The sequence below is a fragment of the Cyprinus carpio genome, chromosome A2, assembly GCF_018340385.1.
Source record: "Cyprinus carpio isolate SPL01 chromosome A2, ASM1834038v1, whole genome shotgun sequence".
Lineage (NCBI taxonomy): Eukaryota > Metazoa > Chordata > Actinopteri > Cypriniformes > Cyprinidae > Cyprinus > Cyprinus carpio.
In genome coordinates, this window is record NC_056573.1 from 494562 (window position 1) to 566650 (window position 72089).

Genomic DNA, 72089 nt, shown 5'->3' on the forward strand with positions numbered 1-72089 from the left:
TCCACTTTACTTGGGATATGAAATTAAAAACGCCATTTTGTGTTTGTCCCTTTAAATGCAAATGGTGCTGGTGCTCCTGCCTTCCTTTTCAGAAGGATGGAGCTTCAATATCTCCATGCTCCAGCATACATCGCCAACAACAAAACAGAGTACAATTCCTTATGCAATCTGATTTGTACTGTGTATAGTAAATGCGGGTTTTATGAATTACAGATGGGGATACATGCAATAAAAAATAACAACATAGCTGGTCCTTATGTGTGCCTTCACGTATATCGATAAACTTAATACGCCCCATTCTTGTGATTAAGAGCTCAACTAGCGCTGACTTCTCATTGCTTTCATATGGAATTTTTTAATCATGTTCCACATTCATATCTATGATCATTCTGGTAGCATGGAAGGCAGCATCAGTGAAAAAACAGGCAGAGACACTGTAGCTTAGTAACATTAGCATTACAGAGTGCGCAGCTCTTCAGAAAGGCAATTTGGAATTCGCCATGAATGGATGCTTACTGTCTGAGCTGACATTCACGCATGGTTTACTGGGTATTGATCCTCTTCAGAAAATAACTTCAGCACTGAATCGGTCTCTCTTTGTGAGCAGCTCCTGAAGTGTAAAATGATTAGCACAAACATATAGGACTTTTTTTTTTTTCAGGACATTTCTTCCAAAAATCTTAGCAATTGAACCACTGTGTCTCCTCGAAAGTCTATGGAGACTTATGTTTGTTGGTGAATCTGATCCTGAAAACATGACACTTGTAATGCTTTTGGTGCTGATAATTGTATCTCTCCAGTAGCTACAGCAAGAGAAAACAGTAATGGCAGACTGCTGCTTCTCACTCAGAGGCAGTGTTATGGCCATTTCTGAATTTCTTGAGTCTGTAATTTCTGTGTTCTTGTGGACTTGTGAAACATCATCAGACATTGCCCAAGTACTGTTCCAATTCAAAGTTCACATCTAGCCAAATACAGTTTAAATCCCTGGATGGGTTCTTGCTCCACCCCTTTTTTCAAGGATGCATCTGTCACGATTTGCTGCTACTGTGAGGAGGAACACGACACGGAACAAGCGAGACCAGGAGTACATCAACAAGGAATTTATTAACATCACGAGGAATAACAAGTACCCAGGAGGTAGACATAAATATGCACTCAGAACAAGTGAATTTGGAACTGAACACTCTTTAAATACACAGACAAAAAATGGGACTACAGACTAGGACACAACTGGGATCAATGTGGAACAACATAGGAAACACCTGGAATTAAATCAATCAACACAATGGGGACAGGAACACACACAAAACACGGGACAGAGTCTGGACATAATGCCCCCCACTCCGGAAGGCGACCTCCGCGCCACATAACACCCTAACAGGGAGGGGGTGGGCACTCCATTCGAACTTTCCAAGGACAGATCTGGGGACTTTCGGCTTCAGCCCATAGCTGATTTGGGGACTCAGGGAGACCAAGTGGCGAGCAGGGGACTTCGGGAGGCCATGGCGGATCCTGTAGCAGGGACTTCGAGGGGGGCGCATGGCGGAGCAGTCTCCAGAGCCAAGTGGCCCCAGCCCCCGCCTCACTGGCTGGAACCCTAGGTACCCCAACCCCAAAAAAAAAATACTTTAGGGAAATTTACTATAGGCCCGTTCTGGGCCTGGAGCCTCCTGGGGCTTAACGCAGGATCCAGGAGCCACTCCCTGAGCTTAACAGGGGATCATGAGCCCTCCCTGTGTGAATGCTTACACAGGGAACAGGAGCCCATCACATGGGCTTAATTCAGGAAAAAGAGCCTATCCTGGAGCTTAACCTTGGGAACAGGAGCCCCCTCCTGGGCTTAACTTCCGGGAACAGGATCCCCTCCTGTAGGCTTAGCAGTGGGATCGCAGGCTAGCACTTACAAGGCAAGTAGCACTGGAGGGCGCATCCTGGGAGGAGCAGGCACAGCAAAGATGCTTTCTTTCAAGGAGCTGGCACTGGAGTGAGTTTTGGGACCAGAAGCTGACACTGGGAGCAAAAGCTTTCCTGGGGCTGGAGCCAACACTGGAGTGAGAGCTCTTGAAGGCATTTTTGAGGAGCAGGCACTGGAGGGCGCCTGGAAGGTGCTTTCGAGGAGCAGGCACAGGAGTGAGGCTTAGCTGGTGGCTGCCACATTAACATCTTTTGGCTTGCCACATTAACTGCTTTTGGCTTACACCACATTAATGGCTGGGTGAACCCAACTCAGGAACTGCCAGCTGGCTTGACCGGAGGCGGCTGGCAGGGTTTGGCGGATCGGGATGGCGTTCCATCATCGATCCGGGTTGCTGGCGTCGTGAAGTTTCCCCCCCTCGAGGGTGCTGTAGTGGTGGCGGCACAAACGCCGTCGCGAAGACAATGGGGTCTGGGCTTGCCTGAGCCAGTGCGATGAACAATCGCTCGCTCCTCCATTATGGCAAGGAGAAACACACGGGGGAAAAAAAAAAAACCCTTTTCAGAAAAACGGAAAATAAACGTGGGGAGAGGGGGTGCCACTTATATTTTGGGTCTGGTATTCTATCACGTTTTGCTGCTACTGTGAGGGAACATGGAGCACAGAACAAGGAGACCAGGAGTACATCAACAAGGAATTTATTTACATTATGAGGAATCACACGTAGCACGAGGAGTAGACATAAACAATACCAGAACAAATGAATTTGGAACTGAACACTCTTTAAATACACAGACAAAAATGGGACTACAGACTAGACACAACTGGGATCAATGGAACAACATAGGAAACACCTGGAATTAAATCAATCAACACAATGGGGACAGGAACACACACAAAACACGGGACAGAGTCTGACAGCATCAAGAGGTGACTTGTGCGAACTTGATGCAGCAGGTATCCCACAATGCATTTCACACCAACAAATGAGCATTAATGGTGGAGAAGAAAACCTGCATAATTTTCTAAATATTACTGTTATTGTGTCATGAAATGTAGTTTTAATAGATTTTCAGGCAAAATACTAAAATCTGCAGTTTATTTATAAAGAAAGCGCCTATTTGAAAATTTGTTTCGCCAATTTCGGAGATGTGAGTTCCAGGCGATCACAGGGCACTCAGCGCTCATGATCTTTGCAGCAGTGTTCACTGTCCGCTGGAGGGTCTTGCGGTCTGCTGCACTACAGTTCCCATTTCAGACAGTGATGCAGCTGGTCAGCACGCTCTCAATGGTTCCCCTATAGAATGTGGTGAGGATGGGTGGGGGGAGACTTGTTCTTTCCAGCTAGCGGAGAAAGTGTAGGCGCTGTTGTGACTTCTTGGAGAGTGACAGGGTGTTGCTGGTCCAGGTGAGATCCTCTGTGATGTGCAACCCCAGGAATTTTAGTGCTGCCGACTCTCTCCACAGTCGAGCTGTCGATGGTCAGTTGGGGGTGGTCAATGGAGTTTCTCCTGAAGTCCATTATAACCTCCTTTGTCTTCTCCACATTGTGGGACAGCTTGTTAGTGCCACACCATTCAGCCAGTTGTGCCACTTCCTCTCTGTAGTGCGTTTCATCGCTGTTGCTGATGAGACCTACCACCGTTGTGTCATCCACAACATTGATGATGTGGTTGGAGCTGAACTTGGCAGTGCAGTCCTCGGGCAGCAGCGTGAAGAGCAGCGGGCTGAGCACACAGTCTTGTGGGGCACCTGTGCTCAGTGTGGTAGTGCTCGAGGTGTTGTGGCCGGCACGGACTGACTGAGGTCTTACAGTTAGAAAGTCCAGGATCCAATTACAGAGGGTACTGTTAAGGCCCAGCAGGTTTAGTTTATTAATGAGCTGTTGTAGGATTATTGTGTTGAATGCTGAGCTGAAGTTGATGAACAGCATTCTAACATAGTAGTCTTTATTTTCTAGGTGGGTAAGAGCCAGGTGGAGGGTGGTGGAAATTGCATCATCTGTAGAGCATTTGGACAGTAAGCAAACTAGAGCGGATTGAGTGTGTTGGAGAGGCTGGGTTTGATGTTGTGCATGACTAACCTCTCAAAGCACTTCATCATGATTGGAGTCAGCGCTATAGGACGGTAGTCATTTAGACAGGACACAGGTGATTTCTTTGGTACCGTATAATTGTTGTGGATTCCTTTACACCTGTGGAACATTACAATGACATCACCTCTCTGTTACATTCTATGAAATCATCATTTTGTCCTATGGATGTTGTCCCTACTGTGCTATTTGTACAAGTTTTTGACTCCATTGGCCCTTGTATTGTTGAGATGCTTAATTAATCAAATTTAAATCCTGTACATCCTAGAATCTAAAACATATTGTCGAAATTCCATGTACTTAAAAAATAAAAAATTTGGATCCGCTACAACCTAAAAGCTACAGGCCAATATCTAAACTTCCATTCATGTCAAAAATTCTAGAAAAAGTTGCAGCAGAGAAACTTACCCTTTATCTAGAGAAACAAAAGTTATTTGATAAATTCCAGTCTGGTTTTCGTAAAAAACATTCCACAGAAATGGCGTTACTTAAAGTTTCAAATGATATTATGATGTCAGCTGACTCGAAAGAATATACAGTGTTGGTTGTATTGGACCTTTCATCGGCTTTTGATACTATTGATCATAATATTATGATAAATAGACTTCGTGATTTGGTTGGTATGTCTGGATCAGTTTTAAAATGGTTTTCATCCTACCTGTCTGGTAGAAGTTTTAGTGTTTATGTGAATCAGATTATGTCTGAAATAGCAGAGTTGTCGTGTGGGGTACCTCAGGGTTCTGTCTTGGGACCTATTTTGTTCCTCTTGTACATATTTCCTCTTGGTCAGATAATTAGTCAGTTTAGCGACATATCGTATCATCTGTATGCGGATGATATCCAACTGTATTGCTCCTTTAAGGAAACTGAGTTCTTCAAATTGTCTTCCTTAATCAACTGTCTGACTACTGTAGTCAAACAGTTGATTATGTGAGAACTTTTTGTTTCTGAATTCTGACAAAAAAGAAACACTAATTATCGCCCCTGAAAGTAAAATCCCAAAGATAATACAACATATTGGTGACTTGGGCTCGTCTGTCCAACCGAGCCTCAGGAGCTTAGGTGTTGTTTTTGAGTCAGGTATGTCCTTGGAGAGCTCTAAACAATTAGTTATGCGTGCCACTGAGTGACGTCTGTACTCCCAGGTCAGAGAGCACCTGTCCATCAAAAGCTCACTATCCAATCAGATTAGATCACTGTTAAGTCCGCCCCCATGAGAGGTTTGTGTCAAAACACCAAACGAAAAACGGCGAAGCATGAGCGAAATCTGTGGCAATGCATTCAGAATCCACGATTAGCGAAAACGAATCTTTGCAAAACATCAACAAAGAATGAAGCATATTTAAAGAGCCTGTTAAATTTGTGTGACTGAGTTCATTTTTTTTCATTTTCATTGTGTTTTTCTTCTTTTGTAATGGCATATTATTGATAGTTTCTGAAAAAGTTATGTTCAGTTTTATAAAGTTACGTTTATTTTTTTTTAAGCAAATATAATTCCATAGTATTCGAGATGCTACGTTAAGTTGCTTTGTGAACCTGACATTTCGAAACTCACATCTGTAAGTAAATGCAGTTGTCAATCCTAAAAACTGACAGTGTGAACGTAGCCTGTCTCTGCCATTCAACCGCAATAACAAATTTTTGTTCAAATATAAACAAACACAGCGTTTACAGTCTTGTGTGACAGTTTGTCCAAAAAAACAAAACAAACAACAACAACAAAAAAAACACCCAAAAATAGTCAAACTAAAAACAAAATGTATTAAAAACACTCATAAAGTGAATTTCTGCCAAAAACACTCACAATGCAAATAAAATGACCCCTTTTACCGGTGGGTTTTACCAGAAGAAACTCTAACGATCACTCTTTGTGACAGCTCTCCTCTGCTACCTTACCTCTCTTCCTTTTCTTTTTGGATGACCAATAATCATCCAATAAGAATCCTCCTTCCAGTATGGGAGACGGGACCATAATTTTTACAGCCAATCAGATAGGAAATGCTTTTCTCAACCGTATTTGCATACAGATTTACCCTCATCCAAATACCCACATTTGAGGTCTTGGCCACTTGAAAGCACATGCGTGCGACAAGAAGTAAGTCAGCAAGACAGTCACAGGTCTTAAAAACACCAAAGCGCAGTGTCCTTAAAGCACATTAAATCCACACTATCTTGAATACCGCTCCAGAGCTTAGTGTATCCCATCATACATCATGTTGTGGAAATAAATCATGAGACGTTTTGCCGAGATCTCACGAGAGGTCACGGAAACCTTTCCAATTTATGTTAAATATTAATAATAGTTAGATATTAGCACGTCAGACTAACCCCCTCAACCTCCTGAAAAAATGGAGTGAGGCTGAGTCAGTGATGCTGGCGATGGCAGTGAGTGGAGAGGAAGATCTTGGGACAAAACACTATACACAGTGAACACTAAAGACCAATCTCTCGCTCTGGCCCCAGGGGGAGATCACCTCTCACCCTCCCAGCTTACTGATGTAACTAGATTGCAAGCTGAGTTTGTAGAGGTGTTTTTGCTCCTGCCCAGTCAAACCAATCTCATTCAGCACCATACTGAGATTGAGCCGTGGGTGGTATTGCCATATCATTTACCTGAACACAAGAAAAAGGTGGTTCAGACTGAATTAGAGGCAATGCTAGAGATGGGGGTAATAGAAGAATTCCACAGCTATTGGGCGAGCCCGATAGTTTTAGTGCCTAAAACGGATGGCTCCATACAATTCTGTGTGGATTATCGCAAGGGGAATGCTGTGCCGAAATTTGATGCATATCCAATGCTGCGGGATTGACAAATTGTTTGATCACCTGACTACAGCTAGATTTTATTCGACGCCAGACTTAACAAAAGGCTATTGGCAGATCCCCTTATCACCCTTATCCAAAGAAAAGACTGCTTTCACAGCTCCATTTATAACACAACACGAAAATTAGAGCACACGCATATAGACTCAGAGTCACATAAAACCAAGAAAGAAGTGATTGTTTTGAACTGTGGCTGTTTTAAGAATCACCTGTTCATTTAATAAACGCCAGGTCTCAGCAAGGCAACCCTGTTGTCTTCCATCCATCCTCTGAACCTCATCACAGGACCGGTCTATGATTATGTTTTACTTCTGTCAGAATATTGTGTCCAGACGGCTGTCCACTAGTCATTAGAAAGCAACCTATTTTGAATTTGCAACCATTGTGCAGGAGAGATGGTAAAGTATAACGTGCAAACTATGCTAAAACACAGCATCCTTCATGTAGACATACATTCTAGGTACAAAGTACTATGGGGTGTGTTAAAAATGTAAAGAAAAAAATATTTTACAAAATCTACCTTTAAGGCTCTCAAAGTTGTCAATTAAATACTTTTAATGCACCTTTTAACAAACTGCATTTGTTATGGTTTTATTTTGATTTGTAGAAATAGGTTGAGGGCCATGAGATAATGAATTTTATTGTCAACCATAAAAATCTGCCTACATATCTATCTCTCCTGTGTTGTAACATCAGTTTAAAAAGCTTAAGATAACATCTATTGATAAATCTATAAAATACTGTTTATATAAGTTTGAATGGAAACCTTTTTTCTTCTGGATTTATACAAGTGAGTGTTAAGCTTGAGACCACAAGAGGGTCCAAGCCTCAGGGTCTTGAGTTTTTTCATGGAATTTAGGAGATTGTGGATTTGTACTTGACCGTCTTCTGGTTTTGGTCTAGACCACAACACTGGTTTATACATATATCATTAATTGTGAGAAGACAAAAATACACTATCAACTTAACAATACAAATTGCAGTTTTTTAATTTAGCCAAAAAATACAAAAATAAATAAAAAATAAAAATAAAAAAGTTGTATGTGTTATCCCCCCTTACACAGTGAATGAATGAATGGGTCTTCATTAACATTTATAGCTGTCTTTACTTCTTGACAAGGGGATCATCATATTTTGAAAGAAGAAAGAAAAAAAAAAAAACTTTAAATGTTAGCTAAACCTACATGGCCTTTGCCACAGCCATTGTGGGGTCTTTCAGAAAGCTTCACCAATCTTGGAAAACTCCACGTTTAAAAGGAAGAAAGAAAATATTAAGACACTTCCATAGAAAAAGATAAAAAATAATAATTTTAATAAAAAATACATTTATATATTCATATTATATACTAAATTGTGCATCATTATGTGTCTTACACATTTAAGATACCAAGGTTCTAATTTGTAAAGCTATCCAGAGCAAACAATTTGAGCACAGAGACAGAAAAAAAGAACAGGAACATATTGTTATTGGGTAACTCACTACAGTTTTTCTAAAATTACAACAGCATAAATGTAAGACTAGGTCTAGCTTCCACTCTGGACTGAATCTTCAGATTGCTAGCATTGCAGGATGGTATTTGCCATTGTAACACATACTACAACTCCCATTCTCAGATTGCTAGGATGCAGGAGAAGGACAGTGGACAGTGTTCCATCATGAACACAGAAGCAGCATCTATGTGATATCCACACATACAACACTGAGCATTCACAAAACAGTGAAACTAACATGTTACAAGTTGTCCAATTTAAATTGAGATGAGTGCAAGATGAAACGTTTCTCTTATTTGTGTTTTGAAGGCCTTTCTGATGCATTTTCAAGGTTTTCTCTTTACTTTCAGATTTGAAGCCGCATTGTGCAAATCATCATAAAACCTGTTTTGTGACCACTGATATCAGTCAAGGTCAGTTGGCGTAAAAGGAGTGATTCATAGTGATTCATGAGCAAAGCACAAAAATAATACCAAAAAAGGCAGAAAAAGGGTCTTAAGTATATGTTAAAATGGGTGACAAAGAATGATATTCAACATGAAAGTTTTTAACATATACATAAATTCAACATACAGGTATACAACATTTGAACTTGGTCAGGATTCAAGAATTCTTACTGTTACAGGTGACCCACAGAAAGCAGATTAAATTAAAATGGCAAATGTAAAACTGACAAACTCAAATCAGATGCATATGTATAACCAAAACATCTGAAAAAAAAAAAGAAATTATATATATATATATATATATATATATATATACATACACATATACACACACACACACATACACATACATATATACATATACATATACGTATATATATACACACACACATATACATATATATGTATGTATGTATATATATATATATATGTATATATATATATATATATATATATATATATATATGTATGTATGTATGTATATATATATATGTATGTATGTATGTATGTATGTATGTATGTATGTATGTATGTATGTATATATATATATATATATATATATATATATATATAATATATATCTATATATATATATATATATATATATATATATATATATATATATACTTAGTGGCTTTCATAAGCCTGTTTATTCACCTCTTGTTTATAAAATTACAATGAAAAATGACAAGCAGCACCTTGTTTTCCATCTGTTGCTATCAACTGGAAAACAAAAAGAAGGTTCTTTACATTTTGACCTGTGAAGTCTGTATTGCACCCTAGAGAAAGAGGAAGAGCACAGTCACTGCCTCATGCATGCACACTCTCTCTCTCTCTCTCTCTCACACACACACACAAAGTCAGATCTGGAGGTAAAATGTGCCAGGATAGAGTCCTGGTTAGCCCTAAGAGTGCCGTTGGTGCTCTCAAAATTCTTTTATGGGGCTTTTCCAATGCATTATTGCCTGCAAAAAAAAAAAAAAAAAAGATACATAAAATTCATACAGCACTTGACAATGGGTAGTAAAACTAATAGATACTATATAATCAAAAGTAAGAGACAGGAAAAATAAGAAAAATGAAAATCGAAAAATTCACATTATAATTAAAAGCTACACAAAAAGCATACTGAAATTCAATCCTGCACAAGCAAAAGTGTAGAAAGTTTTATATATATATATATATATATATAGACAGTAATAAAACAAAACGTGCTGTCTTTGGAGTAACACACACCTATGAGTTTTTTTTTTATTTTTTATTCTTTTGTAGACTTAGCCCCCTGTATGGAAGTTTTCTTACAGAAGAAGTGTCAACAACAGATGGCAACTGAGCACAGAAACTAAAATGGATTAAAACTAGGATGAGCATGTCCTGAGGCATCATCACTATGTTTAAGATTATTGAATTAATTTAGGGTTAATGCAACTTCTCTGAACAGGTATAGTCTCAAAAACTGAGGTTTAGGAACACTTCCTGCAGGCTTAATTCTTCACTTATACTGGTTCAAGGGGTTGATTTCACCTTCGTTAGATTACAATACGTTCAAACTAATGGCACATTAATTCAATTAAATTTTTAAAGCAGCATGTGACAAAGTTGGAAAGCATCCCAAACTGAATCATATTATTTGGGAACTGGGTACTAAGAACATAAGTTTTCTGGAAAATGATAAGCTCATTCTACAGATCAGCCATTTATAAGGAATACTAGATAAAAATATCATAAAAACAGATTTAGAGAGGTTAAATTACCTGTAGGGGCCAGCATAGAACAACAATAGAGGCTATTTTCAGACTGGAGGCAATAGTGGGCCATCCAATTGTTCTTATTATTGTCTTTTTTCTTTTCTTTTTTTGCTATTACGTGACCTAGATCTGTTTTTTTTTCTTTCTTTTCAGTGTACAGCACAAACCAAGTGGAATATGATTTTTAAATATATTGGAATTCATGTAACATACATCACTTTAGATTGCCATCCATCACAATTCTGTGCTGTTTGAAGTGTGGTGTCAATTTGATGCCAAATGTATTACGATTACAGAATTAAAGATATAACATGAATCATAAAACTGAAGATGCGTTAAGAAAATAGAAATGTGTTGAGAGTGGCCAAAAGGTCAGAGATGCTCGACTTGCAAATATCAAGCAAAAAACACCATGCAGCAGCCAATCTTTGTGAGAATCTGTCACCAGGGTTTAAAATATACTGATTGTAGTCACTTCTCTGCTGAATTAAGTGCTTAAATCATTGTTTACACATTGGATGCATTAAAGTTGTTGTATGTTAAAAATTGCAGCTTGGATTTTGTATTTTGTATTTCGTATGGATTTTGTATTTTGTGAATTGGCTGGCTTTGTTTAAATGTTTATTAAAATGAGACTCTATTTTTACTGTGGACATTCAGAAAAAAAGTTTGCATCTTTCCAACTGCATTTTCATGTATGTATCAAGATTACATTGTTCCTGCGAGCTGAAAAAAAAAACCAACCTGTTTTAAATACACTCTCTACAGACACACACTAAAGCAGAAGCATTGTAGTGTTTTGAGTGGCAGTGAGTGGAGTTATGAGTCTGCCTCTGTTTTTTGCAATCAGAAAAAAAAAAAAACGGTGCAAGAACTGGCCTTACAACAGAAAAAAGTACAGAAACCTTCCTGTCACTGTTCTAGTTTCTGTTATTTGAGAGACTTTTTAGTCTAGGTTGTTTTTTAGTTTTGATTTTTACTCATATTTGTATTGTTTTGTATGTTTTGATAAAGCTCTACTTGGTTTCCTTTTAAAATGTTTCAAAATGTAATTCATAAACACAGAAATGCATTTCTGAATTGTATAAGGAAATATTGTCTTAAAATCAGGAACTGAAACTGAAATATTTATAAAAAAAAATAACAAAATAAATTTTAAACCAAGCTCTTCAAGAAACTAGACAAGCTGGTAATAGGGGACCAAAGTAGATGTTAAACTCTGCTCTTCAAGAAACTAGAATTGTAACATCTGGGATCAAAAGCAAAGAATAGAGAAATGAGAAGAAAAACAAAGCTTGAGTAAGGAGAAAATCAAAGTGCAAACAACATTGTGGCCTCACAGTTCTAATAATTTAGCTTTAAATAATTTATTTATTTATTTATTTCTCTTCAGTTTTATGATTCACAGCTTAAGTGAACGCATAAACGCTGTTTTTAGTGTCCCCCATGTTTTCAGAATTGAACACAAAGGCCTGCAGTGTAAACACAGCCAAAGACCGTCCTACCTCAGCTTCACTGGGCCATAAGAGTCCAACAATTGTGTGCTGGCTAACTCCAGATTCCAGTCACACATTTCTAGAATCTTATGACACTCCACCCTTGTCTTCAGGCCCAGACAGAAGAGCTGCTCCACCTGGGCACCAAAAGATGTGAAAAATGGAAAAAATTTATTTAACTAAGTAATTTAATTTAATGGTCCTCCATAAACATTATGGATATACTTCCAGTGCCAAAGGCAGAGGAGAAAGGAGATTTCCAGTGTCATTTTGTGTCTGATTACTTATAGATTTAATTACAATTAGATTACCACTAACCAGCCAGTGAATCATGATAGCTGTGATGACGGTTACCTTCAAGTAGTGTACAGCCTTCTGTACATTCCAGCTGTGATTCTGTAAAGCCGTCTGACATTCTTCAATTGTTACTCCATGGACAGCCTCCTGCACCTAAACAGGGCAAAACTTAATAACTATAAATCCATAGATGGTCTGTAAAGGATTGGCTTTGGAATAATCACAGATAGTTAAGTAAGCCAAATTCTACATAGTATATTTGTTTAAAAGATAGCTCCTTTTCAAACTTCATTTCTGTACTACAGCCTACACTGGCAATCACTGAGGCTATTATGGAACTGAATCGGTGACTGATGGGGAACATCATTAAAACAAACTCTGACTCCCTTATACAGGAGACTCCAGATAACTGACCAAAAAAAAGTGTGACATTAGCATGCATGTCTAAGCTAATGATGCAAAACAATGCACAGCTTCCTAAAAAAAATAATAGACTATATGCTATATATGCAGATCTGAACTCGATTCGGTTGCATTAAAAGCTAAATACACTGTCTTTACTTTCCGCTCCACTCTACTGGTGGTCAAATTGGTTCCTGTTGTTATTTTGTCTGTCCCAATTAGACAGTGGTGGGTGGAGTTAGTGTAAATAGCCTTTGCCAACAAGGCGGGCTATACTGCACTTAGTGTAAACACTTTGCAGTCTGCAGTGCAAAACGACAGTGTATTTAGCGGGGATTTCTTCTGTAGCAAATCGATGTTCTTCTGTAGCGAAATGTAATAATCACTTTAAATTAGCTTGCGCCAATAGTTTTACACAAAAGCAGCTCCGGGCTGATGACGTATGAGGTCGGCACTGCGCAAGCGTCGGTGAGTCTCATGAAAACCAAGGTTTGTTAACAGGAGCAAAGGAAACCCAGTCTTCTATTATTTTATATCGGAATACTCTGACATTCTTCTTTACAAATCCTTGTTTTGTACTTCTAATTAGTGACATTGTTTTGTTTTGATCTCTCCCCTGCGCTTCCGCGTCGTCACTTCTGAGCGGCATGCGCAAAGCCAACCTCCAAACGTCATCCAACCAGATCTGCTTCTGTGTACAACAGTGAGTGCAAACTACATTAAAGTGATTATTACATTTAGAATATGGAAATTTTTCTTACAAAAATGCATCGATTCACTACAGAAGGCCTTTGTTCACCCCCCGGAGCCATGTGAGACTTTTTTTTATGGATGGGCGCTTTTTATTTAACTTCTTTTGGACTGATGCATGCAACACCCGCTGAGTGACATGAAACAGCTTGAAAGATTAAAGACAATTTTTAATATAACTCTAACTGGATTCGTCTGAAAAAAGAAAATCATATACACCTAGGATGACTTTATGGTTAGTAATTTATGGGCTAATTTTCATTTTTAGGTGAACTAACCCTTTAATGGAGTTATCCATTTAGAAAATGTCGGTTTTGGAAAAATATGATCAGAACTATGGTCTGTCAGCATGCCACAATATGAATAAATGATAATTACTCTGGTCAAATACCAAGTTCCTACAATTAAAACACCACACAGCCAGCCCAAGCCACTCAAGAATCATTCTGCCATAAAAAAGAACATGACGGCTTATATTGGATGCATACAAAAGTTTCAAGAAAACAACAAGTAATAACATAAATCTTTTTAATGTAAATCTTCAAATCTCTCACCAGTTTGACTTTGTCATGGTTGCTGGTGCTGTCAGCCCTGTTAAATGAGCCATCACAGCTTACTCGGCACAGGCTGAGAGAGTTCTTCAGCCCCCCTCTATATCCAAAGCCTGTCAGACTGCTGGTGTTATTGAAGGAAAAATTTGACTTAAGCTCCCCTTGTTGATGAACCATGGGCTTGACAGTGGCTGTGTTTACCTGCTTCTTTTCTTCACCACGCTCCGCCTCTTTGAAGAACTTATCGTAGCGGTCCAGATATGGAGGCCTTTCAGGCAGGAGGTAGTAGTGTGTGTTGCTGACCTTCTTGCCATCACGTACGATAGGCAGAATGCAGGGCCCTTTTGCTGGCTCCTTATCTTTGCCCTGTGCCTGTATGACCTTAGGAGCAGCATATTTAGGATCGGAGGCGAAACTCTGAGTGGTTGGCATTAGTTTAGCAGGTGAGGTGGAGAGGTATTATTGTCCAAAAGCCCAAGAAGCTAACCAGAGGCTGAATCTAGTCTGAGGGGAGCCCACATGTGGACTTGGTGTGCGAGAGCCCGAGAGGGGATCTCGTGGTGGAATCTGTGGTGGACTCTCCTTATGATCCTCATTTCCAGAGATTGGAGACAGCTCACCAGACCAGCGAGCATAATCGCCACCTGCACGTTTAACTGGACGAGGTGGTATGGGGATACGTGGTGGTATCTGGGGTTTGTCCTCAGAAAAGGTTAGGACTATCTGGCGGTGTGGCTCCTGACCAGGGCTGGTAGAGGTCACAGGTACATTGAGGTGCCTCATACACTCCTGCTGCAGCTCTTGGAAGATCTCAGCAGACTGCAAGAAAGTGTTGCCATTGCTCTGCCTGCAGGGCAAAAATAAATTGTCTTCTACATGAGATTTAAATTCTCCAGTAGGAGTGCAGGATGTACGTGGAGAGCATGGTTCATCAGCTTCACGTTCTGCACTGTTGATGGAGTTCACTTCAAAGTCATCCTCATCTTGTGCTACATCGTCATAGGCTGGGGGTGGAGGGAGGGGCCGGGCATCCCAGTCCACCACTGGGGTAGGGTGAAGGGGGCAGGGTAGAGAGCGTGAGGGGCTCTGAGGAGGAGTTCTGTCTATAATGTTCTCTTCTTCAAGTGCCAGTTTAGCCAGGGTTGGGATCTGAAGCTCCACGACAGGAGAGGGTGAAGGTGTGGTCAATGGAAACTCTTCTCCAAAGTCTATGAGAGAGACTTCTGTCGGAGTGCTGTCCCCTGGAGTCCGCACACTGTATGTGGAACAATCACCTATTTTGGTAGCAAAGACCCAAGCAGCTGGTTTGAGCTTAAGTCCCTTCTTCAAAGAGAGCCGCCGAAGGCCTGATGAAGTTTGGTCCTCATCCTCAGCAACAGCATCGCAGGAGGGTTCTAGTCACATGACAAAAACAATTGTAAACAAATGCTGTTGAGCTTGAAATGTAATTTAAAGACAGGAACAGTAAAACAGAAGAAATATATTTCAGTGTTAAAATATGAGCACACATTAGAACAGTCATGAAGGTAAAGTAAACTTAACATTCCTCCAGAGATATTAATGAAAACTAACATGTCTCATACTGTGTCTTCACGATCACTTGGGTAGAAGCCAGCCCTAAGCAATTCTACCAAAGGTATAGGTTATGCGGATTAACATGGTCTCATTAGCCGCTTTTCCACTGTCGGGCCAGTGCGAGCCAGTGCTTTAAATGGGCCGGGGGCAGGGCTAATACCCTCGGACCCGTAGCACCGAGGCCAAAATCACGCTGCGTTTCCACCGTCGGGCCAGAAGCTCCGCTGCGCTTCACTAAAACCCACCATTTACACGCCTCTCAGGAACAACGTCACGCAACCCCATAATTTTACCAACAAAGAGAAGTTATCAGAAAACTAATAAGATATAAGTCACTGGAACTAGCGTGATCAAAAAACGAACATGATAAAACCGGCTGTTTGTTTGCATGCATTGTTAAAAATTTTAATCCAAAAGCATTGATGTTTTACAATAATAAGTGATACATTGATCATAATGAATTAATTTATCAGGATTGAAAATTAGTCACACAGAAATAAAGCGGTATGAACATAGCCTACTTATGTAGTCGAGTCTGTTTCTGTTTATTTGTAGTCACAGTATATACCTCACATTTAGAAAGAATGATAATTTCTATATTTTTATAAAAGCTCCCGAACAAAAAACATATTTTTATGACATATGCGGAGCTAAAATCTCAAGACAAGACTTATGACAGATAAAATATGTTACTAAAAAACATGATTGTGATAGAGAATAAGAAGCTGACGCCTGATTTCTTCAAGCGGTCATATTTACCATGTTCACTATGGTAACGCCAATGGCTAGCATGCATAGTCTTTTGAATCGCTTATAAATATTTCTGCCTTGTATGGTGATAATAGTCCACATCGGATCAAGTCATTTCAAACACTCGCTGCTGTCTGAAAGTGAGTTTTGAACTAAAATTATATTAAAAGTCTTTAATGCTGGTATTATAGCTGTTAACTTTATGAAATGATCCACGGCGCTGACACTCTCCAGCCGCGGAGAAACTCTGCCCTTGGCCCCAAGGAAGCACCGACGAGGCAAGATCAAGACCACAAACTAAATAAAAACACAACTTCCACATACACAAACTATCACATCCGACAAAAATCCAACTACAATAATTACAGAAAAGATTGACATGTTGGGTTTGTGACAATATTGCCGGTATCTACAAATTATTATTTGATCTCCATTTTTTTTAAATAAATAAATAAATACATAAATAATAAAAAGGAATGACATGTTAAATGAAAATGCAATATTAACTTAACTAATCCTAAAGTCAAAAAGTACAAATAAGTGTTTCATTGACCCACTCACATTCAGTTGAGTAAAATGAAAATGTAACAAGTCTATGTCTCTACTAATAAAAAATAAAGAATGTAACAGCATTGTAATATGAGCAAAATATGTAAATACATTAATATGGTACTTTTTGTATGTTGGTATAGGCCACCATGTTTGTAGACAGAGTACAACATGTAGCAACATAGTTATGTCATCATTCAACTTTCAAGTCAGTGAAATGCGGGCCAGTTCTTAGAGAGATTTACAGATCCCTTGCTGACTACCAGCTCTCTAACCAGCATCATTTAGAGAAAAAATGGGTACTATGGGATCGACTGTTTACCAAACATCGTGTCAGTGCATGAAATCAGAGTAAACACATGACAGATAACTAAAAAACTGAAGTAACTGAGAGAGAAATAGAGGGAGTGAAAGAGCAAACACTAATGCATGAAATACAGATGTGCTGTACCTTTGAGGAGGGGTGCTAGGAGTGAACAGAGGGGGCATGAGCAGTGCTTAAACTGAACTGAGCGTCCAGACTTACTCTTAACCAGCAAAGATGGCTGAGGGGGCCTAGGGGGAGGCTCCTCTGCAGAGCAAGCAAGCAAGTAAAAGATAGCATATGGAAAAAAGCAGGTTGGAAAACGAAAAACAACAACATAACAATAAGAACAATAAGTACATAACAGAGAGAGAATAAAAAAGCACAAAGCATAAGGACCTGTATTAAAGAAGCAGTGAACTGAAAATGGCAAAAATATTTTTGTTTTTAATTTAAGAGGTTGGAGTTATTTTTTGGAGTTAATAATTTCAAGTGGGGTCTTGGATTACAGGGTTCCCACACTTTTTAAAAAAATTAATTACTTTCCAGCGTTTATGATTTCTAGATAAGCATTTAAATGATTTAACCGATTTAAAATTCAAACTGATTTGTCAATAAAAAATTCAGAACACTCTCAGATCTGCAGTTTATTTGCTACAGTAGGTAGACAACCAAAATGGGTAATACCGCCACGCGTACTGCCGCCACAGGGCCGTGGCGTTAACTGCAAATCAGTCGCGTGTTAAAATCATTCACGAAACTACCGCCAGGTGGCGCAAAGGGACGGATTGTGAACTGAATGTAATTGTAAAATGAAAGGAAGACGTAAAACAACAATAACATTATAATATACATTATAACATCCTTAAAAGCCATTAAAAAATAGGATAGTCTTAGGCTACAGTCTACTCATCAAAAACAGTCATTATATATATATATTTAACAGTCATTATATATATATATATATATATATATATATATATATATATATATATATATATATATATATATATATATATATATATATACACGGATTAAAATGTTTTCATTTCGGTTCATTCTTTGTTAATAATAACTAATAATAATAATAATAATAATATAATAATAATAATAATCTTCAGGTTCCATTTGCAGACCGAAATGAGAACGGTCCAGCATTTACAAATAATTCTTATTAACTCTGTTATTATTCTTGATTTTTCAAACTGCTAAAACTTAGCATTTTTGAATTATGCCTTTACTGTGTGACCAATAATTGTGAATTGTGACTTTGATCGCGCTGGTGCCTCACGCGCACATATTCATTGGAAACAGCAGTCATTCACCGAGCCATGCGGTGCGAGCAGCGGTCCACTTTGGCATAATTTTGCTAATTATGATTTTTTTTTTTCGTCGATACTGAAACACGTGTGAAATCCAAAGCCTATTTTACCTAATGAATAAGAGTTTAGCTTCAAATGGGCAACATGTTTGGATTTATCCCGAATGAGAGAGATAAGCCTAACCTTATGTATCGCTTTAAATTATTTTTAATTATTATTATTTTTGTTGTTGTTTATAAGCCTTTATTATTATATAGCCTGCTGCAATTATATTTATCCATTAGAATTATATATTTGTACTTCTTGTTCTGTTCTGATAAATCTTTTAAATTTAAAGGATTTTTTGTAAAGTGAAGGGAACTAAAAATGTCCTGTTGGTACATTAGCCTATAGCATTATTAGGCCTGCCATTATTATTTCTGAATGTAATAAAATGCAACTCTCACAAATGTAATTTATTTTTTAGCGGGTTTTCGTGTATGTTTTTATCCAGCTTTATTTTTCCATTGCATCTAAAAATGACTTTGTGCATCACATTCACTTCGTGAACAAACAAATATAACTTCAGGTCTGCCTCCTGTGATGTTCAGCTGTGGACGATTTCAAAATGTTTGATATAAAGGTTGCTGTCACATTTTATACAGGAATTGTTCATTTAAAAAAATAAAAATAAAATAAAATTATATTGTTAGTTTTATGCTAACATGCAATCAAGTCTTCGGATACTATACAAGATACAAGTTCATTTAGGCTAGCATGCACTGTGACATTTTACCATTTCAACTTATAAACTCCTTGAGATTTTAAAGTCAGTTTAATAGTATTGAAATTCAAGCTGAATCTAGTATAAAAAAGGTTTTAATTACTTAAATTATTTCTATGAATTAATAAGTTAGCATGACTTTTTCATCATAGCATTTTTACGAGCTGTATTCGTTTTCTGAAACCAAGCACCCACTTTTTTCTTTTTTAAATCTATGAATCGCTCGCATATCTCCTACAACCTACAAATAAGGGCTAATAGAGGTTCTTTCTTTAATTATTTATTTATAATGTTTATTCTTGAAGAAAATAAGTATTTATGCTTTAATAAAATAAGGGACGATCCAAATATTTGTAATGTACAATAATATAGGCCTATATTTGCCTGCAGTTAAAAAGTTATATTTGTTTTGATTCATCCATTTATGTTACAATTAGCCTATTCTAAAAATAAAAATAAAAATAAATAATGTCATAAAAAATGCCATCGGTCTGAATAAATTTTACCATTATACAATTGGGGTAGTAATTTAGGAGGTGAAAAATACAGTGAAATTACAAATGGCATGGGATTTTAAAGCATGACAACTGAAGGTCTATGAAACATTTGATGCATTTTTTTAAACAATGGCACTTAAAGTTTTCAAATAAAATATTACTATTTCAACCATATAGCCTGTGAATAAATAAAATGCATACTTTTCAATGAAAGGACACTGAGAGTGTAGGCTTCTTCTGGTGTTTGAATTTGTACTTCAATATAATGAGCTCCAAGTTTAAGAATAGCCAACACTAGGTTTTTTTTTTTTTTACTCTCTATTTAACAGCATTAACTTACAATGAAATACGTCTTCCTTCTGGCAGACTGAATACTGGCAGACTGGGTCAGTTTGTGCGAGTGCCGCGCGCTGTGAAGCCGGAGCAGCTTACGGAGGATTCCGCTTGGTCTTAAAGCCTTCCGCAAACGCCTACGTTCACAAATAACAATGATTTTGGCAAAAATAATGAATAATTATCAATTGATAATTTGTTATTATTTTGGTCTAGTGAAAATAATAATATGGGCTGCGGGAAAATAATGAATAAAAAGTGTAGGGGCTGCTGTGAGTGCAGGCATGTTTCAACCCAGTAACATGACAACACACCGTTCCTCAAAGCCAAAAAACAGACCGAGTTCAGTTCAGCTGAAGGGGGTTGGGGGGTAGTTCTGTATAGCTTGTGGGGGTCGAGATTTTATAAAGGTGTGAATTTTCTTGCTCTTTCATATGGACAGTCTTATGAGGGTTTCAAACTTGCAGAACAGGTTTTAGGACAACTTTAAAGAAAGGTTTGATCACTTCAAATGTTGACTACTTGTGGGACAATGGAGCAAGGTGGGTCCCACAGTCACTTGGCTGCAGCTAAATTTGCGTTTAAATGACACGCACACTCACACAGTTCAGTCTAGGGCTGCACAATATAGCCTACCAACATTATTCACAAATTGAGATATCCTTAGTGTGATTTTCGAATTGCAATTAAGTCCGCGATTTAAAACATGCGTTGCATGTTTTGAAGCACGGTCGCGCACGAGTTGTAATTACAGTGAGGGTCTCAGAGCAACGTCATTATTAAAAGGTTCAATCGGTCCGCATTATTAATAAGAAAAAACTTGCTCACTTCAATGCGCTGTATTCTGCATGAGATTGCATACATCAGAAAATGCAAATGTTACGGAAATGGTTTCAGGTAGGCTATGTTCATTCATTTCTATCGTCTGTTTGAACTGCACTGTTTTCGTTCGGGAAACAGACTGTAAAAAGCATTTCACATGTACGGGGTGAGCAGGGCATAAACGCAGGGTTAATTGTAACACTACAAGATTTAAACATTTCCACATAACAAAATGTACAAAATTTCGCAATATTTCCTTGACATATCATCTCTATATAGAGAAAAAAAAATGTGTCAAAGTTCAAAAATCTTTTAAAGATATTGCTGAACATTTATTTAACCACTGCAAAAGCAAATTTCTGACTGAAGTAATCTCGTTTTTTAGTGTTTATTTAAAATGAGATGCATCTGTTAATTATTTTTTAACTATTTCACAATTATTTTAATCTCCAAACTGTTTTATTTAGTTCTGCTTTACTTCTTATGCTTTCCTAAAAAAGTATTGGATTGTGCACCGCTCTCCCTTACACACACACGGAAGGACCATGAAAGCATTTTCTGCGCTGAACCCCGCGCTGAGTTTAACAACACCCAGCGCTGAATACAGTTCATTGGAGTTAGCCTGTTTCACGTTTTTATGGACTTTCATATTTTAACATCTGTAAACAAAAAAAAAAAAACTTAAATATTATAGGGAAATTTTCCAGTTGTACAATAAAATAAAATGGTTATTTTTCTTAAATACTTAATTTCTGTCATATCAAACTTTTAATTAAGATTAGGCTAAAAAAAATGTCTTTTTTATCTCACATTTTTTGGTGGGTCGTGAAATAGATTATACTTGTCTAGGTGGGTCGTGGAATGGAAAAGTTTGGGAACCCCTGGTAGGTCTGCTTCCCACGTAAGATTTTTCTAGTTACTAGTCGTTCATTTGTCATTATTCAACTAATCGCAAGTTTATATTAAATTTACAACTATAATCCAGCCTTAATATATTCCACATGCATTAAGTTTGTAACAAAGCACAGGCAGAAGTAGCCTAATAATTATGAAAAAGGAGACATTTTAATTATTTATTAATAAACAAATGTTTTCTTGTCGGCTGCAAGATGAAATTCACAGTGCTGACTCTCTCCACATGGACGCGCCTTTAAAGAGAAATACAACCTTCACAGATTACATAATGCTTTCTTTTTGAATTGATTCGTTTAAAAGACATTTCAAGCTTTCTGTAGATATATTTCTCATGTATGTGAGACACCACAATTTTCAATTATTTCATTATTAGGAAAAAAAATCACGTGATCGAGAGGGCGCCTCCCTGTCATGCATGCGCATTAATAATTTTTGCACAAAACACTTGAATATGAATAATAATTCACATTTTGCATATGCATTACAAAGTAAATAATTTTTTACATGCAATTATCCAAAATAAAACCAAACAAGATTTGTAATGAAGATAAAACATGTAGACAAATAACAATAAATGCTGCGTGCACTCAGCATCATGCAGAGCAAATCTTGCACTGATATTTTACGGAATATTATACAAACCTGCATTTAAATGCGGCTGCAATTTATTTATTCATTTTATTTATTTAATTTTACTTTACTTAAATTATATGAAAGCAAGTAAAGAAGACTCCATTTAAAATCACTGAAGTTGTCAATTAATTAATATCCCTAAATATTTTTTTTATATCGTGTGCACTTTGTTGATAAGTGAGGACGTTTTATTAATATCCATCCATTCTATAGAGTTGCAATGATTTAGTTAAATCGTGCAGGTTTAATTTATTCGTTTCTTGATTTAATTAGGCCTAAAAAATGGGAGCGAAATTATACAGTGCCTCACGTTTTACTAAAATAAAGAAAATAATTTATAAAACACGCAACCCTAGCTCACAATAGGCTACCACTTTTAATGCTCCGATGCAAAGTAAACCACATTTTCTTTTTAATAATATAACACATAATTCATATTATATAAATAATACTGCACACTATTTAAACGTGTCAAATCTAAAATATGGTGTAGAGAAAATATAAGCACAGGCTCATAGGCTTGACATTTATCCTGCTTGAATTCGTTCTAAGAAACGCACATATCTTCATAAGGACTAAACTTTCATCTTTGAATATTAAATATTTTTTCTTTCATTTTCCCCGACTGCAGTCAAATATAACACTTCGGTGAGGCAAATCTGACGTCTATTTGTGAAAATGTGTTTTGATGCGCTTGTTTGAAAACTTGTGATTAAAGCGCCACTCAACGGTCAAAAGCTGCAAATGCACTTTGCAGACGCCACGGCGGCGGTACGAGCGGCGGTAGAAACAACGTTTTGGATGTCCACCTACTGTATGTTTCGCGCCTAAAAGCTTTTCATCAGACTTCATCACAATGTCTATTAACCTTTTCTGTTCTAGGTTTTAGCTCATAGCGGCATTTACAAATTTGAGTGAGAAGAAACATTTCTTATCAGTAAAACAGTTGTGCTGCCTAGTTTGGAAAGCCTGTTTATTAATGTTTGCACTTTACTAATTGAAAGGCATTTGCTCACTCTTAGTGCGTCCAGGGAGTTGAGTTGGTCGGGCAGAGTTCAGCTCAAGCCCCAGCACATCTGGAGGATCCATGGGATTCCCAAGATATAGACTGCAAAAGAAACAGAATGACAGAAGCATTTAGTAGTCCATCAGTGTATCTAGAAGACCATTTCTTAGACTTAAGTTTACAAGAAAAACAGGCTCTGGAACTCCAAACTGCCAAACGAAGATTTAATGACACTGTATGACCAAAGTAGTAAAAAGACATATCAGATTTTAACAGCAGCCGTAATATTTCACTGGATGTTTTATGGAGGTATTTACAGCTGCAATATCAGTTGATGCAGCCAAGTTTATGGTAAAAACAGAGTGAACTGTGTTCTACTGCCACCTTGTGCTGATGAAGCAAAGTGCTTAAATGCTGTCCTCATGTGCAAATACTTGGGCAGAGGCTCCATGATCATGAAAGTGGCACTTTACTTATTGGCCATGACAGAATTATCTGTCCATTCAGTGTGTGACCTGCAAGATTACATCTCACTCAATGAAGACATTATACAACTGCTGCTGCAAGCTCTCTAGTCTATAGAGTTACACTTTGCATGCTAGTGCTCACTACAAATGAACAAGTTAGCTATTATTTCCTCTTTCATCTCAGGGAGCCCTACTCTGATCTATATTTATGTGGCATTTATTAAAATGTGCTGTAGTTTTGTGAACAGCTTATTAAAAGAGAGGTGTAGTTCTGTGGGAGGTTAGCAGAACATGATCATGTTTTGTGAGAACATTGGTTACATAACACACAAAACCAATAATGTCACTGTGATACAGACATATGTTTAAACCAGCGATAGAACGATACATTGGTCAGCCAGTGATGCAATCAATTAGCCAAAGTTTTATTGAATATTTAGAATTTTGAATATTTATAGAATTACCAATTAAAACTCATTATTTCAAAGAATGCAATAAAAACTACAGAAAATACAGAATGTACATGTGAGATTACTATTAAGAGACTCACTTATCGATCCTGTCAGGAAAGCCCCAGCAGCGGTGAGGGTTAGTGTCTCCATGGCCCGTGTGAATGAAACTGTTCTTCAGTGGACGGCTTATGTCATGTGCAGAAAGACCTGCCACTGATGTGACTGTATTCCTGGGAAACTGACCAACCTTTAGGGTATGCTTGTTCTGACCTCTCCACCAGTAGTTCTCTGCCCTGCAGGACACACAAAGACTGTTTGAAGACAAAAACTTAGCAATTCTCTTATTTGGCTGCTTCATTAAAGAGGTGTAAGTTCTTGAACTGCTTTTGCAACCAGTATTGTGTGGTTCCTGAAAGAGTGAATCATATGAGCAGATCCTTGTTAGTGAATCAATAACACTGTATCAGTTGGAGCAATTATTGAACCAGAATTAAATTCATTACAATTCCCATCTGTAGGTCTAGAACAGACTTCCAAGGGGGCCTCAAGATGACTTTAATTTCATTCTATTTTTGTCTTATTTTAAATAATATAAAGACAAGATTTTTAAACATTTAAATAAAACATTTAAAAATCAAGATATTTCTTATTTTAATTCACCCCCTCAACAACTGTTTCCTTTGAAGAACCAGAATTCTCACAATCTTGGAACAGCTGATTATATGAGAACATTTTAGAAGTGTTATTTCTAGACCTGGAGAAGGCAAGCAAATTAATCACATTTTTAAAGGGATAGTTCACCCAAAAATGAGAATTCACTTTTCATTATCACTGTCATTATTTACTCAACCTTAATGTTGTTCTAAACCTGAATTCTGTTGAGCACAAAAGAAGATATTTTGAAGAATGTTGGTAACTGAGTTAAATTTGTTTGTGTTCATATGTCAATATCTACCTATAACTTTTTGGAAATAAAACACATACAGATACTTAAACTTAAGTAAAAGAAAACAAATACATATATATTTTTTATTTTTTGGGGGGTGTACTATCCTTTTAATTTCCATGGGCATTTTTATAAGGAACATACATTTTTCTAGTTATGCCAAACTGAATATTGTTTTGGATAATAGTTGTGAAAAATTAAAAATTATTATTCCTTATTTTTATCTAGTAAATCATGAATGTCTGGAAAAATTATGTAAACACCAGGAACCAATGGGGTAGACTTGTTTTCAGATTTTTCTGTCCTAAAATCATTCACTATAATATGAATGTGTCATATCAATCATAAACCCATAAGCCCTATTATGATCTATGGTATAAGAGCTCACCTGCCCTCTATGATGGTAATGACATCATTCATCTGGATTTGAAGCTTGTCAGGCTCATTAAAATCTTGCAGGGCCCTCATGTCTGTAGGCATGGTCTCCACTAGAAATTCCCTTAGAGCCACAAAGGTGGGCCTGTCATCTGGTTTCTGAGCCCAACACTGCATCATGACATTATAGATGTCCTGAGGACAGTCCTCCGGCTTAGGCAGTCTTTCACCCTCCTTATCTATTTTGTGGAGGATCTGTCACAAACACATATTTTATTTTTTTCTCATGATTGTCTTACCCAGTAAATAAATGCAATAATGATCGCCATTGAGAATCAAATTCAATATTATGCTCTAAACGTCTGATTTTTGGAATTACTGTCAAATATCAAAGCCGGTCTTTTATTAGGCAGATGTTTATGACTAATTTGAAATTCAGAGTGTATGAGGAGGGGTACCTGACTACCATTTAGACCCAGCCACGGCTCCTGACCGTAGGTAAACATTTCCCAAAGTGTCACACCAAACATCCATGTGTCTGTGGCGTGAGAAAACGTGCGTGTCTTCAGGCTTTCTGGAGCACACCTATGTAAGAAAAAAAAAAAAAACACCACCATGTAAAAATAAGGTCAGTAGAATAAAATGCCGTAAATAACCTGCTCAACAAGGGGGAAAATGACATGAGGATCATGCACAGTTCATTTAATCAAATCAAGGGCCACAAACAATGACCTAATTCAAATTCAATCTGAATCCTGAGCTCTGGCCTGTCACTGCGTACAAACAAAATCACCAAATCATTTAAAGCTCTTCGTATCCCTTCTCAAAAGATTCACACCACATGCAAACAAACACTTAAATTGTAAATATATATCCATTCCCTCCAACCCTCTCCCTTACCAGGCAAATGGGACTTTGCGATGCTCTTGCATGACGTAATGGTCATCATTCTTAGGCAGCGCCCTCATCAGTCCGAAGTCACCGATTTTAACTTGCTCACTGGAAGCCAGGAGGATGTTTCTGGCGGCCAGGTCTCGGTGGATGAAGCGTTTGGACTCTAGGTAGGCCATGCCATTGGATATCTGGATGGTGTAGTGACACAAAGTGGAAATGAGGAAATGGCCCAGGGTCTTTCGCAAGCGATCCAGCATGGAGCCGAGAGGCGCAAGCTCAGTCACTTAGAGAAAGTAGGGTAATAAAGAGGGTCATTCAGGGAAGAAAAGCAGGGGAAGAAGAGGGTCACAATATTAAGTTTCATTTCATAACAACTGAAAAAGTGATCTGACAAGAAGCATCTTGCCATTGGAGACAATAAACACTGCCAATCAGGAATAACTCCAGAAGTCAGTGTCAGCAAATAATGAGTCTAAGAGAGCATGCAAATGTCAAGCCTTATTTTAGCTCACCCCTCCCTTCTCAAGACCTTGATACTTAAACACTCTGTCTTTGGCACCAATTTGATTTAGACGTGATCATGCACACTCACTCACCATCTTCATGGGGTGTGTGAGGACGACTCCGTAGAGACGGATGAGGTTCTGGTGGTCAAGAGAGTGCATGGCATTGACCTCACAGATGAAGTCATCCAGAGCATCTGGTTGGTTGAGCACATCTGTCTTTAGACACTTCACTGCCACATTGAGCTGAGGAGGACATATTGAAGGAACAACTCACAACACAAATCAACACAAATTCATCATAAGTCCCTTTGAGCTCCCAGCAGCTGGAATAACCTTTATACATCACAATCCCACACACGCTAATGACCCCCTCTGAGACCTGTGTCTACAATGTTGCTGGTTATCATTGAAGTTCAGAGCACAATCGCAGAGCAACATTATTCCCTGTGCACCAGCTTGAACTGTGGCTGAATTTCCACTTTTTGAAAAGAAATCATGTATCATCTAGCATTATTCTGCCTAAATTATGAACAGACCCATCTGCATCACTTCATGAGTTTAAATAGATTTTAAACTGTTAAATAGATTTTTAAATTTCCAGAAAGAACTGTGAATAGTGCAAATAAATTGCATCTATCTGTAAGCCATTCTTCTGTAAGTTCAAAGTAGGTGTCAATCAAAAACAGCAAATCTATTCACCGCACAGGAAAGTTGGATACAAAAGATTTTGTACTTCAAGAACGAACAAAGTTATTTTGCAGAGTTTACGAGTTTGTGAGTAAAAAAAAGTGATATGACTGCATAAGTTTCATTTCAGTTTGTGCAGCAATTTCGTTTATAGGATAGAGACTTTATTCAAACTTGTATCAAACCACAAAATGAAAAATTAACACTTGAAAACTGCCTATAGACAATGTGTCTTCTAGTCTATGCTAAGTGTGTCCCTTAATAATGATTTTTGAAGGTTTGGCTTTGGGAAACTATGAATTTAATGGCAGTGCAGAAGAATTCTGATCAGCCCCCAACAGGAAGGATATTCCCACTCAAGTCCCATGTTGAAAGAACCCTTTGGTGTGCAACACACACTATCACTACAGCCTCCAGCTTAGTATACATGACATCTGACCCCTCATCAGGTCATTAGAGGTCCGTCTCTCCCACAAACCTCCTCTGGAGAACATAGCTGCTACAATGACACATAGAGATCAGCCCTGAAAGAGGATGTTCACATGGAGCCCTGGAACACTTTAAGGAAAAAGTGGGACCACAGATACAAAGTGTCTGAAAGCCATTCTTTTGTTGATCTGAGTTTCCGAATGCGACAAACAACTTTTCTACCAAAAAAAGTGCAATAGTCATACATTTCTGATGGTGTCATTCTGGAGATTCAATCAATGTAAACTCAACACACCTGAAACGACAATAGTTACATGGGAACAAAATCAAACAAACAGTAGAATCAAAAATAAGTAACGAACCCACACACTATCAATACTTGCTAATTCTTAAAGGGATAGTTCACCCAAAAATGAAAATCTTTATTAAGTGCAATGTTTCGGTCCACTGACCTTCATCACATTTGCCTGACAAAGGTCAGTAGACCGAAACATTGCACTTAATAAAGTTTAAGAATTAGCAAGTACTGTATTGATAGTGTGCAGGTTCGTTACTTATAATTGATGGAGATTAAACAAAACAAAACAAAACAAAACAGATAAACATATCACTCAAATATAAATAGTATAATCTGAATCCACATCTTGAGGTCATCACAGTGAATGACTGAGATGGTGGCTGAATTCTGCATCTGCAAAGCTGATGTTTTTAACAAAGCTCCCTCTGTATTTCCAAACACTTTTATCCTTTCTCCTCTCCCCCCAAATCACCACTAGAACTCTAAATGACTCTGAATAATTTGAGAATCATGATTTTTTTTCTCCCACAATTCTCAAGAAAAAAACATTAGACAGCTAAAAATATCATGGAATTTACTAGAGGTTCTGACAAAATGTTCAGTGCTTCAGTCTATTAAAAAAAACATTAAGTTATACTGTACAAAAATACTGTACATGTATTGTTCATAGCATCTGCTCTCTCCTGCTCAGTGGCAGCACGAATAGAGATTTGAATGTTTCACAGTGCAAGCATCAGCGTAGCCTGAGCAGCACGTTCTGTCGCCGCCCACAGTAATGAATGATGGTGTGTGTGCACTGGTGCAGAGTGTGTGTGTTTTTTTTCTTTCCAATGCGAGTAGACATTGCTGAATCATACAAATCTAAAACTAAGAAATCTAGAACTAATATCTAAATAGTGTTTAAATCGAGATTGTAATCTATTAACAATTAATCGTGGAGCTCTACTCACCACTTTTCCATTTGGTGTAAACCACTCTCCACGCTTGACAACACCGAAGGAGCCATCGCCCAGTTTCTCAAAGAGGGCCAGGTCTTTCTCACTTATGAGACAGGTGAGGGCCTGCTGCTGGCCATCCACTGGAGGAGGTGTGGCAGTAAGTTTTCGGAAAGTACTGGCCGGCTGGGGATTGAAGTCTCCTTCTGGTCTCTTGCCACTGAACACCTGAGGGATAAACAAGAACAAAGTCAACATCTAGAGGTGACAAATAAAAGCCCTTAGCAACCTATGAGTGCAAACCATGTTTTAATTGCGTGCTGCCAGAACTGCATCAAATGTGTACCAGAAACTTGAGAACTCCCCGGCCAATCTCTATCCCATTGCTGTAATGATATGTGCTAACAGGGAACATTCCAAAACCAAAAAGAAGTACAGCAGCAGAAATCACGATAAAAGAGAGAGAGAGAGAAAGAGAGATTTCACAAAGGACTGCTCTTTCTAACTGCTTATCGGCTCTTGAGGCACTTTGTATGAGGAGCCTGTGGGTTGGACAAGGAGAGCTGAGCTATCAAAATCAAAGTGTGGGTTGAGGGAAGCCAGGGGCTACAAACTCAAGGGACAGGGAGGATGGACAGGAACGGAAGGTGGAGGAGTGAGAGGTGAGCCTGACTTTAACCCATTAAAAACAGACAGAAAGATCAGATAAGAGGGAGAGATGACACTGCAAAAAAGGAAAAAAGAGAAATAGAGAAGGTCAGAACGCAATGTCTGTAGCCTTGAGAGTAAGAGCCTGTCTGGACAGACAGGCTGAAAATAGAAGAACTGAACTGGGAGCAGAGTGAATATAGAGGATCTAGACAGAGCCTTGAACCCCAGACTACTGTCTGATAATCACACACATAGCAAACATATATTACACACTGACAAATGCCTCAATGAATAACAAATCCAAATGCATCTTTCCTTCACGGTTCATCACTGTCCATTGACTTTTTTATACTGAGCCAATGATGTTTTCATTTCCTGACCCTTTCTGTATTTTTACATCTGCATAATTTGTATATTTATTAAGCTGTTTAAACATTGGAATTGTTGGCTGCTCTCTACAATATAGGGGATTCAGGTTTTACTGTCCATGTAGTAATTGCCACCAAAACTTTGTCACAAAACACATACAAACAAATAAATATATAGGCATCCACACATATTTGCATGAGAGCAACATTTGAAACAGGAGAACACTTACTAAGGGTAAGTGTCATCTAAAGCATGCCCACACACACTAACAGTGGAGTGAGGAGGCAGATTACTCAGTCTGTTCTTGGTGCCAGGAACGGAAACAAACAGGTGTAATTTTAGAAAGCTCTCGTCCTCTCAGGCCACTTCCTGTATACCCAGGCCAATGTTACAACTAAAGTCTTCACACAAGGGAGAAAATAAGTCTGTGTATGTGTGTTTGTTTGTTTCATTATTTGACATGTATGAAATAGCTGAGTGGAGGCTAAGTGGACGGTCACATATTGAACATCCTGTGTGCATGAAATACTTTATATCCAACTTTGTAAACGTAGTAAACACAGTATGTACACTTTCAGGTGTTCAACATTGTACCTTTAGGGGTACAAAAGCTTGATGCTGGGTCAGTACCATCAAAGGGACAACTCTATATGTTATATCTACACCTATAAGGTTCAGAGTAGTACCTTAAAATAACAGTACTACTAACATGTGCCTTTTAGGGTTAAATAAGGTACACAGTTGTCCCTTTAAGCTGCACCAATGGCAAGCTGCTGTACCCAAAAAGGAAACATTTGTGCATTTTTCCTGACAGTGAATGGGAGTAGAGGATATCTTTGTGTGTGTGTGTGTGTGTGTGTGTGTGTGTGTGTGTGTGTGTGTGTGTGTGTGTGTGTGTTTCATTTAACACAAGTGTGCCGTTTCTGGTACCAAAGGTCAAGATGTGCTCTCATCCCACAGACAGAAGAATTTGCCCTACAAGCTGATGGTTTAGACAAGAGCAATCATTCGTCAATCCTGTGTGCATATCACTCCCACATACACACTTCCTCTCAACACACACTGTAAATGAGCACATACAGTCTATAATGTAAATATATGTAAGAGTAGGAGATTAATGACATGGCAAATCAGATGGAGCTGGAAGAGACAGATTCATTTTGTGGTCTCTCAAATTCTAGCCTTGGCTCTTTGTACACTGTTAGAAAATGAGATAGTGAGGCACAAACACACACTTAACACACATTCAAGAGACAAACACAGACACAAAACACTGCAGTGGTATTTTAAATATTAAAAACAGAGCAGGGTGTAAGGGTGGTTTCCCTACAGTGGTTCAGGCTGTAGGATTGCCGAAGGACTAAAGAAATGTTATCAGCACGATGGTATAAAACTGTACATTTCTAGTCTGTTACCACCCACTGCCACTTATACCAACGACGGAAATAAGGCGCAGTTACAATAGCTAAATATGTGGGAGAGCGTTGCTATTAAGTGACTATATTGTATTGCAATAGGTAGCACTTCAAAGTTAATACTGAATCAAGATTAGTTAGCACATAATTAATAATTGAAATGGTTTAATAACAATATTTTGTTATGGTTACACTTGAATTGGTTACAAAATAGATGAAGGGTAGTAAAACATATAGTTAAATGTACCTAACATGTATGTAAAATATTACCTGAGAAAGAAAGAGAGAGGGGAAGATGGAGAGAGGGAGAAAAAAGAGAGAGAGAGGGCAGAGGGCAGAGCCCTGAGAAGAGAGCTCCAGCAAAGAAAAGCCAGCAGAGAGAAAAAAGCCAGAGCAACATTTACAGTCTTCTTTTATCCCTTCCTTGACCATGTGACTGAAACCCAAATGTGAGACATTCAAACTGACCAATCAGCAGACTACAGCTTCACCCACTGTGCAAAAGGTGTGACAATTAGCAGACCCCCGGCCTTGATCGATATCAGCAATTCTGTGCCTTCAGGAATGCCAAATGGCCCTTTTGTTACTCAAGATAGTTTGAGACAGGAAAACAGAAGTCTTTGATAATTTTTGACCCTACAAGGGCACATCAACATAAATACACTAATAAATGTGTCTGTCATAACTGCAAATACACTAACTGCTGTTGCTGTTTACTCAGGTTAAAACTGACTCTGGCTCTAGTGAGGCCTTTGGTCAGCACCACCCAGACATCCAGCCCTATGAAAACAACTCTCATGCAGAGGACAAACTTCAGGTCAGTTTATTGTATATAATAAAAAATATTCTGGGCAAAACAAGCTGCTCCTTTTACACAGTCTGATATACCTCCAAGCTTATTTTTCTTTTACACCAAACCAACAGTCTAAACAAACCTAAAAGCAGGCCCTTTTCTGAATAAATACATTTATAAATGGATGCTATTTTTTTGCCTTTTAACAATGTATAATTTGCATTTTATTATTTATCTATTTGCTCTGAAATGGCTTAAGAAGGAGAAGTTAAATTAGAGAAACAAACACTGTGATAAAAATTGCTGCCACGACTCATTATACTAGTTTTAGTACATGTTTTTGTTTATTATCATCAACCAAACCATATCAACCTAACCAAAAATCCCTATACAAAAATATACATATACTTATATATATATAAAACTGAATAATTCTAATGAATGACATACATAAGTGAATAAGAAAGCCAAAATATTAAATTCCATGGATAAATATTTACTGAGTAACAAACTGTTTTGTAGAGGGGGGTGAAAATTACTATTTTCACCTGAGACTTGATTAGAAATGACTTTAGAAAGATGCCAGCCTCATCATGTTATTTTTTTTTTTCACAGAGAGTGGGTCTGTTGAATTTATTGAATTTAGTGATCTTTGTTGCAGTATTTGCCAATGTTGACAGATAAAAAAATGGAACAAAGCAATTTTTTTTTTTGATTCATTAAACATTTTTGATTTATAACTTTTCACAGCTGAGCCCGAGATCTGCCCATATACAAAAAAAATAAATAAATAAAATTAAATTAAAAAACGGGGGGTTACAAAACAATGTTACAAAACAATATTAGCAGGATAACAAGTACATCTCAGGATTTCAATGGAACAAAGCAATTCTTGTGTTAAGCATTAAGGATATCTTAATGTCCTTTTAAATTTTTAAGGCCCTATAAGGTTTATTTCTATTGATATTGGGATTTTATGTGGCTCTATGAGCTAATTTGGTAAACGGTTAAATTGTACAAAAAATAAATGTGAGACATTTTGCATACAGCTGATACTTATTGAATTTAAATAATAGTGTATGAAGAACAAATAATTTTGCAACAAAAATGAAGCTTGTTTCCCTTTTTCAAAGCAATTGCATACAACATTGTTTTCTTTAGGAATCTACATATTTCATGCCCTATATAGTTTAATTTCAGAGATACAGGGTTCTCAATGCAGTTATACAGTATGTAGTTACAATACTGCACATTTGAACTCTTGTTAGCTTCAGAAGCTGTAAAATGAACAAAATCCTCAAATATAGAATAAGGACAGACTACTGTGAGCTCGTTATTCTGAATTAAATGGACAATTTCAGAGTATTTTTAGCACTCAGACAGGTATGTTCAATGCAGCTGTTTTGATAGAGGGAAACAAGCTACATTTCTAGTTTCAACATTATTTATTCTTCAGACAAGTACATTTAAATACAATAAGTATCAGCTGTATACAGCATTGAAAATGGGTAAAATTCAACTATTTGGACATGAAGCTGCATTGAGATTGCTGTAAGGCAGTGGTTCCCAATCCTGGTCCTGGAGAACCCCCAACACTGCACACTTTAGATGTCTCCCTATTCAAACACACCTGATTTAACTCATCAGCTCATTAGTGAAGACTCCAAGACCTCAGATGTTTGTGTCAGATAAGAGAGACACCAAAAGCGTGCAGTGTTGGGGGTTCTCCAGGACCAGGATTGGAAACCACTGCTGTAAGGAAAGGAAAGAACGTGACGTGTGGCCAAGTATGGTGTCCCATACTTGGAATTTGTGCTCTGCATTTAACCCATCCAAGTGCACACACACAGCAGTGAGTAGTGAACAAACACCCCCACACACACACCGTGATTACACACCCAGTGGGCAGCCATATTGCTGCGGCGCCCAGGGAGCAGTTGGGGGTTCGGTGCCTTGCTCAAGGGTCTCACCTCAGTTGTGGTATTGAAGGTGGAGAGAGCACTAGATATTCACTCCCCACCTACAATCCCTGCTGGACCTGAGACTTATTTATTTATTGCTTGTGACTGAGGCCAATTTGAGGCTCTTCCTGCGGCATTTGATGGACCATTAACCTGGTTAATGCTTTAGAGAGAGAGCGGCAGGCCTGTCGACACTTCCTGCTTCAGCACTCAGAGTAGACATTTCAGCATTATGTGTAAAAGAGAGAAAATGAGTTGGTAAATTTCAGAGATGTGAAGCAACAGGACACATTGAAATTTACTATCAATGACAAAATATCTTTTCTTACTCTAATTTTAAAGAAAAACCCAACTGCTGAACTTCTCAGCAATTGAAGATGAACAGCAAGTTATCTTTTGAGAAGCATCACAATCACAGCTTGAAAAAAGCGATCATTTAGACTGTTGTCCAAAAGTCTGTGAAAATCGTCTAGGTCAAGTGCTTTAAATGTTAGTTCTTGATTTATTCCTTTCAGGTTCAATAAGAATCTTTTTAAGTTTGAGACTCTAAAGTGCTTGAGGGAACATGAGCTGAATGACCAACGAATAAAACGAAGCCCTTGTCCAGCTGCATGTGTGTAGATGTGTGTGTGGGACCTGACCCTGGACTGGAAGCCTGATTAATATCTCATTAATATGTCATCAGGAAGGCTGATGACATACCTTGCTCATCCAAGACTTGCGCTTGCACATGGTTTTTCTCCTCTTCACTGCCTCCCATAGCCGTCTTAACCCTGTCAAAAGCAAACACAAAAAGGATTATTATTTATGATTTTTGCTGGTTAAAAAACAAGTCAATCAAGGCATCTGGTGCAAATTAATGTACCTGAATAAAAATTTAAATGAACACGTTCATATTACTTGTGCAATAAAATGCTTACTACTACTACTACACAAAAAAAAAAGCTTACACACAAAGGCTTAATACTGAGTGTGGAATGACACACTAATTAGATTTGGAAGACACTCAAAGCTTGTGCTGGGTTAACAAGTATATATATATAAAAAAATAATCCCTGCTCTTTAAATAGAAGTTTCATCAGTCTATACTGATTGCTACTGATTGTAAAATTTGCTGAAAATTTTACTTTTTCAGATGCATCTTTGTCACCTTTCTCCATTTCTTGGTCAGCACAGAAAAAGACTGATTATAAATAAGAATTATATTATATTGGTTGAACCAATTGACCTTTGGATTAAGATGGTGACATTGGTAGATAGAAATGCTGTGTCATTCATTGATGAAGCTTCACAAATCTGCCTTTTGAAGAAAAATGACCTGTCACTTTTGTAAAACAGCATCTGATTTGGAATTGAGAGCTGCAAAAGCTCTTACTGACATTGCCCAACATCCACAAACAATCATCGACAAAGTACTGACTGGAGTGGGCAATAACTCTCTATGTTTGAGAATTGAAGAATGCATTGGAACAAGCTCTGTGAAAAAATACATCTAGTCATGAGAAATTTGTATACTAATGTATACTAATGTTGTCAGGGTTCTCTCAATTCGGTCTAGTTTATTTGTGGTTTTGTGACAGAGCCCTGACACTCCCGCCATGTCTTGATTTCATGGGAGCGTGCTCACAGCTGTGCGCTCTTTTGTCTACGTGCCTGGTTTCCTTGTTTCATGTCTGAGCGTGGTGTTTGGATCCTGGCACTCATGTCTTGTTTCATGTCGGGGTTAAGACACTCACACTCCATGTTCTGTCTCGTTGTTGGAGGGTGTGGTCTTGAGTTTGCTCGGGCAGTGCGCTCTTCTGTATGTTGTGTTCTGTGTAGCATGCAGTCCGTGTTCAGCCGCGTGCTTTCATGTTACGTTTTGTCTTATGCTGTGTATCACACAGCTTGTTTTTTTCACGGGCCACGTGCTTTCATGTTGTCATGTTTTGTGTGAACACACGGTTTATGAGTGTTTTCATTAGCTGCGTGTTCATGTCTTGTCTTGCACATGGCTAGTGATTTGTTTTGCTGGCCATGTGCTTGTGTTTTTGTTTTGTGTGAGCACATGGCTTTTCTCATTTGTTTCCATGTGCCATGTGCTCTCATGTCTATTGTCTAACCCAGCCTACCTTGTTACCTGATTATTGGTTTATTTGCCCCACCTGTCTTCCCTCATTACCCTCCTTGTTTTGCTCCCTATTTGATGTCCTTGTGTTTGCAGTCCTGTGCCAGTTCGTCGTCAAATGTCCTCGTAAATATCCAGATGGTGTCCTGCCCTGCCTTGTCCTGTCCAGACTTTCAAAACCTTGCTGCCAGCCTGTTTCTCCCCCACAGGGTAGTTTTTGTTTTATTTTTATTATTAATAAGGAGCCCATTCCCTACACCACCAACCCCTAAACTCATCACTACAACCCCAAACCATAAAAATGTAACTAATGTATATTTTATATGCAATACTGCACGTTTTAAATTGGCAAATTAATTGGAAAATTTTAAATATCACAATTGTATTTGTATTTCTTTTAAATTAAATGATACTCTAAATATGAAACTAAAACCAGCAGTAGGTGACAGCAAGTCACTGCTTTATTAAAGCTACTAAACATATTCTGACATCACTGATTTCTTTTCTTTGTCTTCTTCAGTGTTGCTGTGGGAGATAATACTTTGCATTTACACTGACTTAATGCTTAGAGTTAATACAAAGTATGTTTTATTTTGTAACATTTTTATTTTATTAAATTTTTTTTTTGTTCTTAATCATTGCTTTGGAAATCACTAAATAAATCACCACAATTTAAATCAAGAACATTTGTTTTGTATCTCTGCATAAGTATCGATGCTGAAAGCATTATTTGTAATGAACCTACAAGCAAAACACCTTGGTTGGACTCACCGGGCCGGCCCATACCGATCTTCTCGAGGTCCTCATTCTTCACATAGTCAAAGTGTGAGAGACGTGTAACGTTGAGCTCATCACGGATGCGCAGGAAGTACTGCTGCAGTTGCACTTCCATCAGCAGCTCCAGCAGCCACTCAGTGCCCTCTTCACACTGCATACTGCTGCCCAACTTCTGCACAGACAGAAACACACCAATGAACTCCACAGAGGTACACCCCATAGGCAATGACTCTCCCAAAACCCCAGAAGCAAGCATGTTTCATGCTATTCTCAGCAAAATAAACTAACAAACAGGCAAAAACAAAAAGTAGTGTGCAACTAGACATCAACAAGTGACCAAGTCCTAAAGTGTGACTGAACTGAATCACGTTTGATAGCATGATAAATGTTTAGAGTGTGTGGTAACAAGAAAACAACAACAAAAAACTATACAGTTGACTTTCACTGTTTAACTGGTGAGCACACACACACACCCAAAAATGAACATGCACACCTGAAATTCATAAAACACAAATAGCATTGGCCCTGGCCCAGGCCACATGTGCTAAGCTGCTCTCTAAATCTATTTACAGGGGTCATATGATGCTGTTAAAAAGAACATTATGTGGTGTAATGAAATGTGTTTATGCGGTTTAAGGTTAAAAAAACACATTATTTTCCACATACTGTATATTATTGTTTCTCCTCTATGCCCAGCCTTCTGAAACACGTCAATTTTCACAAGGCTCATCTCTCTGAAAAGCGAAGGTGTGCTGTGATTGGCCAGCTATCCAGCGCATTGTGATTGGCCGAATGCCTTAAGTGTGAGACAGACATGTTACGCCTCTTAACATATTGTGAAGCCTTGTCCGGCCGAAGCGACGAGACAAAAACATAAAACTCATTATAAACGTGATATAAACATGATTTCTAGTCGTGTTTTCTTTTGGAAGGCAAAAACAAAGTAGTTTCGCTTTTTCAGCGGAACAACGTCACACACTGCGACCTTGAGTGAGCAGAGGCCGGGGCCTAGAGTGAGCTGCGGTCGAGTGAGCCGTGGCCGCCGGCGGGTGGCTTGAGAACGGTGCGGCAGGTGGATTCTACGAAGGAGCGTACCATGATCTTGCAGCAACCACATGTGACGACCCCGGGCTGGACGCCGTTTGTCCACGGTGAAAGCCGATTCGGCGATCCACAGTGCAAAGTTGATATATTTCCTCAGCAACCAGCACGGATCAGCCCCAGGCATGACGAAGCGGATATCGTCCTCTTTTGGAAGGCCAAACAAAGTAGTTTCGCTTTCACAGAGAAACACACAGCATCTATATGACATGGCGGTGGCGGCCACAACAATACTACACAACAAGTATAAAAGGTACATCTTCTTTCTTTTTCATGAACATCTGCACAGCGTTTTGCAAATCGTCCCACATACTGACGTAGATGTGGGGGCGTGTTAGAACGAGCCGTTTCAGGGGTGCGTGGACGAGTCTCAACTTTTATAAAGAATATCTCTTTGGATTTGAGACTTTAGTCTTTGCTATTTCACAGATCTTCTTTATTCACCAAGAGGTTGTAACACTCCAAAGAGAAAGGAAAATTTTAAATCACATCATATGACCCCTTTAATTATTCCCAAAAGGAGCATCTCCAAACCTCCAAAACTAACCAGATAACACAGACCATATCTTTTCACAGAAACTGCTGCATCTCTAATTCCATTTCGGACTCAATTAAAAACAATGTCTTCACGTCGCCATTAAAAATTAAATCCTCAAGTCCCAAAGTCCTTATCACGTTTCAAACAATGAAAATTGACGGTCCCTTTAAGGTTCTGTACTGAACAGATGAGTTGTGCAGCAAATGGATTGAAGAGCACTGACATCGGTGCTTGGAAGCTCTGGGACAAATAAAAGTGTGCTACTGTTTTCCATGGTCTGCTTTTGTGCTTGTTCGTTTTTCTGTTGGAGCATATTGGACATCAGCTGCTTTCAATTTTGAATCTCTCCCTCCCCCTGCACTCCTTCACACTGGTAATCTTTCTCTGACACTAACAACATTAAAGCAAAACCCGGAAGGGTGGGGGGTAGAAGGGGGAGAGCATATCTTGTGATCAGAGAGACTGAGTGTCAACTCGCCCTTTTGAATGACACTGTGTGCTTGCACGCATCAGTGTGACTGTGTAACTTTTAAGATTTTGCTGTTTTGTTCTTGAGACTTTCTTACACAATGCATATGTGTGCAACTATAACAGGCTGCTAAGTGTGCAAACTGCAGACATATGTTTGCGCTTTGAGTGTAATGCTATATGTAATGCTGTAATGTAAAACTGTGTAACAAACTCAGTCAGTTCACTCAGACTCGATTAGTCAGTCTGCACTTCCAAAAAAGTGATGAACAAGCAGCTGTGAGGGAACACAGGGTAAAAGTTTCTCTTGATGTGTTGAAATTAGGGCTGTCAATCAATTACACAGAGTACGCAAATTATTTACATGATATGTCAGTTGAACAAATGATGTAATTAGTGGTCAACCTTTTTTTTGGCAGATGCTGATATCTTAGAAAGGTGGAAAGTAACTAATTACAAATACTTTCGTCAAAGTACTTGAGTACATTTTGACATTTTTCTACTTTCTTGAGTATAATTAAATTGTGGTACTTTTACTTTTACTTGAGTAGAATAAAACTAAAGTATTCAACTTCACTACATTTATTTTTCACCAAAAGTACAAAGTACAAAAAAAAATAAAAAAGTGACAAAGGCAGTACCGATGGAGAACAGCAAGTCAGCGTTTGACGAGCACTTTTCAAACTCCTGGGGTGGAGCCCTGTGCTTCAGCCAATAACAGACAGGTCTGACTCAATCAAAACTTCCAGTTCAGCTGCGGGGGCGGGCCGTTCAAATGGTGCTATGCTTTGACTGTCAATCACCTGCATTGTCGTTTTGAATCACCATCATAAGCGAATGTACTTTTACTTGTAGTCAAGTAAATTATTCCTTAAGTAGCAATATTTTACTTAAAGGCACAATATGTAATTTTTCGTCGCTGGCAGTTGTTGTCTTCATCCCCACAGCCGATGCAATCCGACAGGACTCGGGCAGAAATCATGTTCATGGATGAGCTAATGATTTATTAACATAGCAGAATCAAGCAGGGTGAGGCTGAAAGCCGTTGAAGTGAAACGAGGCCGCTGAATGAGCGTGACACATGGCTCTAAAGCAGCGGAGCTTTTATTATGCCACAGTCAACCACTTCCGCTCCTTCCGGTCGTACGTATGTAGGGAAAAAAAGCAGTGCTGTTTTATCATACCAGGGGTCTCATTTATAAACGTTGCGTAAGCACATAATGGGCATAGAAACATGCGTATACAATTTTACATGCACATACTGGGATTTATATAAACTACACCTTATGTACGCACTTTACGGACATTCTAGACCATTCGTTTCTTTTTCCTGGCATTAGAAAAGTAATCAACAATTTTAAAATCTGTTTTTATTTCGATATATACACATTTACATTAAATATTCCACTGTCATTAGTGGAGACAAACACTGAAAATACATAAAGTCATTATGCAGACGTTAAACAAAAATTATATAAATTTAGACATATTTAGTGGAATGCACTTGATCACTATAGGTGCTATAGGTGCACAATAATTCATCTTTTAACTAAACTAGATCTCATGCTATGCAAAAATATTTTAGTGAGAACAATGATGCGCACTTCGATATTATGGCAGACACTGCTGGATTCAGTGGTTGAACGGTCCATTGTCCAGTTTGAATTGGTCCAGTGATAATAGCTTACTGTACAACCATAGCTGCACAGAGGTGTTGAAGCTGTGTGAAGGCATTTCCACAACATTATGAAAAATATCACTGTATTTGAAGGATAATGGTAATGGTAATTTGCATGTTTTCTTTTTAAAATTGGCTACTTTGTCAGTGACGCGCCAAGTCAGACACTTCTATTTACACTGCAATAAATATAGGCTAAAAATAGCTAAAAGATGGTAAAGAATGAGACCAACTCTATTCTAAAATATTTATCTGAGAACTATTTTAAACATATATATATAAAATAAAAAAAAAAAATACAATATATATATATATATATATATATAAACAATTTTATATATTTATGCTAAAACATAAGGATACTGGATGATTTTTAGCAATACAAATTGTGTATGGCACAAATGGCATTTATAGTCCGTATCTCATATTTCCTTAATGTCTTGTACCTTTGACGGTGTTAAATATGGTGTCACGTGGATGGGAATATGCATGGAAATGATATGCAGATGAAGTTATGCATAGTAAAACTAGGCGTTGAAAGCTCCATATATGGTGATTTCGGGGAGGAGTCGGGGTTGAGATGCACGAACGCACAATCATCCCCTGACTGGGAATTATAAAAGGATTTTTGCGCAGGTTCTGGCGTACAAAATCTAGCTTTTGTACATACGTACACTTTTAGGATGAAATCTAAAGAGAGTTTTATAAGTGAGACCCCAGATACATTTGAAAGTTCTGTTATAATGCCACTCTGTGCGGTCGTCACCGATCTATTAAAATGCACAACATATTAAAGGGTCTTTGGTGTTTCCAAAGGTTTTTACAAAACAAAACCGGAAATTGAGGGGTTATGACGTCATTGGCAGGCGACACAATGACACTATGGACACGGTCCGTGTCACTAGTTAAAATTGCTTATTTTTCTGGATTTAAACATTCTTAGAAACATTTGGAATAGTGTAAGTACACAAGTCAGCAAAATATATAACACTGTTCTAGTGGTTTTTGGATGTTTTAATAAAAAAATAAAAATAAAAAAAACTTCTTACCTATTGTGCATTTAAGTACAATTTCTTAGTACTCTTTCCACCACTAAGGAAAAACTTAAGTGTATCAGTCACACAGGATTAAATTTTAAGATATGTGAATTTAAATTACTGTATTTTTTAATTCAAATGTTATATGCAATGTTTATGGTCTTTTTGAGCAGGATAAAGAATATATTGATATCAGAAATGGTATTAGTATCAGAAATTGATTCAAATATACAATGAATATTATAATACAAGTCAGTTACTATATTGTTCTATGTCAGAGATGCCCAAACAAGTGCCCAGGGGCAAACATTGGCCCCTGGTGACCTTTAATTTGGCCCGCCATTTCATATACGAGAATAGGGGGAAATGCAGTTGATGCTAGGCCCATCGCGATAATTACTATATTGACTTATCGTACAAAATTTAGACATGACCGTGATAACCATTGTGTTTACATGAATGTTTGTTTAAGTAAAAAAAAATTCTAAAATATTTTAGCTATCCCGCTGCCTCTGACATCTGGTCTGCTCTCTATCTGTGTCTGAGGCGGAGCTCAGTCAGCTCAGTCAGCAGACTGAGACGGTGACCTGAGCGTGTGCGATTACCTGTGTCCATCTTTCAGATCAAGTCATATATTCATGAAACAGTTTAGATGAAATCATATCTTTGTCATAGTATCCATTCAGCGTTTAAGGGGATTTCCCATTGCTTTCCCATCAGCGCTGTTCAATGCATTGATTCAAAGCCATCAATCTCTATGAAATGAAATCAGCTTCAGCGCTACCCAGGTGACACTTTGATCATCGATGGAGCCTTATAAAGTGGCACTCAAAGTTAAATTAATTTCAACACCTTATTTTTAATGTGTATTAGTTGAATGAACAGAATGGTTTAATGATGACTACTCTTAAAAACAGTTCTTTTGCCGCCACCTACTGGCGTAAAAATTTAACTGCATTGACTTAACTCAGTGGTGGAGTTACTCTCACAGGATACTGTACTTAATCGCAATCACAAAAGTTCATTGTGTGCATGTGTTTTAAAGTCTTGCCGGTTAAATGTTTAATTTGTGCGCTGGTCTGACGTGCGCCTTTTCTGAGTATTTTCACCTGAAGTGTGCGCACTAAAAAGCCTGTCAAACAGCACCTTATTACTGAACTAAGTTATCTTTTGTGCTTACTACTGTCAAACACACAAGGTTTACAGATAAACTCAGTTGGTTATGTCTAAAATGAAATTAAACAGTTAAGAGAAAATCGGATATGTGCCTGTATATTAGATGCGTGCAGGTCTTAAAGGGACATTATTAAACATGCAGCTGACTGTCATTAAAGGGATAATTCACCATAAAATTTAATTTCTGTCATTATTTACTCACTCACATGTTGTCCCAAACCTGTATTCATTTATTTCTTGTGCTGAAAAAAAAAAAAAAGATATTTTGAAGAATGCTGGTAGCCAAACAGTTGCTGGTCCACATTGAAATTGATAGCAGGAAAAAAATACTATGGAAGTCACTGTGGACAAGCAACTGTTTGGTTTTCCAAGTTCCTCAAAATAGCATTTATGTTCAGCAGAAGAAAGAAACTCATTCAGGTTTAAAACAATGTTTGAGTAAATTGTGGTATAAAAATAAAACACTATGACACAATTGATAGATGACAGGGGGGGGGCTATTCCTTTACTATTTTTTTGGGGGGGAGGGGGGACTATTCCTTTAGAGTTAATAAAACAACAAAACACAAAGAAAAAAATCACTCACTATTCTTGACTGAAGAACTTTAATACAGTTGCTTTAGGAATCTGTCTATATAGTGTTTTATTTTTATTTTTGCTCATTCCATTTTTTGAATGTCCCTGCCAAATACAGCTTTTGTACCTGAAAATAAAACACTGTTTGTTTTATTTGTATGTTGTGTGGTTGTAATGTGTATCTTTGTTCTTATATTTTAATAACAAAGATAAAATAATGACAAAGATTTTTATCTTCGCCCACTTCGCCTAAATATCTGCCATTCTTTTTTTCTTTTTCCTTTTTTTTTTTACCTTGAAAGGCTTTGTCTTTATAATAGGGAAATTACTTTGGCTGTAATGCTCAGACAACATGCAAAGTAGTAAAACCAACATGACAAAGACCTGTGATAAAATCGTAATATTTCTAAAAAAAAAAAAAAAACCTGATATATTTTTTTCCATATCGCCCACCCCTATATACAGTATATAGCATAATAATAATAATAATAATAATAATTAATAATAATAATAATATTCACATAGGGTTAATATGTCATATTGATCCACTCAAAATCACTGCCAGACAAATTTTCTGATGAAATTCCTGTGCAAACTAGCACAAGTGATATTGTCTCTGTTTGGCAGTATCTACCACTGTGAGAAGACTCCTATTCAATATAAAAGTAACACAGCCATATGCTTGCAAAATCAGTAACCTCTAATGAGAGACTTGAAGCCGGTCCTTATTTTTCAAATGTTTTCCAAATTTCAAAGTCAGTTAATTACCTTCAGAGTCATGATATTATAGGTGAGATTCAGTTAATTTGCTTCTCATTTTACACTTGTTCAGGTTCATCAGACTGGTGTATTAGGCATTGAACTCTATTGTACTATAAATGGGAGTGTTTCTATGTTTTCATTGTACCATAAGTTTAAAAGTTTGGGCATCTCTGCTCTATGTTGTATTGAAATTCAAAGCTTACCATGCATCATTTTGGAAATAAAGCTTCATATCTTTAAGTCTGTACTGTATGTAGTCAGCGTTATTTTTCTGAATAAGTTTTGTGTATATTTTTAATGTCCTGATTGAGTTAAATCTATTTCAGAGTCTTCCAGATTGCCCAAATTCTATGGCATTTTACTAGCATTATGAATGATAAATTAATCATTAATTTAACCACTGTTTAAATCATTACCTGCATCAAAACTGGGCTGGACAATACGGCCAAAATTTATATCATAACATATTTATTAATTTCAGTCGATACAATATAATCCCGATATAGCTATGAACAATATATAAAAAAAAAAAATAAAAAAAAAACACAGCCAAGAACGCCCCACAATGGATGTCTGTAGGCCTACCTACAAACTTGGATTATCAAACATTGTATAGATTTTAAAATCTTGCTTATTACTTATAAAGCCCTGTATGGTTTAGCACCTCAGTATTTGAACGAGATCTTGTTACATTATAGTCCTCAACGTCTGCTGCGTTCTCAAAACTCTGGCAATTTGATAATACCTAGAATATCAAAATTAACTGCGGGCTGCAGATCCTTTTCCTATTTAGCGCCCAAACTCTGGAATAACCTACCTAACATTGTTCGGGAGGCAGACACACTCTGACAGTTTAAATCTAGATTAAAGACCCATCTCTTTAACCTGGCTTACATATAGACATGTGCCGGTATTCGGTAATGCGATATATCACGGTAATGAATGTACACGATATTGTTATTGTGGGCACTTCTAAATACTGTGAATAATTATATATTACAAATTATTCCGAATTTGGCATGCATTTTAAGAATATTATTCTCATCAGCTGGTCAAATTGCACAACACTGCTGTATGCTGCTTGAAAGACGTGTGCTGCTCTGATATAAACAAGCACGCATGAGAAGCACATGGGGGAACACGTGAGAGACTCTCTGAATGAAAGCACATTCACTCTCTGAAAGCAGATGGCGCTAAACTGCAGAAAATGCAGCCCTTACCCTGGAAACCCCATAAATAAAGCAGCTGCTCTACTTTCTAAAACATATTTAAATAATTTTAAATAGCCATTCACATTTGTGGATTTGCTATGGTGTTCATCACAGCGCCAAATACTTAAATATTTAGACTTAATGGGCTATTTATTTTCAAACTTTTTTTTTTTTCATTTTAATCTGGACTACAACATGCCCTAGATATTGTTTAAAAGTGTTTTGATTCTTTTTTCTTTATTGTTCGTTTACACTTTACATTAGGGCTTTATTAGTTAACATTAGTTAATTCATTAGTTAACAAACTGCCAATGAAAAATTCTTCTGGACATTCATTCATCTTAGGTATTTCAATATTTAATAACACGTTGTTAAAACTGAAAGTTTAGCTAGAGCTAACATGAACTAAGACTTGTATTTTTTAACAAAGATTAATAACTTCTGTAGCAAATGTAGCTATTGCTCACTGTGAATGTTAATGCATTTACTAAGGTTAACTAATGAGCTCTTATTGTAAAGTGATACCTATTGGTCTTTATAGTTCTTTCGCACTTTAATCTGTGTAAAACTTTTAACTTTATATATATTTTTCTGTATTACATTATTGCATTTAAATGTTCAGTTATTTTTGTTATAAGAAAAAAGTTATTTAAGCTGTTATACTGTATTATGACCACTTCTGTTAAACTAAATTTCAATACCGTGATAATTCCGCATACCGTGATAAAAGAATTAGCAATTAATCGCAACAGGAAAATTTGATACCAGCATATCCCTACTTACACATAACACACTAACACATTTCTTATTTTCAAATCCATTAAAGGATTTTTAGGCTGCATTAATTAGGTCAACCGGAACCGGGAACACTTCCCATAACACCCGATGCGCTTGCTAATCGTTAGAAGAATGGCATCTATGCTACTATTAGTCTGTTTCCCTCTTATTCCGAGATCACCGTAGCCACCAGATCCAGTCTGTATCCAGATCAGATGGTCACTGCAGTCACCCGGATCCAGTACGTATCCAACCCAGATGGTGGATCAGCACCTAGAGAGGACCTCTACAGACCTGAAAGTCAGCAGAGACCAGGACAACTAGATGAGCCCCAGATACCCCGTAAAGACCTTCTCTCAGACAGCCACTGGGACAGAGCCTGGTTTCTCCCAAAGTAATGAGCTGGTTTGCTCCCAAGAGAGAACTGGCCCCCCCGACTTGGTTTCTCCATTCTGTCATCGATGGAGTTTTGGTTCCTTGCCAAAATTTTCATTTTCAAAGGAAATGTCCCATAAAACGGAAAATCACGGAAAACACCGGATCCTATAAGTGTTTCAGTTGTGCAAAGATAATCTGAAAGAGAGATTGATACCAATGCTTCGTTTTGACGTTAGCCGGTAAGATCACACACATATTTTGAGGGTCTTGGTTCAGTTGTTGCAAAGATTGATTCTGAAAGAGAGATTGATACCAATGCTTCGTGTGTGAACGTTAGCTATACTATACACAGAGCCGTTGTTCGATTAAATCAGCAATTAATCGCCTGTGATTATGAACGTGATATTGCGTAGCTTGTCAGTGAACTACGGCTCTGTGTATTAAATGCCGCTCCATCTGAAGGCATGTGCTGGAGATTTACTACTAATCACAGAACTGGCTTTACTGACGAGATGCACATGAAAATCGCATTCAATTATTTGCCCAGCCCTAACATGAAGGCATCATCAGTGAAAACAGGCAGAGACAATGGTAGCTTTAGCAACATTAGCCTTACAGAGTGCCAAGAAAGCTCTTTTGGAAAACAAAATATTACACACACTAATCACTTTTACCAGACTCAAAACTTATCTGTTTAGCTGTGCATTTATTGACTGAGCACTGTGTGATGTCCGAACTGATTGCACTGTATTTTATGTAAAATAATTTTCTATTTTTAACTGTCTTAAATTCATTTTAAATCAATTTTTAAATCATTTTCAAAGTTTTAAAAATTCCTTGTTTTATTTTTGCTTTGTTTTTTTTTATGATTGATTATTTTACTTTATTTATGTAAAGCACTTTGAATTACCATTGGGTACGAAATGTGCTATATAAATAAACTTGCCTTGCCTTACCTAACCACAGAACCGGCTTTACTGACGAGATGTGTATAAAAATCACATTTGATTATTTGCACAGCCCTGCTTCATGTGTTACCTGAATGATCGTAAATAGGAATGTGGTAGTTAAAAATTGCATATGGAAGCGATGTGAATTCGACCGCTTGAATTTGTCAAGCTAATAATGTGATAGCACACAAAGGCACAAAAATGGGTGTTTTGGCTCATACCCTAAAATTGGCAATTTCAACAAGCTTTAAAAAATTATCTGTGGGGTATTTTGAGCTAAACACTTTCACATACACACTCTGGGACATCAGAGACTTATTTTTTACATTTGTAAAAAGGGCCATAATAGGTCACCTTTAATGTTCAACTTTTATTTGTATTTAGCCTACATACGAACAAGAAATGAGAAATCGCTGTCAAAATAAGAATCTCAGACTCACCTTATTAATATTAATATCTTTAACTTTAAACGATAACATAGGCTTATTATTCTTATAGATTGAAACAAAAGTGCTTCAGCCAGGATAAAGAATATGAAAAGTTAAGTGCAGCAAGTGATTCTCTGTTTTTCTTTTGTTTGATCAACATTATTAACATAAGAAATGTGTTTGAATAGCTTAAAGTCACTTAATATCTAAACTGACAAGCATTAAAACACATGAGAATGATAAACTTTCTTGAGGAAGCAGCACTGGTCAGATCGTTCAGTTTTGGGGGGCTGAAGCGCACATGAAAAGGGTCTAGAAGTGCTCCTGGACTAAACCTTACTAGCTAGCAATATGTTGCAGAGCTCCCTGCTTAATTTCTTTAGTAAAAACCTTGGCTTCATGGACAGCCAGACACAAGGCCTAAAGTTACACGTGATGAGGTGTTTCTCCCTCCCCAAGCCCGGCATCAAGAGGTGCGACTCCTCTGGCACAGCTGGCTGTGGACAAAAATGCTTAATCAGAAGACAGAAATGGCAGAAGTCTTAGACTCATGTGATAAAGACTGTGACAAGAGCTGCGGGAACGAAACCAATCCAAAAGCAACAATGTCCGTGATGCGAGTGACAATGAGTTCTCAATGGCTCTCGGCCCCACCCACTCATGACAAAGTCGTTTTTTTTTTGGCTCTCGGCCCCACCCACTCATGACAAAGTCGTTTTCCCCAACATGAACAGTTTACTGAGTGTTTTGATCACATTGCCTGTTACAAGCTGTTTTGTGGAGTAATTGTTTTCAGCAGTGAACCGAATCAAACCCAGCAACCAAGCAACCATGCTCACAGAAAGACTAAATAGCCTCTCGTTGCTGATGTTTGAACAAGAACTCCCAGAGACACTATACCCAGATGACATAATTGAGGCATTCAAGGCCAGGCCATGCCGTCTCACCCTTTAGGCAGCTAACAGTCACTATTAAAGGTACTGTGTTATGTTTTTGGCGATCCTGAGAAATATATATTTTTATATTATATATTGTTTTGTTATGAGGCAAGCCTGAATATAGTTTTACACATCATCCCAGTCTATTCTGTAACATTATTTATATTCTTAGTCTGGGTTATTTGCACATTTTCAAAAGAACTGCTCTTATCATCCAATTGTGGTTGTATTTCTCTATTAGTACAACTCGATTTTAGTGCTGTGTTTGACACAATCGACCACAACATTCTATTGAGTAGACTACAAAATTATGTTGGAATTAGTAGAATTGCATTTTCTTCGCTCAAATCTTACTTTTCTGACCATCACCAATTCGTAGCAGTAAATGATGAGATATCATATCGATCACAAGTACAGTATGGAGTACCACAAGGCTCAGTACTAGGACCATTGCTTTTCACACTTTAAATGTTACCCTTGGGAGATATCATCAAGAAACATGGTGTTAGTTTTCACTGTTATGCTGAATACTCAGCTCATTTATTGGGGCCTTAGGAAACCTACAAATTTGCAAAATTAACGGAATGCATAGTTGATATAAAAAAACTGGATGACTAGTAATTTTCTACTGCTAAATTCTGAAAAAAAGAGGTTTTAATTATTGGACCTAATGTAATAACCTAAAAAAACTGTCTAGCACTTGATGGCTGCTCTGTTAATTCCTTGTCATCACTTAAGAACCTATTTGAAAATCTTTCCTCTGAAATCTTTCATTTGAAAACCATGTTTCTAGCATTTGTAAAACCATTTTTCCATCTTAAAAATATATCTAAATGCTCTCAATGTCAAATGCAGAAACGTTTATTCATGCATTCATGACCTCAAGGTTAGATTATTGTAATGCTTTATTGGGTGGTTGCTCTGCACACTAAATAAACAAACTCCAGCTGGTCTAAAATAAAGCAGATAGAGTTCTTACTGAAATCAGGAAGTATGACCATATTAGCCCGGTTCTGTCAACTCTGCACTGGCTCCCTTATTGAACAACAAATACATTTTAAAATCTTGCTAATAACTAACAAAGGCCTGAATGGTTTACCTCCTCAATACTTGAGCAAGCTCATATCGCATTATATTCCTTCACGTCTGCTGCATTCTCAACAATCTGGCCATTTGATAATACTGGAATTAAACCACGCCATGCTGGTTTTTTCTCCATTTCTGTCACCGATGGAATTTTGGTTCCATGCCACCGTTGCCTTTGGCTTGCTTAGTTGGGGACGCTTGACTGATTGCAAAGACACTATTGGAAGAGAGCTGAACTAGATGATGACCTCACCGAATCATCAAAGAACTGAAAAATAACACCGTTATTGTCTTATTGACAAAGTATTTTCCTGTTTGACACTGTAAAGCTGCTGACACAACCGGTATTGTATAAAGCGCTATACAAATAAAGGTGACTTGGCTTTTTCCACTCTCTTCCACAGTTTGGTAACTGTAGTGGGTTTCTTAGCCATAACTTTGTCACCAAGGATTTTCCAGAGATTTTCAATCCAGTTTAGATCAGGACTCTGGGCTGGCCATTTCATTATTTCAATGTTCTTAGCTTCAAGGAATTGTTTTACATGTTTTTCAGTGTGATGGGGGCACTGTCTTGCAAAAAAATTGCAGGCTGATTGGGAGATGCTTGCAGGGAAGGAACTGCATGTTGCTGAAGGAGGTTCTGATAAACATTTACATTCACCTTGCCATGAAGCTGTATAAGAGGCCCAACTCCTGCTGCAGACATCCCCCAAACCCTGACACTTCCTCCTCTGCCTTTCACTGACTTCTTTATGGACTTGGGCTTCAGTCTTTCCTCGCTTTAATGCTGAACAAAATGTTTCCCATCCAACCCAAATAAATTAACCTTGCTCTCACCACTAAAGTGAACTTTGGACCGGTTCTCCTCTCTCCACAGAATATGCTCCTCATCAAAGGTGAGCTTAGCCTTTTTATTCTTTCTGCTGATGAAAGTCTTGCTCACTGCAGAGTGCACTTTCAGTCTAACTCCTCTTAAACATGTAAAGACAGATCCATAACCTGTTTAGCACTGAACTGGCAAGCAATTTCAGTTGCAGTGTTGAACCGATTCCCCATTAGGAGTCTCTGCATTATCCTGTTTTCTCATGCATTTGTCTTATGTGGACAACCAGCCTTTTGGGTGGATTGAGGGAATTGGTGTCATTGTAAAGCTGCAATATTCAAGAAATTACAGATTTGGAATGACCAACTTCTCTTGCATTGGCTGAAAGGGTAAACCCTTTGGCCTTCATCTGGGCAACCTCCTGCTGCAGAGTTTCAATCACCTTAGAACGGTTCAGCATCTTGCAATCTCTGTGAAAATTGGAGGAATGCTGCCAGTAAAATAGTGTTTGTCATATAATTAAGGAAATTAGCACCAGGTGCCAGAATAACACCAATAACTTGGAGGTATCTGTAAGTGTTCTCTAATTTTAATATTTTTCAAACATAGTTTAGGTTTTTTATATTGCTTCAGTATAAAGAATATTTTATACAGTGGTGGTCAGTAATGGAGTAGCTTTACTTCGTTACTGTACTTAAGTACATTTTTCAAGTATCTGTACTTTACTGGAGTAGTTTTATTTTTAGTAACTTTTAATTTTACTTCACTACATTCCAAAGCAAGATCATACTTTTTTACTTCACTACATTTCATAAAACATATCGTTACTCCTTATAATATATTATCACGTGCTCTGACATGCTGAAGCCGTGTCTGATTCAAGAACTGATTCTTTTCAATGAAGCTTTTAAATCGGATCACAAATCACACCAAACGATTCATTAAGGAATTATAATGATCTGATTGCAGCTGTTCTCGAGTCGACAACTCACTGATTCAAATGAACCATTTAGTGCGAGTCTCCAGTGAACTGAATCCATAAATAAGAACCGGGAGATCTTGTGAGCGTGCACATGACTGATGCTGCTAAAAGTAAGTTACTAATGTCGAATTTTAGGATTAATTATTGTAAATGAAAACCATATTTAGGTCAAAACTGTCATTTGTTTGTGAACTAAATCTGCTGTAACGGGTGATCTATTTAAGCCCACTGAAATGCTTGAATGCAGACACATCAGCATCAGTGCCTCTTAGGTCAAAAAAAAAAAAACTAAAATAAAAAAAAAAAAAAACTAGCCAAGTAACGTTAGACAGATATGATTTTTTATTCATAACCATACTGAAAATAAGTAAATATTGGTAGCTGATGCTAACTGTCTAGCTAACAAGCTTGTTGGTGATAAGTTGAGGTAATTTTTAGATATAAAGTCTAAATATTTTTATTCAATCACCTAGATAGATTACATCTGGGGGGAAAAGAAAGGATGTGATGTTCAGAACATGGTAACTACAGTAATTATCAAAGTGGGAAGTGATGCTCTCTGGGGGCATTTGGCCAGGGGTGTTTTTACACCACAGACAAGGTTTGATAAGAAAAAAATCATTATGAAAATGTAATTATATTATCCTTAAAATTTTCTTCCTTACTTCAGGCCTTATTCTCATGTCATATATAACTGTGATGTTCTGCAAAACAACAAATTTTAAAACACTTTTTTTTTCTTACTGGTTTAAATCTGATGGTCACATGTGATTCTGGACCACAAAACCAGTCTTAAGTTGCTGGTATATAAAATATATTGTATGGGTCAAAATTATAAATTTTTCTTTTATGGCAATTATTAGGATATTAAGTAAAGATCATGTTCCATGAAGAAATTTTGTAAATTTCCTACTGTAAATATATCAAAAGTTAATTTTTGAATAGTAATATGCATTGCTAAGAACTTTAGACAATTTTAAAGGTGATTTTCTCAATGTTTTATTTTTTTGCACCCTTAGATTTCATTCAAATAGTTGCATCTCAGCCAAATATCATCCTTTCCTAACAGCTTATTTATTCAGCTTTCGGATGATGCATAAATCTCAATTTCGAAAAATTGACCCTTATGACTGGTTTTGTGGTCCAGGGTCACAAATCTGTTTTCTCTCAGGTACATCGCAGTGTAAGCTTCACAGTGAACATTATTACGTCACTCTCATCAGCGTAGTCCATATCAACAACAAAAATATATCTTGACTCCATATAGTGGTTATTTTGAGAAAATTCCAGGTATTTTGAGCGGTAGGATTATAAAAAAATATGTGCTAATATAAAATTAAATAGCCTACATAAAATTGCTAAATAAATCTTACTTAAGTACATAAAAAATTGAGTACTTTTGTACTTTCACTCGAGTAAAATTGAAAAAGGAGTACTTTTACTGGAGTAATATTTTATTATACGTATCTGTACTTTTACTCAAGTACTTGATTTGTGTAGGCTACTTCGTCCACCACTGATTTTATACTGCTTTTTTGAAATATACTTAAAAACTGTCCTTCTACTCCTGTTAGGATAACTTCAAATAGGACTAAGCAGTGAGCTTGAAATTTAAGAAATTAAAGGTTGCTCTCTAATTTTGATCTCTACTGTACATATAAATTCCTGCTTTGAGCTGCCTTTTAATGGGATCCCATAAAGGGAATCAGCGCGCAATCTATATGGTGGCCCATGACTATTATGATGTGCTGGTTACTGATTTGTCATAAAAGCGCTTGAATACTATATTTATTTTGGCAATAAATACAGCTAATAATTTGTATATAATATTTTTAATTATATATTTTTGTTAAGAATATTTAAAGCAGATGTAACCAATTATTAAAGTTTTATAAATTCAATTGATTAGATGATTTTTAAATATTAAAATTCAATTAAACCATTAAAATAGAATCCAGAAATATTTTAACTAAAAACACTATAGAAAAAATAAAACTCATTCCATACAGCCCTACAACAGTGATGCTTACATTATCAAGTGCCACTGAAAAACTGCTTTTATATTGTTTTATGTTTTAGTTTATATTGACAAAACAGTAATCTAAATCTACAAACAGCCATATACCTCCCCCAAACTGAACTTCCCAGCAACCTTTAATACTAAAACTGGGAACAGATCCAACATGCCCATATATGCCTCAATATTTCCGGTCTACCCTGCTGGCTTGCAAACTTAGGGGTCAAAGTTTAGTTATACCTCTGGACATACAGCAAACATCTCTCCTGTTTAAAAGAGGAAGGGGAATGTGTTAAAGAGAGAAAGAGGAATCCAGGCCTCTGCTGTGGAGGAAAAACACTTGTCCGGTGGTTGAAGATGGTCTAGAGCAAAACAGCTCCTTGTATTTACAAGTATTTACATATTTTTTTATAATCCATTTGAAAAAAAATATATATATTACATACTAATAAATCTGTATATATTAAATTATTTAATTTATGTGTCGTGTTTGTGATTTTTAATCATATAAGCTGTAGATTCTAACCTCTAAATCAGAACAGACTCGTGATTTTATGACATCAATTACTGCTTTATTTATTCAGAAACACAAGTATCTTAATGTTATTTGTGTACTTTACTTTCATTTTATTACAAGTATGGCCCTAAGTAAATAAAACGCCATAGCGAATGGGCATTAGGACCCGGGGGAGGCTGTTGTTGCTGTTGCCACTGCTGCACCTGCTAGTGACTGTTGACTCAATTGCACACAGGACGCATCATTCTGTACTTGCATTCTCAAATTAAATGTAGCGATCCAAAACAGTGAATCTAATCCTCATGAAGGCAAAAAGTTATTAGTTATTATTATATAAGCATTCCAAACGAACCAAGACCCCTCTATAATATCTTATCAAACTTGGTACTATGCATTATGGTATTATCATTTGGAAAATATGGTGGTAACAGTAACATTATGAAACTTGGATATTCCAGTATTTCCAAAATACAGGTATACTGAGCAATGCTAGTGGCAACGAGTGAAGTGTGTGCAATTTGAAGTAATGCATATGGTGTTAGAGGGCTGTAGCCTTTAAGCCCAAAGGAACTATTGTCATGGTCCTGGGACAGAGGCTATGAGTTACAACCAAGTGTTGTTACACCCTCCACACAAATTTAAGAAAGAGCATTACAAATAAATTGCCATGATGAGGCACAATACATCAACTACAAAGACTGGCAAAATTACGATGATGCAATTAAAGTCAACAAGAATGGATTAACGGACGCACACTTAATACTAAATAAATGCTCAACAAATGCAAAAAACACTTGATTTCTGACAGTGTGTGAGAAAAACGGTTAGACATGATGCTCTCAAGTTATGCATTGTGAAGGTTTCATGTAATGTTAGGGTCAGGCTCTGGTATGGTCTGATGATATCCATGAAAACAGCTAAGCTCTGACACGTGTAAAAGCATGATGCGGTTTCACACCAACACAGATTCTGACATGAACCAGCACACACACTGTATGCTCAAGCACGGGTCGGTCCTGAAATTCCCAGCTCTATTCCTCATACTGAAACCTAGCATGTGCTGCACAAGAGAATGAAAAACAGACTTACTCTGTACACATGAAAATGAGCAAGAAAAGGAAATGATTTTTTGAGCTTGTCAAAACGACGCATATTGAGTTCTAAGAAAAAATCCACAAAAAGTCAAGTTCACTCTAATCGTCCGAGATTATTTTGCTGGAGAATGGGGTTCGAAATGGAGAGACAGCTTCAAAATTCTGAAGGTCTCCTCAGTTGGAAAGTCTCCTGAACTTGTACAGCCGACATACTACATTCCATCGTGGGGCAATCCACATTAAGCTCCCCTGACTGAAGCTCAGCACTAGCATGGAGAACTTGTATGTGGGGAACCATGTGGGGTAAGGCAAGAAAAGGCTAGAGAGAGAGGTCTGCCAAAGGGAAATGTTCACTTGGCAGCCTAGTTAGAACATCCCAAAACAAAGCGTGCTCTGAAGCAAGTCACAAGTAGTGTGAGGTGATGTCCTCCTTGTTGTTTGTCTGAAAAAGATTTTGCAGAATGTATTTGAGTCATTTTGCTCAGTTGTCCATTCCTCTATCCATCCGCTCAGTTCACCGGCCAGCTATTAATAGAACAGTTTCTTCTATTCCCGATTCCCTCGCTCAGATGACAGCCACAGTGGAAGTGATAAGAGAATCAGAAGAGCTGCAATCCCCAGCCAAAGTTGTCCCTTAGTACTTCTGTGGTTAGCTGAGCTAGAAAAGGTACTGGTTTTTTTTTTTTTTGGTCAGTACGTGCATGTTTTTGTCAGAAGGAACATGTTGTTCTGGTGCATGAGGAGCATCTGACTCTCTCTCTTCGTGCTGTGTGATTGTGTAATTCCTGCAACTCACAAACAGATGCTGGGGAAGTGCCCCTTTTCTTTCTTTCCCTCCCTCCCTCCCTCCCTCTGTCAGCCTGTGCCCGGGACAGAGACTCTATGGTATTCAGATGGAGGAGCTTATGATCATGAGCCAAAAGGTCAGATTTAACTGCTGTGCAATGGATGGAGAGCTCATTTCCTGTGTTCCTCCCCTATGTTGGGCTCTTAACAAATACCCCTCCAGAACACCACCATATCCCCTCCTATCTCTGGCTCTCTCCACATCTTTATTTTTAAATTCACTCTCTCTCCCCACTCTGGTCTAAACTCCCACATGAACAGACTTCTTTATTTGCTTTGCAGCATTCTCCTTCCTCAATCCCTCTAAAAATGTTATCTCAACCTATTGTAAACAAATGCATTCAAAATGGGTCCCCTCTCTCTTCTTCTTTCTCCTCTGAATGAAAAGGAGACATTTTGGCTTCATCACCCCTAGCAGAATAAACCATATTTTATTTATGTCCCTTCACCCTTCCTCATTCCCCACTGATTCATCAAGCCTACAGACTAAACCAGACCAAAACGTGTGGCATTTTGATCAATTAACAAAATTTACAATATTGGTTGAGCCATTTTTCCCCCCCAGAGCAAGAGGGAAGATAACGTGAGCAGGGACAGAGGCACTAAAGCCGGGGCCTGTGTGTCATGAACACAAATAATTTCCAAAGTCACTTCAGATCAAGCAGTCATATCGATAAGCAGACTTATCAAAAAAGGAGCTTTATTTAAGAGAATGAAAAAAAATAGTGTAAAAGGCCCTGATATACTTAAAAATTAAGTTCGTTTTCGTTCTTCGTTTGGGGGGCAAAAAGAAGTTTGAAAAGGCTGAGCGACGGTATACTGTTTTCAAACTTTCCAACACTACTGCTGGAGGCGGGATGTAGATTAATGTAAACATATGTTGCAATACTTGAGCATATCCCCTAAACAAAACAACAATGAAATGAAGAAGTGTAGGCAATCTAGGTGTGAGACAGGCCCCAATGCTCAGAATATCATAGACAAAAGAATAATGATTAGCAGCAGTTCAGAGTCAAGTATCATGTTTGCAATACAAAAGAACCATAATCAGTCCTTTATGGGAAGTGTGAATGTCTCATAATCTGTAAAACTTTAGCATGATGTAGAAAAATAAGAAATCAGTCAGTTTGTTACTTTATTTTATTAGTGTTTTTATATTTTATTAAACGGAATAAATTGTTACACCTTTTTATATTTTATGTGGTGTCATGATTTACTTTTTAAAAACAAATGATTGTTATTATATATTCGTTTGGCATTTCATTTATTGTAGGCCTATACCCTTTAAATTTGCTTATTGAAAGAATAGCAGCAGCAGTGTGGTGTAACATTTATTTGAAACACATGTATTTGCTACTTGGTACCTTATATCTTTACTCTTTCCTTTCCTTCTTTTCATGGCTTCATAAAACTTGTCTTGCATGTTTCTCTACGTCGCTTTTTGCATAACTCCGGGTTGTCGACACCAAGCTTCGTTGCAATTTCTTTCTAGGAATTAAATTATTTCTCTGAATCTTTAAAGTCTCTCCATGAACAATCATACAGGTGCAGATATATTTGTGCCAGCTCAGCTTTTCGACACTCCAGTGTAATCAGGAGATGTTGTTCTATGGTCGGATCTCCATGGAATGAGAGACGAACCGGGAAGAAAAAAAAATGCACGTCAAAGAAGGTGGAGTTTCAGAACACGCCATAACGCTATAACAACATCAAATAATTAAAAAAAAAAAAACCCTGAAAAAAAGCAAAAAAAGGGCCTTAATGCTAGAACAACTGTGAATAAGGGGAAAATATGAGTCCCTGTGACCAAGCTCAGATATTTGTCTGAACACTTAAACCAGGTGTGTAGTGTACTGTAGACACTATAGGTGTCATAAGTGTCTGGTTAATTCATCTTAGGAGTTCTTTCCTTGGCACAGTCACCTTTGGCTTGTTAATGGGGGATATCAAGGCAATATGGGATGGAAGCACATAATAAATGGCATGGATTGTGAACAGTGCCTTACAACTGACATAACCTGAATTTATCATATACTGCACACAAAAGTGGAAAAAAAAAAAAAAAAAATGATCTCAAAAAGCACAAGTAAAAAAAGAAAAAAGGACCGGATTTAAAGGGACAGTTCATCCAAAATGAAATCCACCCTCACTTTCATGTCTGCCTGTAGGATTTAATGATGGTCCATGTCAAAAAGCACAAGTAGTCAAACCTAGATTAATGGAATCCGAGACAGCCCCACTCTGTTAAACCCGTATGACATTACAGCTCTATTGCTAGCTCTTCTTAAATATAAGGGTGTAAGGTTTTTTTTTGTGTTTTTTGGTAGTGGTCAGATGGATCACTTTTTTTCCAGGCTGCAGTGCACTAACAAACCACCAGAGGGAAGCAGTTACACAAAAGTGCTTGAATGACCAGTGGTATTTGAATGACATCCAGTATCGTCCACACTTCAGACCTAAAAGATACTTTACATTTACTAATAAATCCAAAAAAAAAAGCCCTGCAGATGAAAAAAAGCCATAATCCTTCTTTTAGCTCAATAAGTGATTCACAAAACCTTTACTGAAGGACAACAGCAGTAACAGTGCCTAGCTCTACTGTTAAAGCTCATCTGGAAATGTCATACAGACAAAAAACATGCTTGAACATGGCTTAAAAGGCAACACATGCCTCTTTTTAATAACAAATCACATGGTCCTATACAATTCAGCTTTGTAAGTGATACTGAATATGCAGCTCAATTCTCTAGCACTCAGCTTTAAAGATGTGAAAAGACATTCGTGAAACACATTTGTCTCATAACTTCCGTGCTGTATTTCAAAGAAAAACAGAATATTCTGAGGGAAGTAATATAAGGCACTAATTGACTACTTGATCCGGACTGAGCAAGACAGTGAAAGTACTGAATCTATAGTGGCATGGCAAAAGAAATCAGTTTGCTTTCAAAGTATTTTGACATTCCATAATTTTGTTCATTCACTACTATATTTGGCTGGTTCAATTCATCATCCAAATGGATGGTTAGTAATTCCCAGGTCATATTTTTTTTCCTTCTGCGTATTTCTCCTCCTTTCCTCTTTTAAGTCATCACATATAACTAAGATTATCACTATGAAATGCATCTTACATACAATAAAGCTCCTGTTCTGCTTACACAGATTTTTTCAGAATTTCAATTTGCATTCTCACAGAATATATTCAATACAAAGAGAGGTAAAAGACAGGGTAAGACAGGGTAATAATATACTGTAAGACAGTAGACAGGGTTATAATCCAGGATGATAACTTAAAGAGAAATAGCCAAAGAACGGTAAGCAAATTTAAAAGGAAAGAAAAAGAGAAACTGACAGAGGTGTGAAGTCAGTTTTGTTTCTGCAGAACTAAATCATTATTTAGTTTCTCAAGGGCTGGGTGAGGTTATAGTCCTAAATGTGAGAAAGTGAAATGCCACCAAACACAAAGAAATGATGTTCACACACACACTTACTTAGCCTAAACAAGTATTAACCTAACGTATACCCTAAAACCAAGCTGAGATGATTCACAGAACCCCAGGCTGTCATGAAAAGATCTCCAGACAGCTCTAAAAAACATTCATTAAGTATATTTACATGCATTTCAAAAAGATTGATTTCAAATCAAACTAAAATAATAATTTGTCTTTTTAAAATGTTGTGTAAACACTTTAGTCTAACTAAAATCATACCTTTTTATTATTGACTATTTTTGTCAAGTCAAATCACCTTTATTTATATAGCGCTTAAAACAAAACAGATTGTGTCAAAGTAACTGAACAACATTAATTAGGAAAACAGTGTGTCAATAATGCAAAATGACAGTTAAAGGCAGCATCATCATTGAATTCAGTGATGTCATCATGCAGCTCAGTTCAGTTTAAATAGTATCTGTGCAATCATTTGCAATCAAGTCAACGATATCGCTGTAAATAAAGTGTCCCCAACTAAGCAAGCCAGAAGCAACAGCGGCAAGGAACCAAAACTCCATCGGTGACAGAATGGAGAAAAAACATTGGAGTTGTCCACTTTTGTGGAGTTGTATAAGACAAAGTTCCCACATAAGAGAGTTGTTTGGGAATGAGTGTCACATGATCCTTCAGAAATCATTCTAATATGCTGATTTGGTGCTTAAGAGAAATTCCTTATTATTTTTAGTTGTGTGGCCTAATATATTATTGGAAACCGTGATAAATTTTTTTTAATCTGCTTGTGATCTTGTGAACAAGTCATCAATTTGTGTCATTTCTGAATAAAAGTAATTTCTTAAAAAAAAGTAATAAAATAATACAATTTAAAAAAAAAAAACCTACTGGCTGAAAATTTCTGAACAGTAGTTTACACACATCACGTCACAGCTAGCATAGTTGAGCACCACCAAAAACAAACAGTACCAGTTAAATACATACAGTATGCTGTCAATCAGACTAATAATGACAATAACAGTGGAGCACAGCCTGGTTAATGTGTGCAAAGTATGAGGAAATTTAGGGCACCCACCACCATGCTAAGCAGAGTACCGCACATCACGTGATGATTCATCACACATGTGGGTTATTATACCATCTTACAGACACACTGACACACTTACGGACTCATATTTCTGGTGCAGTTACCCACCTCTGAACATGTTGTGTAATGGACATTAAAATAAATGTCCTACTTATGATAAACATTAAAATATGTAACACTCCAGCAAAACTGTTATCAGTAATACCTCATCATCATCATCGCAATCACTGGGCAGACGCTGGTATTCTGCTGTGTCCCCCATGTTAAGGTCAAACGAAGAGTCCAGCTCCTTTGCTCTTCCCGCTATCCAGTTCAAACAGACTGTTCTTCTGCGCACAGGTGACACCACTGATTTTTGCTCCTCATAACAGGCTGCTGCTTCTGGTTCTCTGATGGCTGGTCAGTGTGTATTTGTGTGTGTTGCCAGACTATCAGTTAGACAAGTTCATCACATCCCTACGCATTTCCTAATTCTATTGTGTACCAAGCAGATCGCAAATCCTCTCTCCCTGAGCTGTTTTTTCATTCGGGGTCCTTCATCTAAGACGCTCCATCCCTCCCTCTCTCTCTCTCTCACTGTGTGCAGTGGGGTTTTTGTTGTTGTTTTTATATATATATATGAGTCCTGATGGCTTGGCCAATGCCATCGGCTAATCCCTTGTTATTGTTGTCATGTTTTCCCCTCTAATTTCTCCCTCTTTTCTTTTTCCCTTGTTTTTTTAAGCCCAGGTTGCTGGTCTCTGCTGCTGCGCGGTGAGTGGTTGCCCCCAACAACGCAGGGGCTATCTCGTCAAGTGCACTCACCAGTGAGCAGTGGGCTTGAGGCTCTCAGCCAATCAGAATGCTCACCGGCTCTGCTTGACAAAGCAGCTTTAATCCGGGCAGGCGAGTGCATTCGAGAGAGAGAAAAAGAAGAAACAGACAGAGAGGGAGAGGCAAAAATCAGGGCCATCTGGGAGCCCATAGCCCATGCATTTAGATGCAGAGGGAGGTGAAGGGTAGTCTGTTTGCTTCCTCCTGCCTCCTGATCTCTCCGTACTCTCTCTGAGCACGCTTAATGTGTGGCCAATCTGCTGTTTTTCAGCCCACCCAACCACAGCGGTCTTCGCTCTTCTGAGCCTGTGGGGCAAAGTCTTAACTAGGATACCAAAACAGCTGCTGTGTCAGCTAGATATGGCTCGATGCAAGAATTCTGGCTTCAGTACGACACCAGAATCTAATACCTCGGTACCAATACTAAAACTATTATTGAATTATACAAAAAGTGCAATCTTCCTATGAAAAAGTAATATAGTACACATTAAGTAGAACAAGTGGCAGAACTATTATTTTGCATTTACACTCCAAGACTTAATGCACAGATACATTTTTACATACAGTATCAGTGTTTTTTATCCCGCCGGTTGCTATGGTTATCACAATCCATAAACTTTGTGATTTTCAGTTAACAGCATTTTAATGTATATTATACAAAAAGCCAGCCAACTTACTGACTGAGCTAAAACTCCCATTACAAATCAATGAAGCTGACAACACTACACAGTGGAGCTCTTATTTACATTGTGTTATTTTTATATTATTTTTAATAATTATTCAAAAAAAAAAAAAATTCAAATTTCGCTTAAAAAATAGTTGCTTTGTTGGCCTTATATCCATCAAAAACCCTAAAAACCCAAATTAAAACTCACAGTTATAACTAGATGCATTGGGTGGCGCTGTAGAACATGTAAAAAAGAATGGCATCATCTGCCTCTAGATGCACCAAAGTTTGGAATTACTTTGATCAACATGTTGTATGCAAACTTTGTTAAGTTGAAACTTAATTATCACCACAATAAGGAAACATGAAATCCAAACACCGAAACGTCATTACTGATCAGTCGAATGATGAAAGACAGCTGTACATCACTGCATTCACTACTGCAGGTAGGCACAGATGGACCCCCGAGTGAGCCAAGAAAACTGCTCATTTTCTCTGCAGCTGGCTTTATTGTTAACAGACTAAGGGGCCATTCACACTGAACACGTTGTCCATTCCAGTGTGCTACTTTTCCATTATTTTTCTATGTAAATGCGCTAGACAGATGTGTATGACAGTTGCACTTGTGTCTCGCTTTTTTTGCATAGTCTCGCACATGAGCGGTGCCAAAAAGTTACCAAAGTGTTTTTCTAGCAGCTAGGCATTTTCAGAAGAGCATGTGGCATTTTCAGCTAGCTAAAAACATGTAAAAACGAACACACAGCATGAGAAGCCAACTTCACTCGATCATGTTGATGTACTTTTTTTTTTCCCAACAAGAACATGAAACAATGAAAACATGATAACCATAAGCTGACTCAATTGTATATGTGCTTTTAAGTCATTTTCCATTCGCTCTGCTTTAAATGCTTTTTTCTGTACAATTTTTTTGTTTGCACACATTGTTTAATGTTTTTCAAATGAAATAAAAAACAGGATGTAATGTATAAGCCTGTTGTGAACATAGCCTAAATACTTAAAAAATAATGTTTGATTTAAAAAAAAACACCTTTCTCATTTACTTCATTTAAATAAAGAAATATTATTATTATTAGTATTTTATTTATGAGCCCAAATATTCAAATGCAATATTTTTGAAAAGAATTAAGGCAAACTTAAACACATCTGATTGGCCATTACATTCACATGCTTAACAGATATGCCCGTTGATTGGTTACAATGCTGCAAAAACATGTTGTAAATAAAAATCTAATTCATGTAGATTTCCACAGCATGTCTGGATGCTAGTGATACAACCATCAGTCATGCTGCCAAGCCATTCTCTCTCGCTCATGTTCCCTCCTCTCTCATCCATCCAGACATTTTCATATGCAAATGGGCCCTGCCTTTCCCTGGAAACCTCACTTGAAACCACCCCAACTATACGTTCAACAATTGGTCAACAGGATGCCAGTAAGCGCTTTTCAATGGCACTCATTCCTTTGATTCTTCTGTGCATTTTTTTTCTACCTCCTGCTCTCAAGGGGTATCAAAGAGTTGTGTTCACTAAAAGACGGTTGAGCCCGTTTAATGGCCTGTGACTGCCCTCCCCGTTATTGTTCCTATCTACATGTTAAACTACGTAATCCACAAAACACTATTTTTAGTATTTTAATAATCCATAGGATATAGGCCTGTCGCGACTATATCAACTTATCACACAATATATGGACATAACTGTGATATATCGCCTATTGTTGTTTACATGACTGTTAAACATGAATGACACCATCATCTTAGTTGATCGCGCTGCCTCTGCTTCGTCACCTCGTCTGCTCTCTGTGTTGGAGTTCGAGGCGGGGCTCAGGAAGCTTTTTTTTGTGGAGTATATCTCGAGTAATTACAGTGTGAAGATCAATGATTATTTATGACGATGCACTGAAGAATGCCTTGAGCTGAAACATTTGTATTTTGTCCTGCTGGTGATTAATGTAAAAATCAAATGCTAAAACAAGACATTTTTGTGATTGCAGATCATGGTTTTATATACTAATGTTATACATGAACAATTTCCTTCTTTAGAATAGGGAACATGTTTCAGTTATAAATAATTTGTTGAAAAACAACTGGAATAACTGTATATTTCTGTGTAACAGCACTTTACTTTTCAGATCATGTGATAGCCTGCATTGAAATTCCTATTCTGTATTTATTTTACATATATGATATGCACTTTCTCTAAGAACCAACACAAAATGTTATTTACAAAATAAATGTAAGATCCATCTCTCTCCTAAAAATAAATAAACTTAAAAAGGTTCTTCAAGCGATGCCATAGAAGAACCATGTTTGGTTCCACAAAGAACCATTCAATCAAAGATTGTTTAAAGAACCATCTCTTTTATACCTTTTTGTAATCTTAAGAACCTTCTTTTGCCGCAAAGAACCTTTTGTGAAACAGAAAGGTTCTTAAGATGTTAAAGGTTCTTTATGGAATCATTTAGACAAAAAGGTTCTTCTATGGCATCGTGAAGCACTTTATTTTTAAGAGTGTATTTTGTTTTTATCTAATATGCTCATTGTTAGGAAAAACACAAATAATGGAGCTAAAAGACGAACAAAGCTTTTACGGGTTTGGAACAACATGGGGGTCAGTGATTAATGACAAAATTTCCATTTTGCAATGGAGTAACCCTTTAAGTAATTACTATTACTAGTCACAAGTGTAGTTATTAGTCATGTATAGTTGTATAATTTCTGATGATTTTAAAATAAAGTGTTACTGACCATTTATTGTCATAATAAATATTGACCATTTATTGGTTATCCAAAACAACAAAAATAATTATTGTCTTGTCTGTATTGACTAAAATATAAGTAACTACCTAGTAACTAGTAAAGTGACTAATTCACTAACTGCTAATGCATTCAAAGAGTAAGTTAGTACACTGATTAAAAAATAACTGAACAAATAATTCATTCATTTATTCATTTGAGTTTTTTTTTTTTTTTTCAAACAATTCATTGCTGATATGGCTACAGAAAGATGTCGTTTACCTCATCAAAATCAATTTAGACAATTGAGTTGAAAAGAAAATATTTTGATGCAGATGTTGAACAAAATAAAAGACGATCAAATACAATAAACAGACTGAAAATGTATAACAATAAAAGACAGTACAGATATTATCATTAAAGGGGTCATATGACGTTGCTAAAAAACAAAACAAAAAATTTTATGTGTTTGGTGTAATGCAATGTGTTTACGCATTTTAAGGTTCAAAAAACTTATTTTCCACATGCTGTACATTATTGTTGCTCATCTCTGCCCTGCCTTTCTGAAATGCATTGATTTTTACAAAGCTCATCGTTTCTGAAAAGCGAGGTGTGCTCTGATTGGCCAGCTATCTATTGCATTATGATTGGCCGAATTCCTCAAGCGTGTGACTTAAATGTTACGCCCCTAACCAGGTTCAGGAAACGTTCCTCTGTAAAATGCACTTCACACACATTTGAATATTTGGGTTGTACTGTTCTGGAACAATGCTGTAAATAAAACTTAACCACTGATTTCTGGTTGTGTCCTCTTTTGGATAGCCAAACAAAGTAGTTTATCAATAGTTTAGTTTTAGATCAAATCTTCTATTCTGTCTATCCTGGTCAACTCCCTTTATTCTAAAATTAAAGAATAGGCTGCTTTAGTGCCAGGTCATTATTCTCATCTGTCTTTTTCAGTATGTTTCTAAGCATTGTTTGCATTAGGACTCTCGCTTGGCCTCTGAGCAGATGGCTAAAGCATCACCAGCAATGTTATTAAATCCCACTTCACCCACATACACCCATCCTCCACCCAATGTTAGGGGATATTCTCCTGCTGCCGGTCCATAACCACACACATCAATGTGACACACAGACCAGCGTTCACCCCTACACTGTCTTCTTTCATGGAAAATGCCCAGTACCATGTTTCCCTCTCAATCAACAGGCAGGCTTTAACTAGTCTGATTTGGAGTAGTATATGGCCATACAGAAGATCTTGATTACATGATCCAATTTACAATTATTAAACAAAAAGCCTAGTTGTTTAATGCCATAAGAACTCCTCACCCAACAGCAAGAGAGTAGCTGCTGTAATAAAAGGAAAATATGAAATTGAGATCAATGGGAAAGAGAGAACGTGGGTTTATGTTACAGTCCATCATCATGGTGCTTCTAAAGCATTCTCTCAGATCAAGCTTTAAGGCAGGGCTATATGATATCCCATATGACCGCTCACACAGGTATGGAAAATTGATTTAAAGCCTATAGCCTGACCTGCATAATAAACAGGGACTGTTATAGCTATGTGAAGACTAATACAACATCCACACTCATATGCAGCCCAGAAATCTGATTTCCAGAGGCTGCAAGTTGTAGTGGAGATTCATTTTCTGTATGCACATAATGCGTCATCTTTTGTTTTAAAATACAAACATGGAACAAGGAAAGGACTGGTGTTAATTGATTACTCCTCATCTGCATAAACCACAGAAGGCCATTGGCCAAATTATTTGTTAATAATGCTCAGGCTAGACTTGTGCCTCGGTATCCTCAAAAGCAAGTTCAATTAAACTAAACCGTTCTAGTGTACATGCTACTAAAAAGCATAAACGTGCAGGGACTGAAAATCATCTCTGATTGTCACATATAAATTTATCCGTTCTATTTTCGGGGAGGGGGTGGGGAGAGTGCAGTACAGTATATGTGGGGAGATTTATACTGACGAAAAACAATCAAATTTCACGCAACTTTGCATTTTTCAAGCTAACCTCCTTTTCTTAATTCATACCTCTACATGTAGATGTAAACCTGATGCAAAACCTGTACTGACTTGTGAGGCCTGTGCTATGTGTTTTTACAGTGAAGTGGATGTGACGTGTAGCAAAGTATGGTGTCCCATACTTGAAATTTGTGCTCTGCATTTAACCCATCCAAGTGCGCACACACACAGCAGTAAGTAGTGTGTAGTAGTGAGTAGTAGTAGTGAGTAGGGATGTGCGGGTCTAGTCGACTAAACGGTACAGCTCCTAATTGTCGACACTGAAAACAACAGTCGACTACATGACAGAAAAGAAAAAAAACATGATTATCATTCAAATTACCATAATTTTATGTTACTATGAAATTTCCATTGTTACATTTAAAACATTTTAAATAACAAGTTAAAATAAAACATTTGAAAAATACATTATTTTAAAAAGTGTTTTGGGACGTAAACTACATTTTTACTTCATGCCTCGCATGAGTTTTTCTTCGTGTCAGTTGTGGCGAGCTCAAAAGTCACCATGCGAAAGACTCTGCGTGCGCAACTTCAGTTCCTGCAGAGTGCGTTTTTTCAAGTGCAGGAATATGTTTCCATCACCCTGTTTTAATGCGCATTTTGAAGTATCGAATGAGAAAAAAGTGATGAAAACACCAAATTTCGAATAAAAATCCCTTAATTCGCAAAAAAGTTTTTTACGCTCGCTTGAGGTGGTTTTTGACTTGAAAAGGATTCATGCAAAAAATGGGAGATGGAAATGCATTTTGCGAATAAATTCCTCTAAGTGCATATAAAAAAATATTTGGCTTTGGGCTATGAGGCGGAATAAACTTGACTAACAGCAGACTGCATGATCCATCTCCACAGTATCTGAAATATTGTTATGGTCGTTCTGAAATGTCTGAGCAAAGTCTGTCATCTAAGTATTTCTGTATAATGTCTTACACGACTGTGTTCCCAAACAGCAGCATGCATCCGCCTCCGAAAGCAATGACATAATTTATTGTGTTTCGTCTGCTGACTCTGAGGCGCAAGTAATTTATCATATATGAAAATTATTATATTCAGTTCTCCTAGTTTTCTTACTGATATTTAGTGCCAGTTTAACAGGAAGTTACTTTGATGCGTTTGATGGAAACAGTGCTTGTTCACAAATGTTTTATGTGATATTCCAATTTTGCGCATAAGTTAAATTCGCAACTTTGGATGGAAACCCTAATTGCTTCAGGTCCTGTCTTTCTTTTTGTTCATTTTGTTTTTAGATGATATAACCTACATGACGAAGTATGTTTTTAAAAGCCATTTAAATGATATTCCTTGATAAAATTCCCTATTGTTTTTGTCTTGTGTTTTAATATGTTGGCAAACATTATATGAAGATGAAGAATTCTGTCAGGCTATTGATTAATTTTTCATGGTTCAACATTTCCCCAGCTGATTTTAATAAATAAGCATTGGCTGATGTTGAGTGTGTGCTCTTCTATTTTTTAATTTTTTTTTTTTAAACAACCACCTAAAATTAAATGATGATAACGTGAGGCAAGAAAGAGTATGGCATAATTGTGTGTCATTCTGTGATTCTGTAATTGAGCAGCTTGTTTCTAAAGATATGTACATTTTTACATGTTGGTAATAACAAAAATAACAAAAAGATGCTATGCTATCAGAACTCAAATAATGCAAAGAAAATAAGTTAATATTTATCCATCCAACACAATTTTGTTGTCATGCATGACATTAGAGTAATATATGCTGTCTCCTTTAAGAGTTACAACTTGCTGATTCTGCCTTTGGCTGCAGAGACGAGAACAGAACACTGTTTAGAGTCCCAGCCTCAAGAGGAGACAAGAGAGCAGTTGATTTATTTACTGTATATTGCTGCTGCCACACAGATCTAAAATAAACATGCAATTTGTTTCCCAGCAGTTTACCTTCACAGACATAACCGACTGTTTTTTGTAACTCGTGTGTGTTTTTAACGTAAACTTGTGTGTGAATGAGAACTTAGTTGAGTACTCACATGCCTGTGACAGCCGCTTTCTGTCCGTGTGCTTTGGGTGTGTGCATTTAGAAAACCGAAGAAAACAGAAGTTTAAACTCACACGGTTTAAAACACATGATTTCAGCACGATAAACATAATAATCAGAACCAAAACAGATGTTTTTAACAGGTCAGAGCAATAATGGCTTAGCTCTGTTCTGGAAAAGAAGGTGGAGAGCAGCAGCTCTCATTTGCATTTAAAGACACAGGCCTAAAAAAACAGCATGTTTCTGCTTCCACTCAAAATAGGCATTTTCAAAATGATATAATAAATGATCTGTGGAGTATTTTGAGCTGAAACTTCACAGACACATTCTGGGGACACCAGCGACTTATATTACATATTGTAAAAAGGGGTATAATATGTCTCCTTTAAGAGTTACAGCTTGCTGATGATGTCATCAATGTAGGACAAGCTTCAGTCTATTGCATGGAAGAGAGCAGCCTGTTATTGTAGTTCTTAAGCCATCTGCTATATTCTTTTTGTCTTTCAGAAGTATCATTGGTATGACAAAGTTTATGTTAAAAGTAATTCAACAATATATGTGATAGTATTTGTGTTAAGTGTAAACTTTCATGTGAATATTTATACAGATGTGTGACTCCATGTGTTAACTGTGTTATGCTCAGATAAGTAATCTATGTTTGCGGTTACATATTGTTAATCATTTTATTTGGCTCAATATAATGCAAGTTATTCAGCATACAGTTCAAAATGTGAGAGATTAAAGATGTTACAGTAGTTTATTTCATATACATGTATGCAAACTAATATGCACTGTTATTTCATATGTGCTTAATATATACACTAGTAATGTGTGTGAAATATTTTTTTTTTTAATGTACTTCAATTCAATTTTGTTCCTTTCAGTTTTACCCTACTTCCAGGGTAAAACTTATAATCAACAGCACTAAACAGTGACAAAGTATCAAGCCGTAAATCCAGCAGTCAACACACCTCAGGTTCTCATGCTACTACTCGAAGAGAACTAAAGAGTATGGTATAGGAACAAGCTAGACTGCAAGCTAACAAAACTGCTCAGTTCACCTGCAATCTTAGAAGATTAGGTCCCCGCTAACCAAACTGCGTCAAACAGAGTATGCCACAATTGCCGTCATATGAGATAGAGGCTCCCGATTCAGGTGAAGACTGCAGATATTAGGAAGTCTTAGAGAATGTCATCGACAACGAAACACATACTCAAGATTAGCAATCTGAGGAAGCGATCAGATATGCTCCCTACCCTGATAAGTATCACAGTAGGCTGTCACAGAGTATTGAGCTTTCTCTCTGTCAAGAACAGATGATATCCTTACTTTCAGGGTTTCTGCAGATTTTTTAAGCTCAAATGTAATACTTTTTAAGACCTGCACAAATAAAATGAATCCCATACGAGTGGGACAGGACAATGTCTATAGTACCATATTAAACTGTAAAATGACTATGAACAGCACTGTGGCAGCAGCGGAGTCATTCAGGTTCCTGGGCACCACCATTTCTCAGGACCTGATGTGGACAATCACATTGACTCTATTGTGAAAAGGCCCAGCAGAGGTTTAGTACTTCCTTCACCAGCTGAGGAAGTTTAACCTGCCACAGGAACTGCTCATACAGTTCTACCCAGCCATCATTGAGTCCATCCTGTGTTCATCTAAAACTGTTTGGTTTGGCTCAGCTACCAAATCAGACATCAGAAGACTACAACAAACAGTCAGAGTGAGGAAAAGGGCTGGTAAAATCACTATGGACCCCACACACCCAGCACACCACACTCCCTCTTTGAACTGTTGCCCTCTGGCTGGCGCCACAGAGCATTGTGCACCAAAACGGCCAGACACAAGAACAGTTTTTTCCCCCAGGCCATATCCCACCTGAACAACACATAACACACCTAAGGACTGTACATATGTAAATAACCGTTTTCTCTATATTTTATTACTATACACATTGACATTTCTGTCTAACATTTTCGTTTTCTCTATATTTTATTACTATATTGTTATTTATAACTTATTGTATATTCTCTTTATTGTTAGTGTTTGTATTCCCATAAATGATATGTATGTCTTAACTATATTTGTACTTTCTGTACTGGAAGCTCCTGAAATCAAGACGAATTCCTTGTGTGTGTAAACACACTTGGCAATAAAGCTCTTTCTGATTCCTTAAAAAAGCATGATTTACAGTTCAGATACAAGTTTTCACAAAAACAAAAAGTTTTATAAAATGATACACTTCACATTTCAGGCTTTAAACCATTTTTAATAAAATAAATGAGTCAAAAGTATTATTATATCAATGTAAACAATTATTATCAATAAATTATTATATT

The 72089-nt window shown here is 37.3% G+C and overlaps 1 protein-coding gene across 1 annotated transcript; it reads right to left on the reverse strand.

The window, feature by feature from the left end:
* Positions 1-9385: 9385 nt before the first annotated feature.
* Positions 9386-56884, reverse strand: LOC109103277 (activated CDC42 kinase 1-like). The gene is given in 15 exon segments (XM_042768315.1): positions 9386-9735; positions 12024-12151; positions 12369-12464; positions 14018-15408; positions 17415-17459; positions 23494-23585; positions 24501-24695; positions 25737-25978; positions 26182-26308; positions 26624-26901; positions 27214-27366; positions 29488-29700; positions 35364-35434; positions 37540-37717; positions 56078-56884. Coding segments are annotated over 15 exon segments (3279 nt in total). The 5' UTR covers positions 56141-56884; the 3' UTR covers positions 9386-9728.
* Between the last annotated feature and the right edge of the window lie 15205 nt (positions 56885-72089).